Here is a 72,089-nt window from a genome sequence, read left to right as displayed (position 1 = left end):
ATATGTTGCATTTAGTTTGTAAACAAAGTTGAATGCAAGTCTGTGACACGAGAGATTGTTCCAGAAATTCATATTGTATCACATGTGATAATGTTTAATGATAATGTGATATGTGAAACATTGCTAAATAGTAATTGTAAACCGTTTTGTGTTTACAGTTTGACCGCACTTGTATGCATGCACAAACATGAGAGAATTCTAAACTACAAGTAAACAACAACAACCAATCAACAAATGTGTACGGTGTGAGTTCTGCACTAGTGGAATAAATAACAAAATCAAGTTCCAAGTTAATGTTATAATTTCACGGGTAACATGCACAATTTAGATAAATCATTGAAACACCAAGGAATGGACGGATTAATAAAATGTCCTCACGTTTATACTCCAGTTCTTTCATTATAATCAACAAAATGCACACAATTATAAAAGCTTCATTAATTGACAACTCTGGTGATTTTAAAGGGAGACTTCTTTACTTGCTTTCATATAATTTAAGTAAAAAAATAAAAATAAATTTGCGGCCGCATTAAAATGCAGGTGTGTATTATATTTCTTAAAATATCAGAGTGCAAGATTTGCACTGCGCGCATGTTGCTGAGTGCGACGCACAACATTTATTTTTATTTGTCTACATATTTTATCTTCATTACAAATGTATTTGGTTTCATTTTGGGTAATTATTTACTTTGTAATGCATATGCAAAATGCAAAATTATTCATATTCAAGTGTTTGTGCGAAAATTATTAATGAGCATGCATGACAAGCAGGCGCCGTCTCGATCAATTGAATTTTTTCCTGATAATGAAATAACTTAAAATTGGGGTGTTTCACATACATTCGAAATATATCTACAGAAAGCTTGAAATCTCTATGTTTAATCAAATAAATTCAAAACGAAAGCATTATGTAATCTGTGAAGGTTGCATTTCTATTTAAAGGTGTATCCATGTGGAGAGAGTCAGCACTGTGAATTTCTTGCAGCAGACAAGAAAACCATTTTTTTTTTTTTTTCAAAGTTGTCCTAAAACCAAAATGATGAGGCATTTGTCCTACTTTGCCTAAACCTTTTGAAACCAAGTCTGAAACCCTCATAAGACACTGTCCATACGAAGAGCAAAATGTTCACACCTTTATTTCAACCCCCACAAGCTATAAACAGCTACACCAAAAAAAACCAACCCCCTCCAGCTGGACTGAATTCAGTCCGTTTTTTTGTTGTTGTTTTTTTTGGCTACGAGGAACAGTGTTTTGTCATGCTACTGGATAGAAAGAAGTCTGCACTCTTTTTATTCACACATATTTCATTGTAAGTTAATGCTGTTAATAGAGAGTTGAATGTAAAATAAAATAAAAAAATATAGAATAGGGCTAGTGTCCTGCTGATTGCTCTTTACAAGGCATATATTGAATTTATTTTTTACTTTCTCATTGATTTGTTGGTTTGCCTCTTTCTAAATGTATAAACCATCTGGGTGCTCTGATCTGCCTCAGGACCTCCAGTCTCTAGCTCTGCCTGGGCAGTCTCCTCCTCCAGCCTCCAAGCCCTGAACTCCACCTCAGTCCTTTGCTCCACCTTGGTTCCTAGCTCCCTCGTCTCCACAATGGCCTGTCATCCCACCAGCTCCATTGGGTTCTCTCGTCCCTCCCACTCCACCTTGGTCATTCATCTCCCGCTTTGGTACTCCACTCCTCTGGCTTCGCCTCGTCGCTCTTTTAGGCTCTTCCTTCCCTCCAGCTCCACCTCCATCCCCAACCGCTACCTGAGCCTTCTGCTCCGCCTTGACTCTCCAGATCCTCGGTGTCACCCTGGCTCTGTGGCTGCTCTTCTTCATCCTGGGCTCCTACTCCTCCTCCTACTTGAATAATTAACTCCACACCTGTTTCTGTTCTCCCCATCCAATCTGACAGAACTGGAGAGGATCTGCAAGGAGGAATGGCAGAGGATCCCCAAATCCAGGTATGAAAAACTTGTTGCATCTTTCCCAAAAAGACTCATGGCTGTATTAGATCAAAAGGTTGATTCTACTAAATACTGAGCAAAGGTTCTGAATACTTAGGACCATGTGATATTTCAGTTTTTCTTTTTTAATAAATGTGCAAAAATGTCAACAATTATGTGTTTTTCTGTCAACATGGGGTGCTGTGTGTACATTAATGAGGAAAAAAATGAACTTATATTGCAGCTATTTGCTAATGGATATACTTTCCATTCCCACTGTATATTTAAGGGCAAGTGTCAGTGAAGGTGGTGTGATCAGGAAATCTTGTGTTTGTAGCAAATCTGAATAAAGTGTTGCCTTGAGGTAATTCAGGTGATTAGGTGATGCAGATGTGGTCAAAAGTTTACATAGACCTTGCAAAATAATCTTCATCAGAGCAGAAATTGCAATTTTTTATGATTCTACCACTCTACCCTCTTACTGCTCATACTGCAGATCTTGCTGGATGTATATAAACTTTGGACTCCAACTGTGTCTATTGCTTTCACTCAACTGAACAATTTACAATTACTTGATATGTGTTACATTCAGTGACTTTCAGTTTCCTTATTTGGTCTTTTTCCTGTTCTTGCTTGATTGATTTGATTAATCAACCACTGTGCATTGTGGGACTATTAGTGGAGATCGGGGGCGTGGAGGAAAGCCCTGCCCACACTTCTGTGACTGAGGGTGAGCTGCTTTCGGTTTCTGGGAATTATATGGAGGACCTTATTATATGGAGGACCTTATAGACTGGTGTGTGGAGGTAAACCCTGAATTACCTGAAGGAGTGGATGCCGAGTTGCCATATCCTTCATACTGATATTATATTATATTATTACATGATTTCATGTTTGACTATTAATCAAGTTATAGCAAGAGTGAAATGTGTAACCTTATGTGTGCTGTATTTCTTTTCCTCAAGATTAATGTCCACATATTATGTGTGTGTATTTAATCGTAATGATAAGACACTTGCCAGTGCTAGAAAGCCTTGAATTTTAGATAAGTTCTCTGTGTATGTGTGTTAGTATCTGTCTGTACAGGGAGAAGCTCAGACAGTCCCAGGACAAACGATCAACTGCCAGTGTCCAGCATATCAGATATACATCTTTGGAGAGTTTTATCTATATTTTGGAACCAATCAGAATTTTGTTGATGTATTGACGCAATTAGTATCCTCTGTCAGGGTATAACTGTGGTTGATTTTGTATTGTACTGGGGGCGGCCTGCGAACTCCTTCGAGAGTGATGAAGCTGACTTCTGCTGATGAAATTGCAAAATATTTTCTTTAAGTAAAATTATTATTATTAATTGAACTCATCTCTGACTCCTGGTCTTCATTGCGACATATCTGGTCCTTGGGTTTTAACTGTAAATTCCCCTACACACCTTTTTCTCCGTTGGTTCCGCCCAGCCCTGAATTTCCTGTTTCTCCACTGGTTCCGCCCAGCCCTGAATCTCCTATGTCTCCGCTGGTTCCGTCCAGCCCTAATCCTCCTGTATTCCCTCCCTGCCTCCCACTCCCACCTCCTCCTAGACCAGTCAGTTCCTCTGCTCCATTTCCGCTGGTTCCATCCAGCCCTGATTTTTCAGTTTCTCCGCTGATTCCGTCCAGTCCTGAATTTTCTGTTTCTCCACTGGTTCCGTCCAGCCCTGAATTTTCAGTTTCTCCGCTGGTTCCGTCCAGCCCTTAATCTCCTGTTTCGCCATTGGTTCCACCCAGCCCTGAATTTCCTGTTTCTCTGCTGGTTCCACCCAGCCCTGAATCTCCTGTGTCTCCGCTGGTTCCGCCCAGTCCTGAATTTTTTGTTTCTTTGCTGGTTCCACCCAGCCCTGAATCTCCTGTTTCTCCGCTGGTTCCACCCAGCCCTGAATCTCCTGTATTCCCTCCCTGCCTCCCTCTCCCGCCTCCTCCTAGACCTGCCAGTTCCTCTGGTCATCGACCATCCGCCGCCTCGGGACTCCACTCCTATGGCTTCTCTTTGTCATTCCATCCTTCTGGCTCGGTCAGGCTCCTTCGTCCCTTCGGCTCCGACTCCGCAGCGGGCATCCGGAGCCCCGACCTTTGCCTTTGCCACCGGCGCAGTCTCCGTCTGTCGGCTTCCTGGTTTCGGCGGCTCCTCATCCACCATGGCTCCTCCTGCTGTCGACTCCCCCATGGGTCATCATCCTGGCTGGTCTCTGGAGCACCATCTGGCTCCTCCTGCCCTGGGCTCCTCCCTGGCTCCTCCCTCCATCCACTCCGCCCTGGTTCCAAGCTCCTTGCTTCCTCTTTGCTTGCCCCACGCCCGCCTCCAGAACCCCCACCCTCCCTCCGCTGGTATTCCTCTTGCGAGGACACACTGTTCCGGGAGGGGCCAAACTGTTACATTCAGTGACTTTCAGTTTCCATATTTGGTCTTTTTCCTGTTCTTGTTTGGTTGATTTGATTAATCCCCACCTGTCTCCATATCCCTGATTACCTCCCGTGTTCTTAAATACCCTGACTGTTCAGTTCTTCCTCATCCTTGATTATGTTTGTATATTGTCTTATGTTGGATGTGCCCTTATTCTCCTACGATTATTAAAAGTACCCTTTTGTATATAGTCTTCCTCATGTGCCTTACTTACACACCAGCAAGCCCGTAACAATATGTTTTATAACCATTGTTTTACTTTCTTTCCTCAAAGATTTTTTTGTATTTCCTACCTCTTTATATATATATATATATATATATATATATATATATATATATATATATATATATATATATATATATATATATATATATATATATATATATGTGTGTGTGTGTGTTTATTTATTTAGGCTAGCTTGCATTCACTTCCCTAATGCTGGAGTAAGATTTTAGAAGAAGCCTTTTGGTCCTGTTTAATGTTGGTGCTAGTAAAGGTTTGAGAGTTTATGGCCTGGTTTCACATACAAGTCTTAGCCTAAGCCAAGATTAGTCCATAGTTCAACCAGAACATTCATTTTCATTAATGCCTCAGTTGAAACAGCTCAAAATTACATTAAATTCAATACAATTCAATTCATGAGCTTTATTGGCATGACTTGGACAGTATTGCCAAAGCATATTTATAGAATTATATATCTATAGTATTTTATTTTAGTCTGGGGCTGGTCTTAAGCCTTGTCTGTACCATTAACACAGTTCAGACAGGAACCACTTTGGCAAGTTTACTTGAGTTTATTGAACACAATTTATATTTGGCGGTATGGTTCCTTATGGGGGTTCTTGCTCCCAGAATAATTGAACATGCAAGAGCTTTAACATTAACCCCCTGGAACCATGAATTTAGAAATACATAACAATTAAGACTTTTAAAGTCTTTAAAGCAAACAGTGTTAATCATGTGGATGAAAAGTCAGTGTTATTGAGATATCCTTAATGTAACCTACTGGCTACTGAAGGGGTATCTCCCGTCTAATGAGGCAGAAAATAGCGGGCCTGTCTACAATTAAGGTAGCTGGTGATAGCAGCGAGGGTATTTTCTCCAGCGGGAGAACTGCAAACGAGCAGAATGTCCCTGAGCTTGGTATGAGTGGTAGGAGAGTAGCGTTTCCTTGTTTCCTTCCTGCAAAAGAGAAATATAATGTTATAGAGATGTCCTTAAGCAGCTTATGGTTGGAGAGGGGTGTTATCCCCTCTAAAAAAGAGGGAGAGAATAACAAGTCCCCTCATATCTTAAGTAGCAGGGGTGTTCATCCTCTGCTGTTTGTTGTTGGCGGACCTGTTTGTTGTTGGCGGACGTCACTTCCTGTTTATTGTTGGCGGCTGTACTGCGTTTGAGCTCCGTCACTATATTCTTTTCATTGACTATTTTTAACTTAAAAATCAATTTTATACATCATCGTTTCCGTTTATATTACGTGTGAATATATCCTCTATTGTATTCTACAACAAAAACAATCAGAGCGCCTCGCTATCACTAGTTTTATCTCCTGGGTCCGCTATTAGCTTTTAGCCCATTAGCATCAGCAAGCGTGGTTGCTGCTAACTGCGCTTACATTGCTAATACTCTATTCACACACATTACCACTGCTGTACTCACTGTTACTTGCTTTAATGGCGGATGAATGTCTCCACTCTGTGCAGCTCAAGCTCGAGAGCGTGGGGAAGCAGATTCGCGACCTGGAGGTAAGGCAGGCCCAACTGAGAGAGCGGAGAGCCGTGGTGAAATCATCCCGGGGTGACGCTCACAAGTCCGGGGTAAGTATACAGCGTGCTGTTAACAGTCCCACCACGTCTACTCCGTGTGTTTCTCTCTCAGACATGCAAAAGAAATCTAATGTATCTCTTGCTCTGGCTACTGTGTATAGACCACCAGGGCCGTATACAGAATTCCTAAAAGAATTTGCAGATTTCCTCTCAGACCTTCTAGTTACAGTTGATAAGGCACTAATCATGGGAGATTTTAATATTCACGTTGATAATACAAATGATGCATTAGGACTTGCGTTTACTGACTTAATAAACTCCTTTGGAGTCAAGCAAAATGTCACCGGGCCCACTCATCGTTTTAATCATACACTAGATTTAATTATATCGCATGGAATCGATCTTACTGCTATAGATATTGTACCTCAAAGTGATGATATTACAGACCATTTCCTTGTATCGTGCATGCTGCGTATAACTGATATTAACTATATGTCTCAGGGTTACCGTCTGGGCAGAACTATTTTTCCAGCCACCAAAGAAACACTTCAGTTTCATCCATCGCACCCAAAGATAAACTGCAGTACTTTGCAAATATAGGACAGGAAGAGCTAAATAAACTTATCACTGTATCTAAACCAACAACATGTTTATTAGATCCTGTACCCACTAAATTACTGAAAGAGCTGTTACCTGTAGCCGAAGAACTGCTTCTCAATATCATTAACTCGTCGTTATCTTTAGGTCACGTCCCAAAACCATTCAAGCTGGCGGTTATCAAGCCTCTTATTAAGAAACCAGCCTCTTATTCAGTCAGGTTTTAGGCCCCACCATAGCACAGAAACTGCACTTGTTAAAATTACAAATGACCTGCTCCTTGCGTCAGATCAAGGCTGCATCTCATTTCTAGTCTTACTTGATCTTAGTGCTGCGTTCGACACCATAGATCATGACATACTCATAGATAGATTACAAAACTATACGGGTATTCAAGGGCAGGCTCTAAGATGGTTTAGATCCTACCTGTTCGATTGCTACCATTTTGTTTACTTAAATGGGGTGTCATCTCATTTATCACCAGTAAAATATGGAGTGCCACAAGAATCCGTCCTAGGTCCCCTTCTATTTTCAATATACATGTTGCCATTGGTAATATTATTAGAAAATACGTAATTAGCTTCCACTGTTATGCTGATGATACTCAGCTATATATCTCAACGAGACCAGATGAAACTTTCCCAATTATCTAAGCTAACAGAGTGTGTTAAAAATGTAAAAGATTGGATGACAAATAATTTTCTCCAATTAAATTCGGATAAGACAGAGATATTAATTATTGAACCAAAAAACACTACACAGAATCTTGTAGATTACAATCTGCAACTAGACGCATGTACTGTTACTTCCTCTACAGTCAGAAATCTGGGTGTTATATTAGACAGCAATTTGTCTTTTGAAAATCATATTTCCAATGTAACAAAAACTGCATTCTTCCATCTTAGAAATATTGCCAAGCTACGAAACATGTTATCTGTTTCTGATGCAGAAAAGCTAGTTCATGCATTTATGACCTCTAGACTGGACAATTGTAATGCACTTCTAGGTGGTTGTCCAGCTTCGTCAATAAACAAGCTACAGGTAGTCCAAAATGCAGCAGCTAGAGTCCTTACGAGGTCAAGAAAATATGATCATATTACCCCAATTTTACAGTCTCTGCAATGGCTACCTATTAAGTTCCGTATCAGTTACAAATTATCATTACTTACCTATAAGGCCCTAAATGGTTTAGCTCCTGCGTACCTAACTAGCTTTCTACCACGCTACAACCCATCACGCACCCTAAGGTCACAAAACGCTGGAATTTTGGTAGTTCCTAGGATAGCCAAAGTCCACTAAAGGAGGTAGAGCTTTCTCACATTTGGCTCCCAAACTCTGGAATAGCCTTCCTGATAATGTGCGGGGTTCAGACACACTCTCTCTGTTTAAATCTAGATTAAAAGCACATCTCTTTCGCCAAGCATACGAATAATGTATCATTAGCTTGGGTTAAACTAATTTTACTTTGTTGGATCAGCAGCTATGCTAATGATGTCTCTATTTTGTTTCTATGTTTTGCCACGGGATTTACATCCTGTGGTAACTAGGATTTTCACAAGCTCCAGTCTGGTTCCAGAACACCTGAGAAGAGATGATGCTGACCCTCAGAGGACCCCAGATGATGCTAACCTTGAATCAACAAACAGAACTAACAATTATTGCTACATGTGTGACTGCATCATATAATAACTATTCATTAATAATATTGATAGTTCATCGTCTAGCTATGTCTTGTATTATTATTATTATTTTTTATTTTTTCTAAAATCCTGTCAAACGTGCACAAACTACTAGCTACTACTAAATATTGTAGAAACATAATAGCGCTATACAAATAAACTTGAATTGAATTGAATTGAATTGCTGAAGGATGAACAGCAGTCTCCTGCAGCTATAGCTGCAAAGGGTGTTCTCTCCAGCTGGAGAGAACAGCAGGTCCCTTTCTTCTGAAGGGGAGTTTCTCATTCTCCTCATCCTCGTCCTTCTCATCCTCATCCTTCTTATCCTCCTCCTCATTCTCCATCTAATTTTCCATATCCTTCTCAGCCTCTACCTCATTCTTATCCTCCTCCTCATTCTCAATTTCCTCCTTCTCATCCTACTCTTCATTCTTCATCTCCTTCTCTATCTCCTTCTCATCCTCCTCCTCATTCTCTTTACCTTGTGGTCAGTGTCTTATTTTATTATTATTAAATGTACGTAGTACGAAATATCCACTGGTTATAACCAACGCTTCTATATTTAGCTATATGTCAGCTAAAGACCACTACTCTGCTTGAGAAACCTGTCCAAAATCGGTTCATGAGGAGAAACAGACATGTCACATACATATATCACATACTTATCACTATGAAGTAAATAAAATGCAGAATTGTCAAATACGCAAGCGTTTCAGAACATTTTGTGAGCACAGATACTCTACACTGCTTAATACGGTGCCATATATTTCAAGAATAAAATTCACATGATCATATGCTTTTTTTATTTATTTTTATTCTAATACAGAGGGGTTTATACGCTTTGATCGGTGTAGGATGATGATGTGATGATGACTCAATACAACAGCTGACTACATTAAAACTTCTACCTGTCTAAGCGCAGATTTGTGGCCACTATCTATCAGTCTGTCTGTCTGTCTAATATACATATATATTGGGACCACAAATTATTCAGCACCTTATAAAGCACCATGTATTGCTTATGTGTTTTTTTCTGAATTGCTAATGCAACCTTTTCACATCACAGACTGAACAAAATTAAGCATTGCTTGGTAATTGGTCAACAAAGTATTGATAGTTGTGTAAACATTGTCATAATAACAGTTGTCTGTAGTTTTGGTTGATTTTAATCCATTACGTACATTTCTATCAAAGTTATGACATTTTGAAGAGGAATTTGTTCTGACACAGTTTAATGCTAAGTTCTTGTCATATTTTATAACCACTTTACAAGTGATAGCAAATAAACTGTAGTAATGTGAGAAATGTTGAAGTCTGAATAAATGTTGATTTGTGTATATTTCATTTTTACATCGAAGACTATCCATTGCTATTGTACATTTAATTATTCGGTTTCTGTACCTGGACACCTACAAACTTGAAAAAAAGTTAACATTGTGTAAATAGCACAAATAAATAAAAATGAACGAACATACAAATTAAACAATTTCAAACAGGGCCCACTTGTACAACCTGTACCAGGGCCTGGCAAACCCCAGATATTGTCAAAATGTTTACGATATTCGATATATATCTCAATATGTTTGCATTTGCATTTAAATTATTTTTTAAAAATGTTTTTTCTTTTGCAAATTAAAAAAAATAATAATAATAATATTTAGATTAAACAGCGAATTTAAGCAGTTAAAAAATTTAGACCAAGAGATCACTTGCTGCTTTTTATTAAATGAATACATGTAGGCCTATATGTAACTGAAGCAGTGCAAATTAAGTACAGAAAGTGCATTCTATCAACTTTTTAGTGCGTGCAATTCACAATTTAAACTATGCAACTGGGATAAGTATTTTATTTTAATTTTTTTAACAAGTTTTTAAGCTAAGAACACAAGTCTGTCAACTGTCTGCGGTTTTAAGAGAAGCTCTGTGTCATGAAACTATGTTCCTACTGACACTAAAAACCCTCTTAGATGGGAGCTAGTTGCTGAAGCACATAGCTATTTCTTATATATAAATATATATAAATGAATACCAAAGACTTGCATTCTCTCTGTCTATATTATGGAAACTGGTAAACATATCAGTGAAATTCCCCAATAGTAATTCCAAATGGCCATAGCCTATGTTTCTCTATTCAAACATCAGCGGTCGAGTAAGTGCATTTATTTTGCGACCACAAATGAAAACAATAAAGCTGAGATCTCACGACAGAACACAGACCGGCTGAACGACGCTTTCATTAGATCGCTCAAATCCAGCTTGTATCGTCGGCGGCTCTTCCGCAATGAGGAGTGAGCACGTGCGCATGGTTGCTTAAAATAAGCAAACACCGGGCAGAAAATGTATCCTTGTAACAGTGGAGCTCTGATTCGGAGATTTAAACTCTTGTTATCTGGCAACCGCTATCATTAAAGCTCTCGTAGTAGAGGGGCGTAGAGCAGTCAGCAGTTACAGGTTTCTTTTTTGGACATTTGGCGCATTCTTTTGGGAAAGTATGCTTGAATTTGAAATATTCGATATTCCCGATATATTCAAATTTTACATCGTCATCAAAATTATTCCGATATTATCGCTAATATTTGATATATCGCCCAGCCCTAATTCGAACCTATAGCTGTTTTCTTTTCTCCTCTCCTCTCTCTCGCTCCAGTTTTTTCACAAGTTCATCAAACAACTGCAGTAAGAATATTTCATCAAGCACGGTGAGTAATGGCTTCTCCTGCTATTGTTATTTGCACACATGTACAGTTTATCTATCTCTGTCGCAGATGAGGGATTCACATGTGACAAATGCAGGGAAATAGTTAGGCTGACAGAGAAGATTTCAGAATTAGAGACACGCATCCAAAGGACAGTAAGAATGTTAGGGCTCAAGATATGGCTTTGGATGCGTCTAGCTCAGGGATTGTCCGGTTCCGGCAGAGCCCCTGCAGCAGGGCAACTGGGTGACAAAACACCGCTCTTCTGTTCCGATCAAAACATTAAAAAGGTTCTCCCACTCAGTGATGCACCCACTGAGAAACCTGATGAAAGAGCTCTAGTTATTGGTGATTCTATTGTACGGAACGTGAATATAAAGACACAAGCCAACATAGTCAAATGTTTACCGGGAGCCAGAGCGCCTGACATCTTGGAAAATTTAAAAGTGCTGGTTAATGCTTAACGTAAATACAGTAAGATTGTTATTCATGCTGGCGCTAATGATGTTCGACTTCGCCAGTCAGAGATCACTAAAAATATCATTAAAGAGGTGTGTGAACTTGCAAGCACGATGTCAGACACTGTAATATGCTCTGGTGACGAGATGCATAGCAGATTGTCATCACTCAATGGCTGGATGTCTAAGTGGTGCCCACAGAATAACATAGGTTTCATAGACAATTGGACGAGCTTTTGGGGCAGACCTGACCTGTTGAAAAGAGATGGTCTTCATCCCTCCTGGGGTGGCGCCACTCTTCTCTCTAGAAATATGGCAAATAGTCTTTTAGCAAATAGCAAATACTCTTGTTTATACTTGACTAACTGGGGCCCAGGTCAGGAAGCAGACAGACTGGCTAAACCGACTGTCTGCTAGCTGCCTCACGTCACAGAGGTCAGCTAATACTCAGCACATAGAGACTCTTTCACCTAGATATCACACTATAGAGACTGTGTCTGTTCCCTGAACTAGAAAATACAAAAAACATCCAAACCAAGTTAAGATGAACAATTTAATTGAGATTCAACAAATAAAAAACAGATGCAATATGGATAAACAAATGATAAAGCTTGGCTTATTGAATATCAGATCCCTTTCTATTAAAACACTTTTTGTAAATAATATGATCACTAATCATAATATAGATGTGCTCTGTTTGACAGAAACCTGGCTAAAACCTGATGATTACATTATTTTAAGTGAGTCCACCCCCCAAGATTACTGTTAGAAACATGAGCCCCGTCTAAAAGGCAAAGGGGGGAAGTGTTGCTTCAATTTATAACAACGTTTTCAGGATTTCTCAGAGGGCAGGCTTCAACTATAACTTGTTTGAAGTAATGGTGCTTCATATAACATTATCCAGAGAAACAAATGTTAATGATAAATCCCCTTTTATGTTTGTACTGGCTACTGTATACAGGCCACCAGGGCACCATACAGACTTTATTAAAGAGTTTGGTGATTTTACATCTGAGTTAGTTCTGGCTGCAGATAAAGTTTTAATAGTTGGTGATTTTAATATCCATGTTGATAATGAAAAAGATGCATTGGGATCAGCATTTATAGACATTCTGTACTCTATTTGGGTTAGACAACACGTTTCAGGACTCTAGATTTAATACTGTCACATGGAATTGATGTTGATTGAGTTGAAATTATGCAGCCAAGTGATTATATCTCAGATCATTATTTAGTTTTGTGCAAACTTCATATAGCCAAAATTGTAAATTCTACTTCTTGTTACAAGTATGGTAGAACCATCACTTCTACCACAAAAGACTGCTTTTTAAGTTATCTTCCTGATTTATCCAAATTCCTTAGCATATCCAAAACCTCAGAGCAACTTGATGATGTAACAGAAACTATGTAATCTCTCTTTCCTAGCACTTTAAATACAGTTGCTCCTTTACGCTTAAGGAAGGTTAAGGAAAACAGTTTGACACCATGGTATAATGAGCATACTCACACCCTAAAGAGAGCAGCCTGAAAAATGGAGTGCAGCTGGAGGAAAACGAAACTAGAGGTTGTAACGGATATGCAAATCATCGATTCATGTGTTTAATTCAGATTTTCCAAATGAAACCCTTTTTGCACTAAATGCCTGGGCCTGGCACCAGCCTGGCTGGACTTAAATTATTTACGATACCCATGCGAGCTTCAAAGGAGACCTGAAAACCCCCCCAAATTCCTCAAACACACTGGAGACAAAGGAAACCTTTCGTAAAGTTCCTTACTTTTGTAAGTCCTTATTAATATGTATTTTTAATGTTTGTGTATTGCATAAAAATGGTTAATCCTGGGTAAATGGTTAAAGTGCTGACTTATAAGTGGAAATGTTCTCCTCAGCCTAACTCTTTCTCAAATAGTCATGTGTATGTAACCCCCACCTTTGCAGGTCGTAAAACTTTACGACCACCCTGGACAACAGGAGAGGAGAGAAGCCAAATCACTGGTTTCTTTTCCCCAATGCATTCTATGGAATGTATTCATTACCTTTTTGTTTTTATGTTTTATAAATGTATTACGTATTCCTTTTTGGTACATTAGATGTTTCCCATATAAATTGGGAATATCTGCAATTTAGCAGTGTGTGTTAATCTTTAATGTGTGTAATTCTGCATTTAAAAGTACCTTCGTGTTTCTATCTGTTATATATATGTACTGTTTGGTGTTCTTCGAATCGTCATGTTGTGACCGACCCGTTTATCTAGAGCAAAGTAATGAAAAATGTATTTTAATCTGGAATTACAAACTTGCTAGAACTCCCCGATGAACTCGGGGAAGCCCTAAATCATCCACAGAGACAAAGGAACTTTTCCCTCCGCTGCAGATCGCGGACATTCATTGGATGTTCCCTCGAAAAGGGGCGTAATTTGAGTTAATTATTCTGTAAAACTCAATGTTGTTACATAATGTTGGAGGATGCGGGCATTTCAAACGTCGTTTTGTGAGCAATCAATCTGTGTATATGGTTTTTAATAATTTCTGCACGTGCGCTATGAAATTATGTAACGTTACTTGTGAGATAAGTCGCAAGACGCGAACTCACTCAACTGACTGAGGCAAAAAGCTGGTCAGTCAGCGTGCTAGGTATTTGTAGAAACTTAACAGTATAGTCACTGTTATTTTTAATGAAAGTAAGCTGCAGTATAATGTTAAAAAGTATCCTGTTAAGAAAGATCAAGATCTTTTTACAGTGAGAACATTTTTAATATGAATAATTAAAAGATAAAGAAATATTTTATTAGTTGCAACATGTAAATCTGAACATGAGCGATGTTCCTCTGATTCAGTTAAAAAGGCCTTGCTTTTTAAATATCGTTATAGACCCCCCAACTGAGCCTGGTTTCTCCCAAGGTTTTTTTTCTCCATTCTGTCACCGATGGAGTTTCGGTTCCTTGCTGCTGTCGCCTCTGGCTTGCTTAGTTGGGGTCACTTCATCTACAGCGATATCATTGACTTGATTGCAAATAAAAACAGACACTATTTCAACTGAACAGAGATGACATAACTGAATTCAATGATGAACTGCCTTTAACTATCATTTTGCATTATTGAGACACTGTTTTCCAAATGAATGTTGTTCAGTACTTTGACGCAATGTATTTTGTTTAAAGCACTATATAAATAAAGGTGATTGATTGATTGATTGATTGATTGAATTTGTGGTGAACCACAGTGATATTCAAAAAAATAAAACGATAAAAACTCCTGGTCTAAAATTGGCTTAGCTACCCGGTTTTAAACCTAAAACATTTAAATCATAAGTGCTATTTTGATAAATGTTTATTGGAGTCAACAGTTGGAAAATTCCTGTTTTTGTTACATTTGTGTTTTGTTTGTTAATATAGCACCTCAGAGATTAAAACCTTTGGTTTGTTACTTGTGATTTTTGATGCAGAAAATCAGCCTGACAAACGATCAGATAATTTCTAAGTCATATTGAAATTGCAATTCCGCTATCTAAACACCAGAGGGAACGCGTGGGTTAGAAATTTCAGGGTACACCCTGCTTTCTGATTCCAGCTTGCATGAGTGCAAAGCTGCCATCCTGTGGCCGTTTCAGATAATGCGCTCTGATTGCTAATTTATAATCCCCTGTGATGTATTTGAATTAGATATCTAAATTCTCTTTAAGTATTTGCATTTACAGCTTTGCTCGTGCGAATATTATTACAGGGAAACAAAAGAATGTTCCCTGCCTTTGACTGTTTACATTTACTTTGAGTTTGGTTCAAACATGATTTGAATTAAAATGTAATTGTTAATAATGGAAATCTAGATGTGTCAGGTCAACTACGGTTTGACCCACTTAGAAGGTAAGCCATCTAGTGGCAGTCTCCTGTTAAATCGACTAACAGACCTCTGTTTTTTTCCATTCTGTTTTGAATTGCATGTCCACTTTTACCCTTTTTGATTAATCTCACCGTTTGATTAATTTCATGATCATTAATGATAACTTACAAGCTATCATGGGTTATTTTAGGATATTATTCAGATTTTCCTTTTAATTCATACATGCTTATTTAAAATTTTGATTTAAACCAGTTTTGAATTTTTAATTTGAATTAAGTTTTCTGCTCAGCAGGTTAAAGACAGAGAAGCAGTACTTCCCCCCCCCCCCCCCTTGTGGTGAAAACCAGCTACTCCTTCTCCCTTGTTTCATTCCTGTCTTTTATTTTGATTTTTATTATTTTTCTTCTCCCTTTGACTTAGGTTATTTTGATAATTACCATGATTATCATAATTCCTTTGTTTATCATTATTAGGTAAAGCTGTTACCTCTCATTGCTACATATATATTTACTCAGTTGATGATTAAACAAACCAAACCTTAATTCACTTTAAGTTTCCTTTGTTCATCCTTTGTGTATATGATTGTAGAACTCCCTTGGTGATTGGACAGTCATCTCAGGTTTCCAGTGAGCAAGGGGGCCGACCGGCGTTACCAACACTGGCCGTGAGTGAAACTCGGTCCCTCTTATCTCTGTCCATTTGCGGCACGCAGTGGAGACATCAGCAATTTGGCACTCCAACGGTGATCAATCAGTCCAGCCGACACACAACGCAATCTCTGGGACCAGTACCTAAACCGGGGCCTAAATCGGGGGCCACTTTCTTTTCGAAGAGAGGGTTCTGGGGAACAGCCCAATTTTGTAGTGCTGTCTGGCGGTTGACATCTTGGTGTTGCCGGTTGTGTTTAAAGTCACAAGCTGTTTGAGAGGGCGCAGCGTCAGAGTAACGGAGGGCCAGGGACACTGCGGTTGAGTGTTTGGGAGCGCCAGGGAGGCTGACCGTGCCGCTGGATTCCACCAGGTGAACCAAATGTGATAAAACCCATCCACTTATTATAAGCCACAGAATATTAGATATTCCCCAGGATATATTTTAAGTGTTTAACCCTTTTGCTTCTTTAAGCCACACCATATTTCTAGGTTTCCTACCCAGATAGCCCACTCACCTGTTGGCCCTATCTTAAAATCTAACAGTAGGCTTAGGCCTCTTTATTCTCACTAACACATTTTGTTTCTATTGTTTTATCTCATTTCAAGTGTTGTTTCACTTTGATCTTTTTCTACCCTCTGTTCTGTTGTGATTTGTTTCTTTCATTTCACATAGAGACAGTAACCTGGGAGCCACCAACGAAGTTAAATAGTAGAGCAGCCCGTATGAATATAGCTCGTTAAACGTAGAACGAACTTGCATTGGTCTTTTTGTGTGTGTGTGCGCTGTGCTTCTCTCACCGACGGAGAACCAGGATGTTCCAGGCATCCAGTCCAGCAGTCCACGGGGGCCGCCTCTCGACATGGTTGAAAGCAGTGACGACCCCCTTCCTGCCCAATGACGCCAGTAACCTGCAGCACCCAGAGCAACTAGACACCGAGCTAGATGAACTGATGGCACGCGATCCAAACCAAAGCGACTACTACAGAGAACTCGCCAGGATCTTCGGAAGCCTAGTTCACATTCTCGTCGCCCAGGCACGGCTCAGTGAACGGAGCAACGTCGCGGAGGAGGCCTGGAAGGACCAGACCCCAACCCAGAGTCATCTGGATCAGCTCCTCCTCGAGACCCAGAACCAGCGCGAGAAAGAGGACGACACAGATCCAGAGCTACAGAAAGGAGTTGAAAGACTTCACAATGCCCTGCAAGATCTTCGCCTCGACACAGATCAAAGAGAACAGCTGGAGAGAGAAGCCTGAAAAGACCTCAACAAAAAACTCCAGCAAGATGGCGCTCTCCTAAAAAGAGCAGAGACTGAACTGAAAGAAAGAGACTATAAAACCTGGGCCTGCAAAACACACTTGCAAGCAGCCCGAGCTAAATTCAACAAGCTTATTCTGCAGAGAGACAAGCTCCTAGATGAACTTGACACTGTTCACACAGAACTGAGACAATGTCACAGATTACAGAGAGGCTGCATCGGAGAAACGCACACCACAAAGTTTCTCCCGGCCAGCCACTCCAACCCTTTCAGCCAAGAACCCAGAGCTGAAAAAGGGGGTGTAAGCTCACGGCTCAAGAAATCACCAGCCAGCTTACAAGAACACCTGTCAACAATGGAGGGAAGAGAACCCTTCCAGAGAACGCATGTCACTAAACCCTGCACTGCTCACAGAGAACTTCACAAGCTAGCCAGAAGCATCTCTACATTCAATCCAGATCCTGCAGGAGGACATGACGTTCATGCTTCTTTACAAGCCATTGACTTTCATTTGCAAACTGTTGCCAACGTGACAGATGTGAACACATTGTACCTGTTAAAAATCACGTCCAGCCGTGATGTGCATTGCTTTCTGGATCGTCAACCAGAGACTGTCAAAGCGTACTACCAGCAACTGCTACAGACTTTGATTCTTGAATTCTCTGATCCAAACTCAGACCATGGCTCCTTATTGCTATGGACCTCAAACGGGGCCGATTTAAAAACCCGCAGACTTTCTGTAGTCAGCTACGAAAAGCCTACGTCGGAGCATGCAACGAACCAGGTATGGAACAGGATGTCAACTTAAAAACTCTGTTCCTCCTAAACCTACATGCCAGTTGGAGTTTTCATCTCAGAGTCCCAGCGTGTCCACGTAACAGGACTACACAAGAGTTATGGAACTTAGCCCACAAAGCTTGCACCAAGCAAAAGACTATTTGTGAAAACCCCAAAGTCTCTGTCTCTGAGCAGTGCTTGGAGTTAACTCTAGATGGCGCCCTAAGACACCTCAGTCACAGACATTTTTACAGAGAGTCAATACCGTTCCAAGCCAGCAGAGGGCAACACAGTGCAGCCACGTCTGAGACAGCAGAGATCCTGAGGGTGCTGAGAGATCTTCTTCACATGAAAACTCGCATGGAAGATGAGCCAACCACCCAGAACACTGCCCGTCATCTACAGACCACAGAGCTAACTGTTACAGCACAAAGTGACAACAACACCCAAGCTCCACAGTCAACAGCTGCACACCCTAAACGAGACAGCACAGGTCCTCACACCAGGTACCACAAACACAAGGTACCAGAAAATGCTGTTTTGACTACCTGCCTTTGCAGCGAGCTACACAAGACTGGTCCTCACCACCCACCGATCGTCACACCTGCCCTGATGCCAACATTCCTGGGCAGCCTTGTCAAAAAGGGGGTGGGCCGAAAAGGAGTCAACAGGGAAGACCTGATCGACACAGGATTAAACCTGACGGTGATCTCATCTCACCTTTTCAAAAGACTCCAATTTGAAGCTAAGAGACAAGATCGAACTCTTACACCTCAAACGTATGAACTGAATGTACAGGTGTACAGACAGTATGACATCCAGTTTGAACAGGTTGTTTCCATTCACCTGACAATCGTTCCGATGAGTCTAATACATCCCATGTATGTCCCACCAATGAACACTCATACATTGTTCATCGACAAAGACCTGCTAGAACACTTTGACCCTTTTCTGAACTTCAAACAGCTAAAAGACTTTGCTCAAGTGCGAGAACCTTTTTCTCTCCAGCCACACAGGTTGCTAGAGCCAGACTGTCAGGTCGCAGAGGTCACGGGAGCTCCCACAGAGCCAGACGGTCAGGTCACAGAGGTCACGGGAACCCCAACAGCCAGCCATGAGTACAACGCCCTAATGACAGGCTCAAGTTCATGCCTCTGTACCTTAGTCAACAAACAGGGTACGGTGGTACCAGCTTACACTAAAGGGGTCGCTGTTCGGCTCAACCTGCAATGTGGTCAAACCTTACACCACACGCTGGGTTTCTTCAAATCCTCACCTGAATGTGTGGAACTCGGACTCACACTTGCAAACAACAAGCATATCAAACACCAACACCTGTTCCAGCAATGTGATAACATCACAAAAACACACAATGTGATCGTGTACTGGAAGAAGGTAAAAGGACACTCGAAGTTACCAAGTCTAGACGAGGACTTTAAAGATCACACTGACACCCTTGCCAAAACTGGCACACTAAACAACATTCTGTGGTCACTCCCAACCCACCCACCCACATTCAAGGTTGAAGTGATTACACACAGCATAAGAACTTTACTAGCTAAACGGCCTACCTCAGAATCGCTTACGCTGGCTCCGTTGTCTACACAGACCAACATAGCGGACATGCGGGCTTCTGAAACCTCGATAATGACTTTGCTTTGCCACCTCTTAGACCCCTCCATCCACCCTGGCAACCAGTCTACAGTCACTGACAACCAAAGCCCCAGACCACTGCATGATACACAAACCATGCTGCGTGCACAGAACAATATTGTGGGTTGTGCACCGTCTGACATCACAATGCCAGGGCTTGTAATGCCACGGAGCAAAAGGGGGATAAGGCCAATATATTTCCATGACGCAGCAGGCAAGCGTCATGCCAGCAGCAAGATGTGGCAAAACATGGGCGAGGGCGAGCTAAACCCAGTCGCCGCCCACTAAGCAAAGAGTCTGCCCTGTCCAACCAAAGACAGCCCTCGTTTGTTTCTTTCTCCCCTTTCTCTCTCTCTCTCTCTCCCTATTATCTGTACCAGGATGTTGCTGTGGTTTGCCATGCCGTGCCGTCAGCCAAAGAGAGGACAGCTGCCACCGAGAAGACCGCTGAGACTCCTGACCACCGATGACAGGGCACACTACCCCAGCACTGTAACTGAATACAGCTGTACAAGGTTCCGATGGAGAGAGGACTCCCTCACTCACAATGAGGCCGATGTAAAACACATGTTCAGCCAACATGAGAAAGTGACTGTTACACAAATGGAGTTAAGTGGACACCACCACCGCTCCAAACAGTTCCCGGGAGCTTTGCTTAGAGCCGCTGCTGCCGCCAGAATGTTTAACATTGTTATGTCCAGTGTCAATGCAGCGAACCAGAGCGTAAATTCCTTGAAACCATTGTTTACTGTCTTCCAGAAGGACTTTACCCAGACTCAGCTGTTTACAGCATTAACAACAGACATGCTGTGGGAGAGGTTAGCTCCTCCAATGAAAGCCTAACCACGAGTAAAACTCCACCATACATGATACCCTTAAGCCTTTTGTTAACTGTGCCGTCTTACGCCATCACCATGCCAGCTGACCTGCGACAAATACACCTGGCCAACTCTCTGGATAGCGCCTTCCTACGGCACGTCAACCCCAAACAGAGAGAAGTGAATGGGCTCCTGAACCAACTCATCAGCGAGTCAAGCCAAGTCTACAGACCTAAAGACATTGTCAGTGTCAGGATGTGGAAAAGCAACACCCACACCAAAACACACATTCCAAATGTGGTGGCCTACCACGACAGTGACACACAGCTGTACCTGGCCCCAAACATGCACATGTGTACTTTAACCAAAGACATTCATTATCTCTGCCTTAGCAAACCCTTCCTCAGACACAACTCTGAAGGAATCTGCGAGCTGCAACCCTGGGTCAGGGATACGCGCTGCCCTGCCGAAGCCAAGCCTCGTACACAAGTCACAGAAACGCAAGCAGACATTGTGGGTAACAGATGGCTCGTCAACACTCCTGTGCGCTCAGCTACGCTGACCTACGACCAGCATGACACCGCCACCCGTGCCAACCTGCTTGACCAAGTACTGAAAGGTACCACCCAACACATTGACATTACTCCTGTCGACACAGCACTCCAAGCACAGCCTCGACAGCCCGTTCTGAACCCGTCATCTGCGGTCCAAGTCTGGACTGCTCCCGACACTGCACAGTGCATCTCCACCGTCATTGGTCCCGCCCTGACTCTTGGTGTGACCTTCATCCTATACAGGATACTCAACGAGATGCAAACCTCTACAGCCAAACTCAGGACCACTGTGGCTGGAGGTCTCCGATGGAATCCCCGGAAAAGGGACGCCAAGTCAAAGACAACACCGAACCTCATCAAGCTGAATCCTCAGCTTCAGGAACCACCTGCCATCATGACCCACCTGCTACATGACCATCACGATTCACTTGTCATCTGCCCATCCTGATGATTGCCATCCGATGATGTCCACACAGGGACTTCATCTGACGTAAAGGGGGAGGTGTAACGGATATGCAGATCATCGATTCATGTGTTTAATTCAGATTTTCCAAATGAAACCCTTTTTGCACTAAATGCCTGGGCCTGGCACCAGCCTGGCTGGACTTAAATTATTTATGATACCCATGCGAGCTTCAAAGGAGACCTGAAAACCCCCCCAAATTCCTCAAACACACTGGAGACAAAGGAAACCTTTCGTAAAGTTCATTACTTTTGTAAGTCCTTATTAATATGTATTTTTAATGTTTGTGTATTGCATGAAAATGGTTAATCCTGGGTAAATGGTTAAAGTGCTGACTTATAAGTGGAAATGTTCTCCTCAGCCTAACTCTTTCTCAAATAGTCATGTGTATGTAACCCCCACCTTTGCAGGTTGTAAAACTTTGTGTGTGTAATTCTGCATTTAAAGGTACCTTCGTGTTTCTATCTGTTATATATATGTACTGTTTGGTGTTCTTCGAATCGTCATGTTGTGACCGACCCATTTATCTAGAGCAAAGTAATGAAAAATTTATTTTAATCTGGAATTACAAACTTGCTAGAACTCCCCGATGAACTCGGGGAAGCCCTAAATCATCAGGGGGTTGTCTCCACAGAGACAAAGGAACTTTTCCCTCCACTGCAGATCGCGGACATTCATTGGATGTTCCCTCGAAAAGGGGCGTGAAGCATTTCAAGCTACAAGAATCAACTGAACAAGATCCGCCCTCTCTTCCTCTCTTCTTCTCGTTCTTGGTCCTCGGACACGCTGCTCTCCTGTGCGACCAACGTTGCTTCCATAGCCCAAGCCCCCCCTCAGCACAGGGGCTGAGAGAAAAAAGCCATTTTAATGGCTCCTTTGGAAGTTTTCGTTTTTGTTGTTTCTTTTCTTTACTAAGTTTATTCGACTATTCGCCTCTCCACACAAGGAAGACGAATTCTGGAACATTGTTTGTTGAACCTTTCAAATAGCGCGCGAGCACAGAACAAAGGACCACGTGCTCCACGCTCACGCCAAGATCCAGCGCAGCGTGCACGCGCGTCACATGGCCTCCAGGACCACGCACGCTGTTTTCAAAAGGAACAGCGCGCAAAGCTCACACGCTCGACGCCGATCTCACGCCACGCACACTGGGCCAGGCAAGTATCAGTTTTCTATGGAGATTTAAATGCTGCTTTAAATTGTTGCTATGATCTGATCGTTGTTTGGCTTCCAAAAGTTACTGACTATGATTTCCATACCTGAGCTCCTTATGTGATCTCATTCTATTCTCTCTCTCTCTCTCTCTCTCTCTCTCTTTTATTTGGATTCTCTTATGTCTTATATAAAGCTTACTGTTTGTAGTGTCGTACGCATATTTACTCTGTGTGATTTGTAGTTTGATGTATTACTAGTTGATTTATTAAAAACCCATATACTGACGATTGGATTGGACTCCACCCCACTTACATTATGAGTCACTGAGATGTCTGATCTTTAGCTACAAGCTTTAAATTTAGAAACTAAATTTATCATAAGGATAGGATAATGTTTTCATGGCCAGAGAATATTTTTCCTTGAATTATAAGGCGTGATAACTTTATTGAAAATTGATAGGTCAACAGTGGTTTGCTAAACAAACCACTGTTTGATTTGCAGTAATTTACAGTAAGAGATATCACAATAATTGATATGAAGAATGGAATATTGACATATTAATGAGTAAGTTACAGTGCCCTGTGATTATTTATTGGTATAAGCAATTGAGCTATTTTTCATAATCAATCAAATTTAATGTAACTGTCATCTGAGATATAAATTAATCATATTCCTGATTAATTAATCAAATTCCCTATATATCATTTGAGTTAATTATTCTGTAACACTCAATGTTGTTACAAGGTATTTCGTATTGCTTGGCGGGAAAGTAACCTATCCTACAGAAAAGCATTTAAAACTGCTAGATTCGATTACTTTTCATCTCTTTTAGAAGAAAACAAACATAACCCCAGGTATTTATTCAATACAGTGGCTAAATTAATGAAAAATAAAGCCTCAACAAGTGTTGACATTTCCCAACACCACAGCAGTAGTGCCTTTATGAACTACTTTACTTCTAAAATCGATACTATTAAGAGATAAAATTGCAACCATTCAGCCGTCAGCTACAGTTTCGCATCAGACAGTGCACTATAGAACCCCTGAGGAACAGTTCCACTCATTCTCTACTATATGAGAGGAAGAATTGTATAAACTTGTTAAATCATCTAAACCAACAACATGTATGTTAGACCCTATACCATCTAAGCTCCTAAAAGAGGTGCTTCCAGAAGTCATAGATCCTCTTCTGACTATTATTAATTCCTCATTGTCATTAGGATATGTACCCAAAACCTTCAAATTGGCTGTTATTAAGCCTCTCATCAAAAAACACAACTTGACCACAAAGAACTAGTTAATTATAGACCAATCTCGAATCTCCCTTTTCTGTCCAAGATACTAGAAAAGGTGGTACCCTCACAATTATATTCCTTCTTAGAGAAAAATGGTATATGTGAGGATTTCCAATCAGGATTTAGACCGTATCATAGTACTGAGACTGCTCTCTTTAGATTTACAAATGATCTGCTTTTATCATCTGATCATGGGTTTATCTCTTTATTAGTTTTATTGAATCTTAGTGCTGCGTTCGACACAGTTGACCACGACATTCTTTTGCATAGACTTGCACACGTTGGCATTAATGGAAGTGCATTAATGGAAGTGGTTTAAATCGTACTTATATGACCGCCATCAGTTCGTAGCAGTGAATGAAGATGTATCATATCGATCACAAGTGCAGTTTGGAGTACCACAAGGCTCAGTACTAGGGCCACTACTCTTCACGCTTTATATGTTACCCTTGGGAGATATCATCAGGAAACATGGTGTTAGCTTTTACTGTTATGCTGATGATACTCAGCTCTATATTTCTTTGTGGCCTGGTGAAAACACACCAATTTGAAAAACTAATGGAATGCATAGTCGATATAAAAAACTGGATGACGAGTAATTTCTTACTGCTAAATTCTGAAAAAACAGAGGAGTTAATTATAGGACCTAAAAACTCTGCTTGTAATTATCTAGAACACTGTCTAAGACTTGATGGCTGCTCTGTCAATTCTTCGTCATCAGTTAGGAACCTAGGTGTGCTATTTGATCGCAATCTTTTCTTAGAAATACACGTTACTAGTATTTGTAAAACTGCATTTTTCCATCTCAAAAATATATCTAAATTACGGCTCTCAATGTCAAATGCAGAAATGCTAATCCATGCATTTATGACCTCAAGGTTAGATTTTTGTAATGCTTAATTGGGTGGCTGTTCTGCATGCTTAGTAAACAAACTGCAGCTAGTCCAAAATGCAGCAGCAATATTTCTTACTAGAACCAGGAAGTATGACCATATTAGCCCAGTCCTGTCAACACTGCACTGGCTCCCTATCAAACATTGTATATATTTTAAAATATTGCTTATTACTTATAAAGCCCTGAATGGTTTAGCATCTCAGTATTTGAATAAGCTCCTTTTACATTATAATCCTCTACGTCCGCTACGTTCTCAAAACAATTTGATAATACCTAGAATATCAAAATCAACTGCGGGCGGCAGATCCTTTTCCTATTTGGTGCCTAAACTCTGGAATAACCTACCTAACATTGTTCGGGAGGCAGACACACTCTTGCAGTTTAAGTCTATATTAAAGACCCATCTCTTTAACCTGGCTTACACATAACATACTAATATGCTGTTAATATCCAAATCTGTTAAAGGGTTTTTAGGCTGCATTAATTAGGTATACCGGAACCGGGAACACTTCCCATAACACCCTATGTACTTGCTACATCATTAGAAGAATGGCATCTACACTAATATTTGTCTGTTTCTCTCTTATTCCGAGGTCACCGTAGCAACCAGATCCAGTCTGTATCCAGATCAGAGGGTCACTGCAGTCACCCGGATCCAGTACGTATCCAGACCAGATGGTGGATCAGCACTTAGAAAGGACCTCTACTGACCTGAAAGACAGCGGAGACCAGGACAACTAGAGCCCCATATACAGATCCCCTGTAAAGACCTTGTCTCAGAGGACCACCAGGACAACACCACAGGAAACAGATTATTCTTCTGCACAATCTGACTTTGCTGCAGCCTGGAATTAAACTACTGGTTTCGTCTGGTCGGAGGAGAACTGGCCCCCCAACTGAGCCTGGTTTCTCCCAAGGTTTTTTCTCCATTTTGTCACCGATGGAGTTTCAGTTCCTTGCCGCTGTCGCTTCTGGCTTGCTTAGTTGGAGTCACTTCATCTACAGCGATATTGTTGACTTGATTGCAAATCAATGCACAGACACTATTTAACTGAACAGAGATGACATCACTGAATTCAATGATGAACTGCCTTTAACCATCATTTTGCATTATTGACACACTGTTTTCCTAATGAATGTTGTTCAGTTGCTTTGATGCAATGAGTTTTGTTTAAAGCGCTATATAAATAAAGGTGACTTCACTTGACTTGATGGATAATGGAAGAATCTTATAATGCCACAAAAGGAGGGGTGGATAACATGGACAAGCTGGTGACTGCCTACAGCTTCAAAAGGAGGACCCTACACTGGCCACTTGTTATATTCTTTGACATATTGGATGTAATAATAAAACCTTCATATTCATCCGGAAGAAGGAGGTGGGAACCGACGGACAATCAAAACAAGCCTTTAATAATCAAAAAAATACAAAACAGTGCATCAGCCCCTCACGGACGACTGATGCACACAAATAAAAACCAAAACATAAAATAAAGCCCAGGCCTGGTCCTCTCTCGTCCTTCACTGTCGTCGCTCCAGTTTTATATCCTTCCATCTCCTCTGTGGGACTCGAGAGTGGTGGGTCGAGCAGGTGTCTCATCTCCAATCACTCCATCGGCCTCGCTTTGTTACCACGCCTCTCGGCCCCGCCCCACTCGTCACATACCCCCATCACCCCACGCAAGCCTGGGGGTACGCTCGAGACTGCGCTCTATCCCCCCGTCCCCTCCGGGGGGGACTGCTCACGGGGACCTGCGGGAACCTGGGGGTAGAACAGACGAGGCGAAAGAAAGGGAGATGGAAGGAGCGAGAGAGGGGAGAGAGGAGAGAAAAAAAAATGCTGGTTCCCGGACGCACTGCCGCTTGGCCCTCCACCAGCTGGGTGATCTCCTCCGCGGTGCATGGTGGTGCCACTGGACGGCCCTCGACGGACGGCACAACACTCCTCCGCCGCCCGGTGGACAGCGACAGCGACAGCTCCTCCGGTTTTGGGCAGCCGGCAGGAGTCCCCCATTCCCTGCTCCTCCTGAAACCGTCAAGAACGGCAGCAGGCTCCGGCCCCCTGGTGAACGGCGCCGACTCCTCCGCTCCCTCACGGACGGCAGCCGCCCTCCACATCGCGGGCGGCCGGCAGCAAGCTCGCCCGTCCAGGGCAACTCAATCCAGCCCACCACCTCGAGCGTCCATGGCGGCACACTCCTCGCCTGCTCGATGGCACCGCGGATTCACCACAGCGGCGAGGGATCTTTAGCAGCGCGTCCCTCCTTCTCCCGGCCTAGGCACCACTGTAATAATAAAACCTTCATATTCATCTGGAAGAAGGAGGCGGGAACCGGCGGACAATCAAAACAAGACTTTAATAATCAAAATAAATACAAAACAGCGCATCAGCCCCTCATGGACGACTGATGCGCACAAATAAAAACCAAAGCATAAAATAAAGCCCAGGCCTGGTCCTCTCTCATCCTCACTGTCGTCGCTCCAGTTTTATATCCTTCCATCTCCTCCGTGGGACTCGAGACCAGTGGGTCGAGCAGGTGTCGCTCAGTCCTCGCTTTGTTCCCACGCCTCTCGGCCCCGCCCCACTCGTCACATTGGACATCTCAGCATACTATGCCTTTGAACCCAGAGTGGAACAGAGGGAAGCTCCAGAGGAGACGCCTCTTTCTCGAGGAACTGGGAAAAGCACTGGTACAACCTAAAAATCCAGAGAATACAACATGTTCCAAGAACCCAAGCATCTGCAGCCTTCATCAGGAGGATTCAGGAGGAAAATTGTGGTGCCCCATCCACCCGACCTACAGAACTACCATTTGCAGAGCCTGAAGTAAGTGTTATGGTGTTGCATTATAGTATCTCCTTGCAAAGAGAGAGAGGTGTTTGTAAAATTCCTGATCTTTTCATTATTATAGGTTGCGGCCAGCAGCAACAAAAAGAAGTGCTGGAAAGTGTGTGGACCCAAAATGGACAGAAAAACACAATATACATGCATCAAGTGCAAGAAGTACATATGTAATACACACACAGTAAAACTCTGCCCCTCGTGTGTTGTATAAACTGGTATGTTAAGGCAATGTGTTCAATGGGGCTGATGTGTCATCTAGACTGACATAGCTACTGTATGTGTTCAGCTTGTGTTGTGTAAACTGATCTGAATGGGTTAAAATTCTAATGTTCAAATAAATAAAAGTCAATAGTAATGAAAAACCTTGCTTCATTTGTAAATTTGTTTAATTTTGCCATTCATATCTTGATTATAATTGATTTTCTTTTTTTATGTCATTTTAGTAAAAAATAAACAAAAACAAAAAACGAGTAGCACTTTAATTCTTAAATATGATCTAACAAAGGTAAAGAGAAAATATTAACCATATATGCTGTTTATATTGCTTGTAATTGGGATGAAGTAAACATCTGTTGTGTATTTTAACATAAAATTGTTTGATTGTGTTGAATTAAAAACCCCAAAATGCAGCGGGTCCACCAGACCCACGAACACTGGCCGAATAACAAAAAAATTAACACTACACAAGGGTTAATATCACTTTAAAATGTGATATATTTGAAGTTTTACAAATACAATGCATTTAAGCATTGAAAATAACTTTTAATTTGCATTTATGTGCGTTCTTTATAAAAGTATACTTGAGTGCACTTATTTTTCACAAGGGCATTACACATTACATAATATTTGTTAATGATTTATTATTGAAAGTCATTATAAAGTATTACTTAATTTCTAATTAAACACGATGTCTACACTTTGTTTGTTATAATGAGAGACATGCAATACACTGTACAGCACTGTAAAAAAAACTCTGGTATTTTGAGCACTGAATGGATTGCAACTTAAATGCCTCTGATTGGCTGTTGAGTTTAGTAATAGCACCCTCTAGCACCCCTGTACAACCAGGCCTGGGGAGGGATCAGAGGTGTTTCGACTGAACTGATACTGATTTGAGGAAACGCGTTTGACTGCTGATCACTGAGAATGGCTGTGGTCAGGTAACTGTGGTCAACCCTCCTTTCACACACCTGCAGTATCTCCGTCAGAGCTTCTAAAAACACACACATAGTCTAATTACTCTCCACCACACTCCCAGTTCCCCTCACATTGTTTCATCTCTCTCAATCTTACACACACACACACACACACATGTGCACACATACACACATGTGCACACACTGACCAGTGATTCAGATGTACCCAGCACACACTCAACATTGCATAATGTCACACCAAATGTCTCTCTCAGAGGAATACACTGCTTTTTAAAAGAGGAACAGAGGAATCCAAGAAAAGATTAAACTGGTTGGACATCGGTTGTTGAAAGAAAATGAAGGAAATAAAAAATCTGAAAGAAATCAGAAACTCTACAATATGCAAAAAAATAAGTTGAGAAAATCAGATACAGATTTTACTTAGTCAATGCTGCCAATCAAATACAATACAAGCACTATGGACTCATAGATATTAGATATTATCAAATATCTATACTATTGAATATATTAAATATACAATTATGTAATAGTGATGTAGAACTTTCTTTTTCAACGGTGGCCTACTGGTTAGAGAGTCAGACTTGTAACCGAAAGGTCACAGGTTTGAGTCTCAGTGCTGGCAGGAGTTGTAAGTGGGGGGAGTGAGTGAGAAGTGCCCTCTTCCACCCTCAATACTCATGGCTGAAGTGCCCTTGAGCAAGGCATTGAACCCCCAATTGCTCCCCAGGTGCTGGAGCAAAATGGCTGCCCACTGCTCCAGTTGTTTGTTCATGGTGTGTGTGTGTTTGTTTGTGCTCTTGTTTTTGTGACATATCAGGACACAACTCTGTATAATGACATGAGTATGACACAGGTATTACAAGGAGAGGGTGACTTATGAGGACATAACACATGTCCCCATTTTTCAAAACACTTATAAATCATACAGAATTAGTTTTTTTGAGAAAGTAAAAATGCACAAAGTTTCCTGTGAGGGTTAGGTTTAGGGGTAAGGATGGTAAAGGGCGATAGAATATACAGTTTCTACAGTATAAAAAACATTACGCCTATGGGATTTCCCCACTTTTCACAAAAACAAATGTGTGTGGGTGTGTGTGTGTGTGTGTGTTCCCTACTCATTGCTTTGTGTGTCCACTTGGATGGGTTAAATGCAGAGCAACATTTCTGAGTATGAGTTACCATACTTGGCAGAAGTCATTACTTTTACTTTCACTTTTTCTCTAAATTGTGTATTAGTTTGTTAAAAACTAAAAGGGTTTAATAAAATTACTTCAAAACACTAAAGCAAGCTGTATTAATGTGTTACAATGGAAGACATCTTACCAAAGAGAACACCAATCACTTGTTTTCTTGAAACTTAACGTTTACAGCAAAATATAATGAAAAACACTACATAAAGTTAAACATGTATTATTTCTAAATAACAAATGATGATGTTATCATAACTGCTGATGCGTTGACCAAAAACAATTTAAATAAGTGTAGCATCTGTGATCAAACTGACCATGCTCAGCATACTCTTAGTTGGTCCCTCACCTCCAAAAAGAATATATATACACCCAAATGCAGAAAAGCTTTTCACTTTATATATATATATATATATATATATATATATATATATATATATATATATATATATATATATATATATATATATATATATATATATGTATATATATGTATGTATGTCTGACAGAACGAAAGGACAAAACATTAATTTACAGTGATTCTTAAAATGATTTTGATACTGTAAACTTAAGAGCATGTATGGATACTTTTCAAATGATGCGATAAAAAAGAATCTCTCTCTCTCTCTCTATATATAAAGGCTAATGATTCTGAGAATGTGATATTTTTAAAGCTTTCTCTAATTCTTGTCAAGCACATTCAGATTGCTTGCAGATGCAGATCATCTGAAATGTTATGTGTAATTCAATTGCACACTGGCTGAGTAACAGTAAAATGCAGAACATATTCAATCTGTGTGATAATATGAATACTTTTAAAAAATATGGTGAAAATGTGATGGTTTCTATGTACAACAAGTAAACTGTAAGCATGATGCAGAAGCTCTGCATTTTCCTAGACACTTTTCAATTTCAAAGAAAAGAATAAATAGCTGGTAGACAGACCGAGTTCTTACAGACTTCTGTGGCAGTTCTGATGCAATATCTTTGGGGATTCACATTCTTCAGCTCAAAGTGGGAAAATAAATGCTGACACAGCAGCCACTCTCACAATCTTTCAGTTTGAAACACACGCGTCAGCGCAACGGACTGATGCAAACAATGCATACTGCGGCAACCAATGACAAACATCCTCACAGTGAACAATTCTGTGATTCCTCTTTCAGTTTGTTTTATTAGACTGCACTGGCTTTATGAGGCTGAGAGTGAATGTGTGTATTAGGTCTGTGAAAGCATATACAGCTCTTGAAGAAAGAGCAGAACACCTGCAGGAAAACGGAAGGTGTAAATTGTTCTATTTCATATTCTAAATTCTTTCATATCAACATTCTAAAGGGATTTTGACAAATGTATTTAATTTTTTTTTTTTTGGAAAGAGGTTGTCACCACAGAGCTGTGTTGCAATCCCAGTCAAGCGACAGACATTGCAACTGTTAGCAGAAAACTCAATTCCACAATACTCAGCTCTTGGCTTCCCCAACATAGACTTTTTTATTATTTAGTTCTCTCTCTCTCTCTCTCTTTAGTTCTGTCTCTCTCCCTCTCTCTGTATATATATATATATATATATATATATATATATATATATATATATATATATATGTATATATATCTGCTGTCAGAAGAATGTCTCATTCCGGTACTTCCAGTCTCACCGATTCAAACGATTCTTAATACATGGGACAAATCACATCCCTACAATCTATCTGCCATTAGTTTTAATTCAACTAAATATTCAAGTCAGCAGTATAACACATTTTTCAATATATATATTTTAAAAGATTATTTAGAAATAGAAAAAAAAACTGTACTATAACTATATATATTTCATGTGAACTTACAAAGACAGAGAGAGTGATGGTCCAAAAAAAAAAAAAACTCTTTATTCTAGTACATATACATATAAACATATACAAATACATCAATTTAATATTCCAAAGCATATAAAAATAAACACAAAATCACATAAATCATCTTAACACCAGCCCCAAAACTAACACATTCTATTCAACAGAACATAACACATGTTTAAGACACCATATGTTTAGATGTCAATAAATAAGGAAACTAACTAGAACAAAGAACTAGAAACAGACACATGAACAGAAACAGTGAAAGTAAACATAATCCTGACATAATGCATATTTAACAGAATAAAAATATTTCCTTGATATATAAACATTTATTTTACTATTTATTTTTTACCCATGTCTCAAGGATTAAGAAAATAAATGAGAATGCAGTTTATTATTGGTTGTTTATAGGTTATAAGACATTATATGTAGATTTCTTCCTTTGACTATACATAAACTATACATACTGAACTACACAACTAGCCCAAGCTTCTCCTATGCATACACTGCCATTCAAAAGTATGTGATCATTAATATTTGTAAGGTGTCTTCTGCTCATCAAGGATGCATTTATCCAATTAGAAAAACATAAGAAATAAAACCCATTATTTTAAATGGTAATAATATTTTACAGTATAACTGATATTTTATTTATATATATATATATTTTTTTTTATCAAATAAATGAAACCATGTTGAACAGAAGAGACTTCTATAAAACATTTACTAATCAGAAACTTTTGGACCGCAGTGTAGGTATATTAGGGGGAAAAAGTTGGTGGATGTCTTTTGAAGTTGAATGGGTAAAAATCCCCTCTTATTATCTTCCTTTTGTTCCAGTGAACTTGTTTCAATCACATAAATAACCATCTGCTATTCCCCGGAGTAAAATCAACATGAGGAAGAGGAAATGAGAAAGTGTGTGTATGTATGGGATCACTCATGCATGGATACTGAACTACATCACTGCTGATGATACACCATCTTGAGTTTACATGAAAAAACAAAATTAGTATCAGAATTTGTGAAAACAACAACCTATCATCTGATAAATTTAAACTGCGTTTAAAATGAATGCAGTTATTATGAAGTTGAAAATTAAGAGCTCCTTGTAAATGATGATAAAGCTTCAACCTAAGTCAAAGCATAGCAGCATCATATGATGTATTTAGTTATATTAGATAGTATGTCATTGCAGTAGAGAATGGTGAGGTATCTCTATGGTGTGTCATCAGCAGGGACTAGATCCTCTATTCAGAGGTCTCCCTGTTTCTCTGCTTTCACTCTTCAGCCATCTTAGTCGATGTGTAGTACATCTTAGGCCAGATGTCCAGGCATAAGAATTATGTAATTGTCTCCAACTTCCTCATTATTATACTCAGTCAATTGAGTTATAATACAATAACACTTAAGTCACAAATTGTAACTAATATGTAAACAGCATTAAATAATCAGTATTTAGGACTACCTGGAAGAAAGAAAAATCAAAAGTAAGATTTGTTTAATATCTTAACTATTTCTCCTAGAAAGAAATTAGGTTACTTTAAAATCAGCTGGAGACTTTTTCTTGAGTCTACTGCTTCTCACACTTGTCTTCTGAAATGAAAGCTATAACACTCTCACAATGGTCTCCTTTAAAGTTTTAGAAAAGATCTCATCATCATCATCACCTCTGTAATGATTCATCACAACGACTGGAATCCATTAGCAGCTATATTAGTAAACATGGTCATACAAGCAGAGGGCAATTCACAGGTAAGACTGTACAGTAGATCAGACAGAATCATAAACAGTTACCAAGCTCAAGGTGGGGCAGGCGGCAATCAAACAACAACAATAATCCAAAGAGAAGTAAACAGTCCAAGGGGCAGGTGGCAAAGGGACAGAAACAATGGCAGGCAGGGTAATAACATTAGGTAGTCCAATGATACAGAAACAAATGCTCAGAAATGTTCACCAAGGCAAACCAAGACTTTGCAGTGAGCCTGAACGTGAGCCTGCTATAAATCATTATTCATATGACACAAAAACACAAGTAGACAAGACCTGTTTAGTTCAAAAGTTATGCCCCGTGTCACAATGCCTCTGCTCCTGCTACGAGCAGCGCGGGCAGATCCGCCTCGTGTGCACGCGCCGAGTGTGCACAGCTCGGACTACTTTCATTGTCATTGTGACTACCACCCTGCCTCCACGTTGCACCCTAACTGTCCTATGAATACTTCAACTTCGTCTAACATACCCAGTGGCATTAGACAAAGTCTCCACCACTACTGTCACCGCGATTACGGAAAGGCACATGGTCAGAAGGCAAAGCAGCATGTCTAGCGCGGTAAAAATCCCCGCAACACTACACTAACTGCTAACTTCGTGATGAACACTCCGACCTCGTGAAACTTTGTTCCCAACACTGACATTGGGCAAAGGACCATCTACATTGGGCAAAGGATTCACCGTTTGTGCTTGGTGTAGGGCTATACCTAATCACCTTCATCTTCTGAATGCAGATATTCCCCTTCAGAATCAGGGTCTGCGAATAGAAGTCCCAACACTTAATTGCGGGTAAGCTTTATTGATGCCATTAGATAATAATAATAAGAATAATAATAAGAATAATCTACTGACAATACTCGCTGATATTGACAATTTTGCTCTGATAAAATTGCTCACTCTCACACTAGCTCCGCTTTTGTTCGCACTGATTCAGTGCACTCTAGCTCGAAGAAATTTGATGCCCTATTTGATAAAATCAGCCGTTTTATTCAGTGCCGCATCTTGTCGAGTAAACTCGCCCGTGGCGCCTAGAAGGTTAAGGCAGTGAATGGATGTTCTGCTCCCTCCATTCAGTGATGCCACTCCTCAAATGCCACCTTCATGGCCAAGAGCTCCCTATCTCCCTTGTCATAATTCCTTTCTGCAGCATTCAATTTACATGAGTAGAAAGTGCAGGGGTAAATCTTGGTGGGCGACCCCTGTATTGAGACAGTAAAACCCCTATCCCAATGTTGGGGGCATCAGTTTTGACTATGAATGGTAACTTGGGGTCTGAGTGGTGCAGGATGGGTGCTGTGGTGAACCAGAGTTTAAGTTCCTCGAAAGCCTCACGAGCAGGAAGGGTCTGATGGAGATGACTTGGTCCCCTCCTAGTCATATAAGGAGTGGCGCAGCTACTGAACTGAGGTTTCAGGCCGATTCAGAACTACATTAAACTTACTCTCATCCATGGCAACCCCCTCTTGACTATTATGTAGAACTCACACTTCTCTGCCTTGGCGTAGAGTTGATGTTCCATTAGGCGTTTGAGAACTGGTCTGACCTGCTGGATGTGCTCCTTCAGGGTTCTAGAATAAATTAATCAATTAATCTATTAATCAATATAGACTGTGATCAATATAGACTATTAAGGAACTTATTGAGCATGTCTCTGAATAGGTCATTGATGAATGACTGGACTGTTGACCAGGCCGAGGGCATTACCTGATATTCATATTGACCAGAGCTTGTGGAGAAGGCTGTCTCCCACTCATCTCGAGCTCGAATCAGAATGAGAATTTGGTGGTTCTCAATTGTTCTAATGCAGAAGGAACTAGAGGCGTGGATTTGGTGGTTCTCAATTGTTCTAGTGCAGAAGGAACTAGAGGTAGGGGGTAGCAGAAGTTAACAGTTATGTCGTTGAGACCTCGATAATCAATGCAGGGATGGAGACATCCATCCTTTTTCACAAAGAAGAATCCCTCTGAAGCTGGCGAGGTAGAGGGTTGAATGAAGCCCTTAGTCAGTTCCTCCTTATTATATTCTTCCATGGCCCTGAATTCGGGTTGAGACATAGGAATACATGGATCTTGGGAGGAATGGCATCGGGCAAGAGATCAATGGCACAGTCAGAGGTCCTGATTTTGCTAAAAGCCTCACACAGATACTGGCTGACAGTGACTGTCTCCTGAATGAAAACTGCTTGGAGTGGAAGTGGGATGATAGCAGAAATTCAACGGGGAAAACAGACCTTATTCCAATGTATTATCTGAGCTTAATTCCAAGAGATAGTGGGGTCGTGCTTGTGCAGCCAGGGCAGTCCAAGGATGATTGGTTCATGAGATGTTGAGATGATATATAATTGGATGGTCTCTTGATGTAGAGCTCCTGTCTTCATCGTGAGTGCTGTATTGAGATCTGTACTGATCTTCCCGCTGCCAGCGGTCATCCATCTACCACCTCGACTGCCAAAGGAGACAGACACGATTAGGGAGATACACTGTTCCGTAGCAAATTCCAAAGACATAAAATTTCCTGCAACTCTAGAATCCAATATAGCCTGCTACTGACACCGCCCTTGTGGGGAAAGTAATTGTGACAGGGACAGTAACACACTTCCCAGCATTAAGGGCTAAGATGGGTACACTCACTCGGGTTGCAGGATCTTGGCGGCTTCTGGATGGACAGGTTGATATTATGTGACCGGGCTCACCACAGTGTAGGCACAACTTCAAGTTGAGTCGGCGTTCTCGCTAAGGCAGTATAGTATATCAGATAGAATCATGAACAGTTACCAAGCCCAAGGTCGGGCAGGTGGAAATCAAACAACAACAATAATCCAAAGAGAAGTATACAGTCCAAAGCGCAGACAGCAAAGGGTCAGAATTATAGCAGGCAGGGTAATAACATTAGGCAGTCCAGTGATACAGAAACCAGTGCTAAGAAATGTTTACCAAGGCAAAACAAGACTTCACAGTGAGCCTAAGCATAAGCCTGCTATAAATAGCTGGGTTAATGAACCACAGGTGTCAGAGATGATCAATGCCAGGCATGGGGCTCATGGGAGATATAGTGGAGAAAGAAATATCAAAACTACGGTGATGGTGCCCTCTGCAGGTCCAGAAAGGGGGTTTCAGAAACGCTTTCTGTGAGAACCACACACTGTGCTCAGATCTTTCTCCTTAGCTAAAGACACTGGAGGTCTCAAATTTGTCTATTTCAGTTTCAAACAAGATCTCCGCAACACCAAACAATGTGCTCAGATATTTCTCCTAAACTAAAGACTCCAGTGGTTTTACATTTATCTTTTCTAAAGTTTAGAAGTGATCTTACCAACATCATATAAGCCTTCCTCAGTCAGTGGTATTCTAGGCGTTGCTGACGCAAGGTATGTCAGAGAAAAGATTGAATCTAAATTATATGCTCAGAAGACGAAAACAATCGGAAATACCGACTCCCGCGCATACACCTGAAATGGCGGACATATCACTAAACGTTGTCGAAATGGACGCGCTAGTTAAGCGTATCACTTCGGAAGTACTCGCGGGAGTGGACATAGCACTCAAAAACAAAATTGGACCATTGATGGAGAAGCTCTCCGTGGTGCGGCGCATGTTACTGAGGTTGAAGGAAGGCACCAACCCCGTTCTGTTTCTCAAATCATGGCTACCCAATTTGCTGAATATCGACGTTAAGCATGGCCAGATTAAAATAGAACGTGCGCACCAGATTTCTATGCGCCAACCTATCTCAGGAGAGAGATGCCGCCATGATCCTGACGCTCCACAACTTTCAGGATAAAGTCAGAATCCTACAGGCTACTCGAGGTGCCGGAAAGCTGCTGTACAAGCAACATACCATATCCATCTACGAGGATTTTTCGGCTGCAATCATCAGGAAAAGACGTTAAAAAACATCTCTGCGAGAAGGGAGTGGGCTTTGGGATGATTTACCTGGCGGTCCTTAGAGTGCAGTATGATGGCGCCAAGTTTTTCAAACAACCGAGTGAAGTGGAGGATTTCCTGTCTAATCTGGCTGCCTCTACTCCTGTCCACCGGCCTGACGCATCCCGTCCTGATGCTGTTGAATAACTTTAAAAACCGGATCAATGTTTTCAAAAGGGATCTAAAAGTTTTGCTCCTAAGCTAGTTTGACTTTCTGTGGAAACAAGGTACGGATATTTACAGGCCCTTAGAAGCGTCCAATTTTGTGACAGGTGGTTGGGGTTGATTATTTGTGTTCTTTTTTGCTTTATTTTTCAAATCGTCTCAACTGATATCACGTGGACAGTAAGGTGGTTATAGTCTCTAAAAGACTTTCATACTGGCGATCGGGGCGGTGTCAAGGATTTATTTTTATTTTAGGCTCAAATCATGTCCACTATCAAAGAAAATGCCGGAAATTTTTGTCACGATAATGATACAATTAATAGAGCTTTTAGGGAATTCTATAGAGAACTGTACACTTCTCAGTTGGAGCCAGATCCAGGTGAACTACTAATTAAGTTCTTTGCTTATTTATCTGTTCCGACAGTGTCTGAGGAGCAATGGCAAGTTTTTAATAGACCTATTGAAATTAGTGAAATTCTCAATTGTATAAGGGGTCTGGCTAGTTGTAAAGCACCGGGGCCGGATGGCTTCACAGCCGAATTTTTTCAAGTTCAAGGAATCTTTGGTTAGTTCTATGCATGATATGATGCAGTATTCCTATGAGTCTGGCAATCTGCCTAGTTCTTTGTTGGAAGCTAATATTTGTGTGCTCTTAAAGAAAAAGGCAAACCACCTGAAGAATGTGGATCCTATCGCCCTATCTGTTTACTTAATGTAGATTTTAAAATTCTAGAAAACTTTTAGCTACTCGACTCGAGCTGGTGCTTCCTACTATTATCAATATAGATCAGACGGGCTTTGTTAAGGGGAGATCGTCATCCCATAATGTTAGACGGTTACTTAATATTATTAACCACTTAAATTTCTACCCAAAGGGAGATGTAGTCATTTCACTAGATGCTGAGAAGGCATTCGATAGGGTCGAGTGGCCATATATATTTTCGGTGTTAGATCGTTTTGGCTTGGGGGATACTTTTGCTAAATGGGTCAAGATTTTATATACACTCCCAACTTACTCTATTGTCACAAATGGTGTCCGATCATCAAAATTTGTCTTATCTCGAGGCACTAGGCAGGGGTGTCCGTTGTCACCATTATTATTTGTAATGGCTATCGAGCCATTAGCGATTGCCATCAGAGAAGACGCTCATATAAAAGGTATCGTTTTAGGGAAAAAGATCCATGAAATCTCACTTTATGCAGACGATGTCTTAATTTATCTAGACTCACCACAGAATTCTGTTACTAAATTAATTGATTGGATCTCTGAATTTGGTGCCTTCTCTGGATATAGGATACATTTTGCTAAATCGGAGGCTATGCCATTAAACAAAACTCGCTTTTTTGAGTTTGGAAACCTCCTTGCCATTTAATTGGCCTCCTTCTGGGCTGACATATCTAGGTATAAAGATTTCACCTAATTTGGACTGCCTTTACAAATTAAATTTTACCCCGACTATTAAATCTATTATTAATGATTTGGATAGATGGTGCAGTTTACCATTATCATTAATAGGGTGTATTCACCTTGTCAAAATGAACATAGTACCACGTATGTTATACCTCTTCCAGATGCTCCCCATTCTGATTCCTGGTAAAGCTCTAAGACAGCTAGGTGGTTCAATTATATATTTTATTTGGCGGAAAAAAAGGCCTTGACTCAGGTATAGCTTTCTCTCTCTCCCTAGTATGTCTGGAGGGTTGGCAGCTCCCACATTTGAATTATATGAATTATCTGCTCAATTACTAGAATGGAATCTAGACGACCCAAACTTGAACTGGGTCAGTGCAGAAGCGGCAGGTATTGGTTCTATCCCTCTTCGCAATTTATTATACGTCATCTACAAAGTTGTCTATTTTAATCAAAGGCAACATAATTCTTAATAACATGATTAAAGTGTGACGGATGGCTCGCAAAACAGAGGGATAAGCTACACACCTCTCACCATACACACCTATACTCAATAATCCAGATTTCCCACCTGGGTTGAGTGATGGGCTAGCACTCTGGAAAAACAAGGCATTTGTGTTATAGGTGATGTAGTGGAAAACAATAAGTTGATGACCTTTGATTAGATTGTTTTAAAGTATAATATCGATAGGAAGCACTTCTTTACATATAACCAAATACAACGTTTTGTATCAAAAAAGCTAAAGGACCATCCAGGCGGCATTGGTCTGTCTACAATAGAAGAACAGCTTAATAAACTCTCATCTTCTCGATCAGTACTTAGCCGCTTTTATAATATTCTCTCAAGTTCAAACAAGGATAATTCAGATAAAGTCAGGAGACTATGGGAAACTGATCTTGGGGTAGAAATACACAAAGCGGACTGGGGAATGGTATGTGTAACACATTACTTAGCAGACAATGCATCCTGGGAAATGCAGTTTAAAATACTTCACAGATTACATATCACTCTGGTTCGCAGACACAAAATGAACCCCAATTTATCCAGCCTATGCAATAAATGCAAGATCGCAGAGGGAACCCTTATGCACTGCTTCTGGGGATGTTTTAAGGTTCAGCAATTCTGGGCGGGGGTTTGTCTAGAAGTGGGTAAAATATTTTCCTGTTCTTTACAATTAGGGCCTAAGATCTGTTTACTGGGACTTACAAAGGAACTCCCTCATGGTTTTAAGGGTGATCATCTCTTGCAAATATTATTATTTTGTGCCCGCAAAAGTATTTTGTTACAATGGATAACTTACATAACCCTATCAGTGGCTCAGTGGATGAATATTGTTAAGGGCTTTATTCCTAATGAAGCCTTTTCCACTGCACTAAGAGGCAAACCCTTCAAATTCTACAGGATCTGGGGCCCCTTTCTAAAATACTTAGGTGTAGATGCGGAACATATGCTATCCTTGGGAATTCAAAATCTAGCTTGGAAGGAGTAGAGGTAATTTTGTGTTGGCTGCTAATTATTATAATCATTTTTATTTATTTATTTATTTGTATTTTTTATTTCTTGATATGCATATGAACAGACTTCCAAGGAAAAAAAATAAGGGATTTAGATGGAGGTTTCATGTTTTGCTTGCATGTTTGACTTGTGATGTGTTCCTCCCTTTGTTCTTTTCTATTTATATGTTTTGAAAATCCATGTAATGCCTAAAACCGCAATAAAAAAAATGTGCTCAGATTTTTTTCCTTAACTAAATACACTGGATATCTCACGTTTGTCACCTCAAAGGTTAAAAAAATCTCAACAACATCACAAACTGTGTTCAGATTTTTGTCCTAAGCTAGAGAATCTGGATCTCTCACATACTGTTTACACTGCAAAAAATGGCTCATCTTACTTCGTATTTTTATCTGACCAGATCTCAGCATTTGCAGTTTTATTACAAATAATTAGACACTTCATTCCAGCGTTACCTATAAACAAGTAAAAAAATTGTAAACTGCTTTTGAACTCCCCCTCTATGTGAATCACATGGGTCATCCCTCAGAGATCGGAAAATGTGGAAATCTGTAAAAATCACATCCCTGAATACTCCAATGACTGCTAGTTAACATGTAGTTCCAAAGTTCTTTATAGGTAGTTATAGGTAATGTCTAAAGTGGACCATCAAAATAAAGTGTTACAGATCAAAGGCCCTATAATACACCTGGCGCAATGTGACGCAAGGCGCAGTGCAAGTTGTGCACTGATGTTATCGTGCACATTTTATCTTACCAAGTGTGTTTGCTAGTTTCAGTCCGGTGCCATTCACATTTTCTCGTCCAGCACAACGGGTTTAATTAGTAAATGCATTTGCACTCATTTGTGCGCCCATGGGTGAGCTGGCTAAATAAGTGGTGTGTTCAGGCGCATTGCTGGCACAATGCTATTTTAAGGCACTGAAAATAGACTGACCATAGAACAACTCAAACCTGGTCTAAAGTCTGGCGCAATGTTTTTTCTTTGTTATTTAAAGAGTGTATTAGTATAGGCGGGTCCGCAGTGTGCGTACATGCTGCTTATTAAAACACAGGGAAACATTAGATCATTAAAATAGGGCCCTTAGAGTTACTTGTTGTAAGACATTGGATTAGTCACATTTGTCTGCTTTAAAGTATTAGAAGAGATCTCAACAACATCACACACTGTGCTCAAAGTTTTCTCCTTAACTAAACGCTGCAGTGGTCTAACATTTGTCTCCTCTAAAGTATAGCATAGATCTCATCAACAATATACTGTCATGATATACACATGATCAAGAACCAATGAGACATAGGAGATGGATATTACTTCAACTTTGAAATTTAATTCTCAGGAACACAAATTACATTCACAATCTCTGACAAACATGAACTGAATGGACATGGGCTTATAAAGACATGATTATTGGGAAAATACAGGTGCTAGGAATGACACAATCAACATGGGAACATGGAACACATGGAGGGAACACAACCAAGAAGACAAGGAGGATGTTCCAGTGGAGGATGGACCCCCGGGAGAATCGGAAGCCCCCTTAGGGCAGGAAAAGAGAACCATGGATGAAAGAGGGCTGGACAGGACCAGCAGAGACAACGGAGAGAGGGCAGTTCGATCTCCAGATCAGATTCCCATTCATGAGATCCTCCTTTCATTTTGGCCCTTTTCCTCTGCCATATTTAGCTCACTCTCAACCACAGTGCAGGGGGCAGAGCTCCTCTCCGGACTCACACTGCCCGTGGCTTTCTCCCTCATGGCAGCCGGTATTGCCAGCTCACAAACCTGCACTGACGTCACAGCCTCTGGCTCCACAGTGATCCTCAGCTCTGTTGCTCTCTCTAGCAATGGCCCGTTGGATGCGGCAGGCTCTGGCTCTCCGTCAGCAATGCATGTTCTCCACACATCAGGGAAACTTCTTAACACAGGCTGAGCTCTTGGTCAGGAGTGGCACTCGCAATTAATCCCTGGGAACCGGCGAGGAACAGAGATCCATTTCTCACCAGTGTCCACTCTATGAAGGCGGTTAATTCCTCCCATGGACCATCTTCGGACAACAGCGCTCTGCACGGGGGAAAAACTGGGATCCATCAGGGCACAATGGAAAAAAAAACACAGATAGAAAAAAAGGAAACAAAATGCAAGAGAGACATGGAATTAAAACAGTTTTTGGGTCTGAGATTCTATGTCTAACTTTGTGTTTTCTATGCTCCTGACTTGCCGTGTATTCCTGTGGATTATTGAATTAAAAGAAGATTGTTCCGTGCATTATTGGTTTCCTCATTCCTTGCTCCTTGACTTTAGACAAAGTGTGACATAAACATAGTGTATGAAACGGTCCACAGCGCATCCATTTACTCTAAGCCTCTGGCAGTCTGATTTTAAGGGATAAAGCAATGAAAGGGTTACACTATAAAATCAAGAGTGTGACACACACAGAACAATATTTAAAACTTTGACAACACTTTACAATAAGGTTTCATTAACATGAACAAGAATATTTTAATTAAATAATTAACAAAGTAAACAAACACGGTAAAATTATATTGTTCACTGTTAGTTCATGTTAGTTTATGCATTAATTAATGTTAAAAATGAGACCTTATTGTAAAATGTTACCAAAACTTGTAATGATCTATAGGCATTTGTGAAATAATAATTTAAAACTATATCACCAGTACACTTATTTTAAGTATTGTCATTCTAACTAACTGAACTGAGCAGTAAAGGATCGGGCTTAAAAGATTCCTTATGCCATGAGGGAGAGAGGGTAGCATATTTAAAACTTTCAATGATCTACAATATATTTTATTATGATTTTAATGCTCTATAAGGATTTCGAAAATAATTAGGCAAAAGTAAACTAAACCATCCAGTACATATCAACTTGTTTTATGCTTTTATTTGTCATTATAATAGATAAACTGAGTAGAGAAAAATTAGGCTTAGATGCTGACTGAGCTTTATGCAAATTGAGTCATTATGCAAATCTTCCCACATCATGGTGTAGACGTGTCGGGACGTGTTAGACTGAGATGTTTTAGGTAGCCGTGATTTGACTCTTAACTTTTATAAATAATATCTCTTTGGATTTAAGACTTTAGTCTTTGCAACTTTAAATTTTTTAAAAAAATTTCCGGAACGAGCTCTGTGTGAACAAATGCCAGAACAAATGCTGTGTCGTAGTGATGCACACATATTCCGGGAAATCACTGGCAATGTTAAAGGGGCAAAATCTAGCGACCCGGGACACATCACCCATGTATTTTCCAGAATTGCAGTGTGAAAGGGGCTCAATATATAGTGTTTGGTGACTGTTGGAAACAATACGTGAAATTGAATTTCTATTTCAAATCTGAAGAAGATACAATGAAAAACTAGATTATAGTTTTATAGATACTTTGTAAAGATTAATTTTGTCTTGTTTCATTTAATCTATTCATAAACATTGCGTGCAAACAAAAAGCATTCAGTGCACTGGAGTCCAGGTGCAGGTTAACAGGTTAATATGGATGTGTGTGTCAAATTACATGAAATAAACCCAATTATCCTGTCTTTATAAGACCATGTCCATTCAGTTCAGGTTTGTCAGAGAATGTAATTTGTGAATGTATTGTGAATGTAATTTGTGTTCCTGAGAATTCCACGCCTATGAATTAAATTTCAAAGTTGACGTAATATCCATCTCCTATGTCTCATTGGTTCTTGATCATGTGTATATCATGACAGTATATTGTTGATTAGATCTGGGCTATACTTTAGAGGAGACAAATGTTATACCACTGGAGCGTTTAGTTAAGGAGAAAAATTTGAGCACAGTGTGTGATGTTGTTGAGATCTCTTCTAATACTTTAAAGCAGACAAATGTGACTAATCCAATGTCTTACAACAGGTAACTCTAAGGGCCCTATTTTAATGATCTAAATGTAAAGTGTTTCCCTGTGTTTTAATAAACAGCATGTACGCGCACTGCGGACCCGCCTATACTAATACGCTCTTTAAATAACAAAGAAAAAACATTGCGCCACACTTTAGACCAGGTTTAAGTTGTTCTATGGCCAGTCTATTTTCAGCGCCTTAAAATAGCATTGTGCCAGCAATGCGCCTGAACACACCACTTATTTAGCCAGCTCACCCATGGGTCGCACAAATGAGCGCAAAGGCATTTGCTAATTAAACGCGTTGTGCTGGACGAGAAAATGTGAATGGCGCCAGACTGAAACTAGCAAACATACTTGCTGAACAATATAATGCTTAAAAGATTTCTTATCCTATGATGCCATAGATCAATATAAATGTATTAAAACAAGCATGTTTCCTATGAATGGCTTGTTCTCCATATGTAATAAGTTTTGAAGTGTTAAGATAATGTACGTCATACGATGTTGCTAAAAAGAACATTATTTTATCTATTTGCTGTAATGCAATGTTTATGCTGTTTAAGGGGGGAAAAAATCCACATAATGTGCATTATTGTTGCCCCTCTATGTCCCACTTTTCTGAAACGCATAATGTTTTTGAAATTCTGAAAAAGTGAATTCTGAAAAGTGAGGTCTACGCTAATTGGCCAGCTATCCAGAGCATTGTGATTGGCCAAATTACTCAAGCGTATGATGTAAATGTTGTGCCCATTTCCATACTGTGATGCCGTATCCCAGGGCGATGAGACAAAAACAATAAAACTCATTACAAACAAGGAATCTGTTGCATCTAGTGGTGACATAATTACTGATTATAATGACTTATACTGTCTTTTTCATTATTTTGTTGCACATCAGGCTGTGTACACAGAAAACCATGTCTGCATTTGTGATCGGAGAAGTGACAAACAACAAGCGCTACTGTACACTTCTCAAAACTGGCATTTGAATCATCAGTGCCAAAGTCTTTACATATGAAAACATACTTACAGACTGTGAGTCAGAAGCACCAGACTAACACTTCTCAAAACTTGCATTTAAATCATCAGTGCCAAAGTCTTTACGTATGAAAACGTACTTACAGACTGTGAGTCAGAAGCGCCAGACTGTCCTTGCAAAGTTGGAATTGCCTCACTTTATAGAAACAGACACCTCCATTGAAGGCTACTCTCCCTGGAAACAGTCCTACTTCGCCGTAGAATGCACTGCACGCATCAGAATATTTTGGGTTGAACTGTTCTGGAACAGTGTTTTAAATACAACTGAAACCACTAATTAAGTTGGCTTGAGAAAGCCAACTTACTGAAATTCTATTTAAACTTATTAAGTTGGCTTGAGAAAGCCTTGGTGTGCTATATCTTTTCAGACTGGTTTGAGTTACGGTTTTCTAAAAAAAAAAAATGCCCATAGACTTTCATTGACAGGATGTTCAGTTGACCCAAGCTCCAAATCCCATTAGACTCAATCAAGCTTTGATGCTAATCAATTTAAACTCATTCAAAGTCATCTAATCTATCTATCTATCTATCTATCTATCTATCTATCTATCTGTCTATCTGGTATACTATATAGTAAATCATGGTAAACTATGGTAAATCGTGGTAAATAATGGTAAACTATGGTAAATCATGGTAAACTATGGTAAATTGTGGTAAACTATGGTAAATCATGCTAGAATCATAGTAAATCATACTTGAACATGGTAAATCGTGGTATACTATAGTAAATAATGGTAAACTATGGTAAATCATGGTAAACTATGCTAAATCATGCTAGAATCAGTAAATCATACTAAAACATGGTAAATCATGGTATACTATAGTAAATCGTGGTAAATTGTGGTAAACTATGGTAAATCATGGTAAACTATGATAAATCATGCTAGAATCAGTAAATCATACTTGAACATGGTAAATTGTGGTATACTATAGTAAATAATGGTAAACTATGGTAAATCGTGGTAAATAATGGTAAACTATGGTAAATCATGCTAGAATCAATAAATCATACTTGAACATGGTAAATCATGGTAAACTATGGTAAATCATGGTAAACTATGGTAAATCATGCTAGAATCAATAAATCATACTCGAACATGGTAAATCGTGGTATACTATAGTAAATCATGGTAAACTATGGTAAATCATGGTAAACTATGGTAAATCATGCTAGAATCAATAAATCATACTCGAACATGGTAAATCGTGGTATACTATAGTAAATCATGGTAAACTATGGTAAATCGTGGTAAATCATGTTAAACTATGCTAAATCATGCTAGAATCAGTAAATCATACTTGAATATGGTAAATCATGGTATACTATAGTAAATCATGGTAAACTATGGTAAATCATGGTAAACTATGATAAATCATACTAGAATCAGTAAATCATACTTGAACATAGTAAATCGTGGTATACTATAGCAAATCATGGTAAACTATGGTAAATTGTAGTAAATAATGGTAAACTATGGTAAATCGTGGTAAACTATGGTAAATCGTGGTAAACTATTGTAAATCATGCTAGAATCATAGTAAATAATACTTGAACATGGTAAATCATGGTATACTTTAGTAAATAATGGTAAACTATGGTAAATCATGGTAAACTATGGTAAAGCATGCTAGAATCATGGTAAACTATGGTAAATCTATCTATCTATCTATCTATCTATCTATCTATCTATCTATCTATCTATCTATCTATCTATCTATCGGTCCTAATAATATGCTAATCATGCTAAAATCATGCTAGCAACATGCTAGTCGCATGCTAGTCATGCTAGAAACATGCTAGCAACATGCTAATCGTGGTAAACTATTGTAAATCATGCTAGAATCATAGTAAATAATACTTTAGTAAATAATGGTAAACTATGGTAAACTATGGTAAATCATGGTAAATCATGGTAAACTATGGTAAATCATGCTAAACTATGGTAAATCATGCTAGAATCATGGTAAACTATGGTAAATTTATCTATCTATCTATCTGTCCTAATAATATGCTAATCATGCTAAAATCATGCTAGCAACATGCTAGTCGCATGCTAGTCATGCTAGAAACATGCTAGCAACATGCTAATCATGCTAGAAACATGCTAGCAACAAGCTAGTCGCATGATAGTCATGCTAGAAACATGCTAGCAACATGCTAATCATGCTAGCAACATGCTAATCATACTAAAATCATTCTAGCAACATGCTAGTCGCATGCTAGTCATGCTAGAAACATTCTAGCAACATGCTAATCATGCTAGAAACATGCTAGCAAAATGCCAATCATGCTAAAATCATGCTAGCAACATTTTAGTCGCATGCTAATCATGCTTGAAACATGCTAATCATGCTAGCAACATGCTAATCATACTAAAATCATGCTAGCAACATGCTAGTCGCATGCTAGTCATGCTAGAAGCATTCTAGCAACATGCTAATCAGGCTAGAAAAATGCTAGTCACATGCTAATCATGCTTGAAACATGCTAGCAAAATGCCAATCATGCTAAAATAATGCTAGCAACATGTTAGTCGCATGCTAATCATGCTTGAAACATGCTAGTGACATGCTAGCAACATTTTAATCATGCTAGAGACATGCTAGCGACATGCTAGCAACATGCTAATCATGCTAAAATAATGCTAGCAACATGCTAGTCGCATGCTAGCAACATGCTAGAAACATGCTAACAACATGCTAATCATGCTAGAAACATGCTAGTCGCATGCTAGTGATGTTAGAGACATGCTAATCATGCTATAAACATGCTAGCGACATGGAAGCATAATGCTAGCAACATGCTAGTCGCATGCTAATCATGCTAGCAACATGCTAGTTGCATGCTAATCTTGGTAGATACATGTTAACAACATGCTAGCAACATGTTAATCATGCTAGAAACAAGCTAGCGACATGCTATCAACATGCTAATAATGCTAGAAACATGTTAACAACATGCTATTAACATGTTAATCATGCTAGAAACATACTAGTCATGCTAGACACATGCTAATCATGCTAGAAACATGCTAGAAACATGCTAGCGACATGCTAGATATGCTAACAACATGCTAATCATGGTAAAATCATGCTAGCAACATGCTAGTCCCATGCTAATCATGTTAGAAACATGATAAAAACATGCTAGTCAAGCTAACAACATACTAATCATGCTAGCCACAATGCTAACAATATGATAATCATGCTAGAAATATGCTAGCAACAATGCTAATCATGTTAAAATCATGTGACCAACATGTTAGTCCCATGTTAATCATGCTAGAAACATGTTAGCAACATGCTAATCATGGTAAAATCATGCTAGTAACATGCTAGTCCCATGCTAATCATGTTAGAAACATTCTAACAACATGCTAATCATGCTAGCAACATGCTAGTCGCATGCTAGTCATGTTAGCAAAATGCTAATCATGCTAGAAACATGCTAGCAACATGCTAGCAATATGCTAATCATGCTAGCAAACATGTTAAACATGCTAGCAACATGCTTTTCATGGTAAAATCATGCTAGCAACATGCTAGTTACATGCTAATCATCCTAGCAACATGCTAGTCGAATGCTAGTCAAGCTAACAACATGCTAATCATGCTAAAAACATGCTATCAACATGGTAACAATATGCTAATCATGCTAGAAATATGCTAGCAACAATGCATGAACATTTCGGTGTCATTATGCAAATCTTCCCACATCATGGCGTAGACGTGTCAGGACATGTTAGACTAAGATGTTTAGGTAGGCGTGATTTGAATCGTAACTTTTATAAATAATATCTCTTTGGATTTAAGACTTTAGTCTTTGCAACTTTACATTTTTATTTTTATTTTTTCCCGGAACGAGCTCTGTGTGAACAAATGCCAGAACAAATGCTGTGTCGTAGTGATGCACACATATTCCGGGAAATCACTGGCAGTGTTAAAGGGGCAAAATCTAGCGACCCGGGCCGGGACACATCACTCGTGTATTTTTCGGAATTGCAGTGTAAAAGGGGCTCAATATATAGACCGAGTTTGGTGACTGTTGGAAACAATAAGTGAAATTGAGTTTCTATTTCAAATCTGAAAAAGATGCCATCAATAACTAGATTATAGTTTTACAGATATTTTGTAAAGATTAATTTTGTCTCGTTTCATTTAATCTACTCATAAACATTACGTGCACACAAAAAGCATTCAGTGCACTGGAGTCCAGATGCAGGTTAACAGGTTAATACGGATGTGTGTGTCAAATTACATGAAATTCTAAGCATGTTAAGTGCATAAAAAACACCTGAAAAGAATATTTAAGTTTGACACATTGCCATGGCAACAGTATTTAAAAGATCAAAATCTCTTTACTGTTTCCCATTGGCCATATTTTGAAATTATTGTGGGGAAGTTCGATGAAAATCAAGTAAAAATAAAAGGCTGATTTTAATTTTGCATTTTGAAAATGACAAACTTCCTGCTGCCAGTGGAGGCGCTATAACTTTGACTCATAATAGTCTCATCTATGTGATCGGCCTCATACAATGTACAAACTGATGAAGTCTGATCAAAATCAGACAATGTATGAGGAAGTTATTAGTATTATTATTAAGAAAATAACTTCCTGTTTCTCATTTCTCACCATAAATTCATTGCCTCACTACGGTCAAACCATTGAGGATATTAAAAATCCCTTTGCCATTTTTCATCCCCAATGTCTTGCGATAATATTGACCAATTTTGGTGACAATCAGGTACAAATTTTAGGAGAAGTACATCAAATTTCACAGCATGTGCTCTTCAAAAAGCCCTGAATAGCAAACTTCCTGTTGGCCAGAGCTAATGTTTCATATCTTTATATTTAAGATTGTGTTACATTCAAGTTTTCTGACCCACACCCAGGTCCGAGCCTCTGCGGCATCCTAATGACGTTATATTCCAATGTGTTTGACAATTTTCAAGCGTTTTTAAAGGGGGGGTGAAATGCTATTTCATGCATACTGAGTTTTTTTTACACTGTTAAAGAGTTGGATTCCCATGCTAAACATGGACAAAGTTTCAAAAATTAAGTTGTACGTTTGAAGGAGTATTTCTGTTCCAAAAATACTCCTTCCGGTTTGTCACAAGTTTCGGAAAGTTTTTTTCGAGTATGGCTCTGTGTGACGTTAGATGGAGCGGAATTTCCTTATATGGGTCCTAAGGCATCAACGGAGTTGTGCAAGTGTTTGTTCCCTGCATTTCGAAGATGCTTGTTTTACAAACAAGGCCCAGTTTGATGACGGATTTGCGTATCGTTTATTTCTTAAGGATGATGCAATCCCAACGAAAAAGGGTCACGATCGTGTGTTGGAACCGCAGGCGGTGAGTAAAACTGTTTATAATATCTCTGCCTCCTTGTTAGTGCGTCCGCCTCCCATCGGAGACCTGGGTTCGAGCCCCGCTCGGAGCGAGTTGTTGCTGCTGCTGCTCTCGTTCAGTTTCAGCCTCTGGATCTGATTCTGGATCATAAATAAATGGCTGAATCTGACTGTTAGTCATGGTTTTTTTGGATGATGGTTTTTTCCTCAAGGTAAAGTCACAGCTTCCAAACGCTCTTAACGCAAAAGCCTACTGGCGCTCAGTGATTCTTTAGCTCCGCCCACACGTTACGCCTCCAGTCGGTCGTGTTTTTACGGGGAAAATCGGTACAGACTATCTTTCTGTTATGAATATAATAAAACTAAAGACTTTTTGGAGTTATGAAGGATGCAGTACTACTCTATAGGTACTCAAGATTAACAGGATAGTGAAAACGAGCATTTCACCCCCCCTTTAAGCATGTTACATCCCATCAAAAGCCCTGGCTAGTCAAGAAAAATATTAAAATCCTTAGGGGATCAACAGGGCCCTGCACCATTAGTGGATTAGGCCTTAATTACTCTCAAATGTTGACACATAATAAAAGAATAGAGCCGTACAGTGTATGTGCAAATGGCACATGATTTGTTTTTGGAAATAGTGATGTACATAATGCTTTTATCAATTCTTACTACAGAAACAGTACTCCTGGAATTTTTTTTTTTTTTTTGCTGAAAGTCATATTAAATGGCAGATGGCCATGAACACAATGCGCAAACTTTCACTTGTCCTCCGAACACAACACAACAAAACGCTTAATGTGGCATAATAACTGACTTAAAGGTCCCCTTCTTCGTGATCCCATGTTTTAAACTTTAGTTAGTGTGTAATGTTGTTGTTAGAGTATAAATAATATCTGTAAAATTCTAAAGCTCAAAGTTCAATGCCAAGCGATATATTTTATTTAACAGAATTCGCCTACAAAATATGACCCGTTAGGACAGTTCCTGCAGAAATGATGTCACTAAAACAGTTTTTGACTAACCTCAGCACACATGAATTCACAAAAGGGGGGTGTGATCTTGTTGCGCTCCGACTGAGCTGTTATTTTCCTCTCGGAGTCCAATCACCTTTGTTTGGGCTTCCCAGCGACGCTGTACTTGGAGATTAATGGTTACAATTTATGTTTAACTCGGTTCCCGAAAATTATAATCCACATGTAAAACATGCAGCACATTTTGCTGAGGACAGCTTGCTGAGGACAACTTCCTCAATCTCAATCAATTAAATGCCGGATTCGCAAAAAAGATTATTCTTGAAAGATGGAGCAGTTCTCTCTCTCTGTCTGAAGAAGGCGTTGTTTATGGACCACAACTGGTAAGTGTATTATTTAAGTTGGTGCATTTAACAGTTTCTGTAACTTAATACACAAAGGGCCAATGCTGTTTAGCTTTGTAAACTAGATGTTAGGGCTGTGCAAAAAAACAAATGCGATTTTCATGCGCATCTCGCGCTCCAAACTCGTTTCCAGGAGGGCAGTGCGCGCTCAGCTGATGTCGAATCACAACACAGGAACCGCTGGCACAATCAGAACTCATCACGTCCCACCCAGCAAAAACTCGTTGAAAAGACGTCGAAAAGACGTCATTGGCAGACGTCTAAACAATGTTAAAATTTAGTTGAAAAGTGAAAGGTGAAAAGACATCTTTTTCAGGTCATCGAAAAGAAGTCTATAAAAAGACGTCCAAATTACGTTTAAATGTGGTTGAAAAGTGAAAGGTGAAAAGACATCTTTTTCAGACCTAATTACAACCGTGAAATTATTTTTCATATTACTAATTAGTGAAAATAAGACAATTCACAGTATATTGTCACATTTATTGACACATTACATCTTTCATGTAAATTATTTATTACATTTTAAGCCTCCTTTGATTAAACAGACCGTAAAAACAGTAATTTTGTGAAATATAACTACAGAAATAATTGTTTTCTATGTGAATGCATTGTAAAATGTAATTTATGCCTGTAAACTGAATTTGTAACAATTATTCCAGTCTTCAGTGTTAAATGATCTTCAGAAATCATTATAATATACTGATTTGCTGCTCAAGAAACATTTCTGATTATTATCCATGTTTAAAACAGTTGTGCTGCCCAATATTTTGTGGAAACCATTACATTTATCAGTATTTTTTTAATAGACCTTGCAAAAGAGTAGTATTCATTTAGATTTTTTTTTTTTTATCAATTTAAAAGTCTTTACTATAAACTTATCAAATGAATCCATCTTTCTGTATTAATATAATTTTTCAAGACAATAAACTATGACCAATTATAACCACATTAGAACAACCAAAAATTTAAATTCTGTCATTAATTACTTACCCTCATGTTGCCCCAAACCCATAACAACCTTTTGTGCAGAACACAAATTAAGATATGTTTTTTTAACAGTTGCCTTGTGTACACAAAAAACAACAACAACAGCAAAATTAATCTATTCAGAAATGATGAATCCCCAATGGATTTTCACAAAAGCACCAGCTCTCACGCCAATGCAACACTGATGCATCATGGGGCTTGTGTGAATGCGTTATTTTATATATATATATATATATATAAAATTCCAGATTTCATTAAAAGTTCTTCATTTATGTTTCAAAGATGAACAAAAGTCTGGCTTCGAACAACATGAAGGTGAGTGAGGAAAATCTTTGGTTTAACTAACACATTTGGCAAATGGGGTTCCCACAGGGGCACCAGTAGATCTCTGCCTGATCTCTGTTCTTCTGCTTCTTCCTCCATCCCAATTCTGAATGAATGAGCCATGGCAGATGTTTCCACTTTGAATGCTTTAGCCTCGCTGTTTTTTTCTCTAGCATCTAAAGTGAGAAAGAAAACAGTTACTAAAATGTAAATTAATAATACAAAAACAATGGTTGTCCAAAATGTACTAATTAAAGTGTACTCCTTCTTCATGAGGGATTATTAACTAATCAGTATTTCAGGGGTTGTCAGCTCTGGCCCTTAAGGTGAGACTTAGGTCTCGGCAGAGTAAAATTGGGCGTTTATGACTTAGTGTGTGTATTCAAACTGCTGGGTGTTTCTAATCATACAATCAAAATTATCCCCCTTACCTAACCCCACCCCTAAACCTACCATCACTATGACGTCAGCCAATCAGGTATCATGGTCTAAAAACACCCTGATCTGGTAACTCCCATTACTTTCCAGCAGAGACCTATGCTTGGCTTAAGGTCCACTGTCATGCAAAGTTTACGTCTCAATCAGCTTCACAGTTTGCCAAGTTGTGAATATATTGTGTACATAAATGTAGGTAGTAAGCAATGTGGCTCACTATCACTGGTGACTATTTCTGTCCTCATTGTACAACATCACTACTGACATTAATGACAGTTAAACTGATATCTTTTTTTAATGCTATTTACAGCACATTATGATAAATACTTTATAACATGTATGTGCAAGATTTAATTCATAAATTAATTGGAAATGTTTACTAGATTAGACATTACCTGTCTAGTGATATGTTTATGCTGAAATATATTATTGGTTTGTGTTTTAAAATCTATTACGTGTAATCTTATAGCGAATTATCAGTGCACCGTAAAAAGAAAATTGTGATTGAGGCAGCCCTTCACCACTGACTACTGATTAACGGACCAGAGTGATTCACCCCCACCTGATCACACTCACCTGTTTGTGACTTATAGTTAGCAAACCTGAAGACCTTGATTAATGTGTTCAGATGCGCTGCACTAGGTTGGTGCAAAACTCTGCATGTAAGTGGACCTTGAAAGACAATGTTGAGATCTCCTGCAATATGTCCTGAACATGCACTATAAAGAGGCAGAATGACTTACAACACTTGTGTCCAGTCCTGGGCTGGAGGACCACCGTTCTGCAGAGTTACTGCTGATCCTTGATCAGCTGCTCAGGTCTGCTTAAAGGGTTAGTTCATCCAAAAATAAAAATTATATCATTAATAACTCACCTTATGCTGTTCCAAACATGTAAGACTTCCTTTTATCTTCGGAACACAGTTTAAGATATTTTAGATTTAGTCCGAGAGCTCTCAGTCCCTCCATTGAAACTGTGTGTACGGTATACTGTCCATGTCCAGAAAGGTAAGAAAAACATTGTCAAAGTAGTCCATGTGACATCAGAGGGTCCGTTGGAATTTTTTGAAGCATCAAAAATACATTTTGGTCCAAAAATGGCCCGTGGAGGTGTGTGCGGAACAACCAATCAAACCTGACTATGTTAGTTGACCAATCAGAACACAGTATGCTCTTGTAGTTAGCATTACAGTTGAGATGCTAACTGACGTAATGTAGGGATTAAATTTACCTGAAATTAGTATAAATAACCATGAGAGACAGCGTCCCTTCAGCTGCTTGACGGTTGAGCTGCGCCCCGTTTCCATGGTGACTTCCTCCGCTCCAGTTCAGCGCGTGCCCAACAAGTGTTTTCAAAATATATTTCAATATATTTAACAGTGCTTCAGACATGATGTCTAATATATTTCTTCACTAGTTTATGTTAATGGCTTTGTGGTGTGAAATAAAAGGTGTTTTTCTGCTAAATTTGGACTAAAGCCCATCTACATCTATTTTTGGGCTAAATTTGGATAAAAATTTTTTAAAAAAAAAATAAAAAGATGGTAAATGTCACTTTTTGTGCTTAATTTGGACCAAATCCGACGGACCAATTGAAGACCAATTTTCAACGTCGCTTTTTGGGCTTAATTTGGACCAAATCCGATGGACCAAACGAAGACCAATTTTCAACGTCCCTATTTGGGCTTAATTTGGACCACATCCGACGGACCAAATGAAGACCAATTTTCAACGTCGCTTTTTGGTCTAAAAGATGGCCATGACGGGCCGACTTGATTTAAACCAGAAAACGACGTCCAAATGACATCTGGTGCTGGGTGGGGTTATATTGCACACTGTAAACACAATCAAAGCTTGAAAAAAAAACGTGAAAAACAGGACCTTTAAGATTACAAAGACTATTCAGTATCCTATGCATCTGGTTGTTGACTCAAAGTTTATATAGACCAACAAATAGGATACATTTTCTGCCCGGTGTTTGCTTATTTTAAGCAATCTGGCAACCATGCGCATGTGCTCACTCCTCATTGTGGAAGAGCCGCCAACGATAATCTGAAAACACTAACAAGCTGGAATTGAGCGATCTAATGAAACCGTCGTTCAGCCGGTCAACTGTATTGTTTGCATCTGTGGTCGCAAAATAAATGCACTTACTCGACCGCTGATGTTTGAATAGAAAAACATAGGCTATGGCCATTTGGAATTACTATTGGGGAATTTCACTGATATGTTTACCAGTTTCCATAATATAGACAGAGAGAATGCAAAAGTCTTTGGTATTCATTTATATATATTTATATATAAGAAATAGTGATGTGCTTCAGCAACTAGCTCCCCATCTAAAAGGGTTTTTAGTGTCAGTAGGAACATAGTTTCATGCCACAGAGCTTCTCTTAAAACCGCAGACAGTTGACAGACTTATGTTCTTAGCTTAAAAACTTGTTAAAAAAATTAAAATAAAATACTTATCCCAGTTGCATAGTTTAAATTGTGAATTGCATGCACTAAAAAGTTGACAGAATGCACTTTCTGTACTTAATTTGCACTGCTTCAGTTACATATAGGCCTATATGTTTTCATTTAATAAAAAGTAGTAAGTGATCTCTTGGTCTAGATTTTTTTAACTGCTTAAATTAGCTGTTTAATCTAAATAGTTTTTTTTAATGGGCAAAAGAAAATCATGTTTTATATATAATTTAAATGCAAATGCAAACATATCGAGATATAGTAAAGATTTTGACAATATCGAGATATCATTTTTTTATATATATATATTGCCCACCCCTACCATGAACTTCAGTAGAGGGCACTCCAATTAGGACCATTCCACCCATCAACCACCAGATGTCACTTGGACACTAGCACCTCTCATACTGTTGCACCACACCCAAACTAATTCCCCATGAGTCACTGCATCACAATCACCTTGCCACACCTGCACCTCATTCACACTATGTAAATAACAGGACAAAATAATACAAAGAGACATAACTACTTGTATACTTGTATAGGTAGTCTATTTAAGTTTAAACATATATGACAACGTATTACCTACACAAAAACAAGGAAATCAACTAATGGCCAAGACTGCAGACCTCAAGCTCTCTCACCCTCACGTTCTCTGTGCATAACAAATTTTTGTACAAGCAATTTAAGGTCGCGACTGTTGTCAAAAATATAGCAGGCTCCATTCAGTGATTGCTAGTGCGCCCACTCGCAAAGCAGAAAACCACGCCTCTACTACCGCGGGCGTTTTTTTCCACATTTTTTTTATTCAAATATTAACTTTCACCTTCGAAATTAGTTTTTTTTTTTTACTATTCAAATACATATTCGATTTTAGAATATTCGTTACATATAGAATATTGTACAAGATGGCCGCCAGCCCAGCGCCGCTGCACAAGATGGCCGCCAGCCCGGCGCCGCTGCACAAGATGGTCACCAGCCCAGCGCCGCTGCACAAGATGGTCGCCAGCCCAGCACCAGGCTGAAGTTGAATTTCCAGAGTCAAGTCAGGTCCCCGTCGACTTTCCAGAGTCAAGTCAGGTCACCACTAACACCCAAGAGTCAAGTGAAACAACAGTTAAACTTCATGATTCTAGTCAGGTCACCATTGATCAGGTACCTGTTGATTTCCCGGAGTCTAGTCAGGTCACCGTTGACCATCCAGAGTCAAATCAAGTCTCCACTGACCGTTAAGAACAAAGTCAAGTCACCACTAACACCCAAGAGTCAAGTGAAACAATAGTTAAACTTCATGAGTCAAGTCAGGTCCCCGTCGACTTTCCAGAGTCAAGTCAGGTCACCACTAACACCCAAGAGTCAAGTAAAACCACAGTTAAACTTCATGAGTCTAGTCAAGTCACCGTTAATCAGGTCCCTGTTTATATCCCGGAGTCTAGTCAGGTCTCCGCTGACCGTACAGATTCAGGTCAAGTCACCATTAACACCCATGAGTCAAGTAAAACTACAGTTGATCTTCAAGAGCAAAGTCAAGTCGCAGTCGATCTTCAGGAACCAAGTCAAGTCACAGTCGATCTTCAGGAACCAAGTCAAGTCACAGTCGATCCTCAAGAGCACAGTCAAGTCACCAACCATCTTCATGAGCAAAGTCAAGTCACAGTTGATCTTCATGAACCCAGTCAAATCACCACGGATCTACCAGAGCCTCGTCACATCTCAGCCGCATTTCCATTGCCCTGTCACATCTCAGCCAAACTTTCAGAGCTCTCGCCATGGAGGCCATCTGTGAGCTCTCATTCATTCCAGTCATGGCTACGGAGGCCATCCACCAACTCTCTGTCTGTCCTGTCATGGCCATGGCCACAGAGTTCCTCCATGAACTCACCACCTGCCTCACCACCTGCCCATGGTGGGCCCCTGTTCCCGAGTTAAGCCCATGGCGGGTCCCTGTTTCCCCGGTCAGGCCCAGGAAGGGCCCCTGTTTCCCATGTCAGGTCCAGGAAAGGCTCCTGATTTCCATATTAGTCCTTTGGGGGGGGGGGGGGGTTATGTCACGATCATTAGATGGAGTGCCCATGAACTTCAGTAGAGGGCACTCCACTCAGGACCATTCCACCCATCAACCACCAGATGTCACTTGGTGCTTGGACACTAGCACCTCTCATACTGTTGCACCACACCCGAACTACATTCCCCATGAGTCACTGCATCACAATCACCTTGCCACACATGCACCTCATACATGAGCCAATTTGCTTGCCACACCTGCACCTCATTTACACACACAAAAAAGCAGCACAATCACTCTCACTCACTGCGAAGTCTTGTTTAGCCTGTCTAGCATTTCCGAGCGTTTTCCCTTGTGTTTGTTTTTCCCATGTCTGATCTTGGATTGTGTTACCGACACTTATTCTCTGCTGCCTGCCCCGACCTCCGTTTGTTACTTTTAATGATTCTGGATATCCCTAACACACATGACGCCGTTCGGGATTTCTGCCTGTATGACCATTCTCTTAATAAAATTCTGCACATGGATCCGAACGCCTCTGACTCCTTGTTACACATATCATATATGTAACCCACACATTTGATTATCAGGTTTCTAATCGCTTATTGTGAATGTCTATTTAATAACTATTGAATAGTTTCAAAGATTAATATTCATGTTTAATAGTATGTGTGTGTTTGAATCTTCTAGCTTGAAACGTTTCTGACCATCAGTTATCATATTTTTGTTATAGGAATCATATCCAAAATTATACACTGCAAGGATATAAATTCGCACCATGTGATTGATAAGATGACATATGATTTATGAATGGGTAGGACAAACATCGCAACACCCCGGGCAAAGACGATATCTAATTAGTCAAGACAACATTTGAGGTGTGGCAGAAAGGCCAGTTTAAATACTCAGGACACCATCAAATTTTGCTTTTAGCTTTTGCTTTTTAGCTTTTGCTTTCAGTCATGCCAGCTCTTAGCCATGCCTTTTGTCATTAAGTTTAGCGTTGTTTGAGCGCGGTTTCAGCATGCTTCGGCCTGCACGCCTGCTGCTACTTAGCCACAATGAGAAGAAACACCACCTAGTCTCATCAAACTTTACTTCTGTTATGTTACTTTAGTTTCTTTTCTTTTCCGTTGAGAGTTTCGTGTTCTGAGTTAAGTTTTCCAACGCCGTTCCTCCGAATCTGTATCTCATATAATTTTAACCTCATTGAGGAACTCAGTGCAAGGGTTAATTAAGTGATTGATGGTTGTTCATATCTATGCAATTTCACGTATTGCTGCAAACTTGGGATTTCACATTTTCATTCTCCTAAACTCATTCTTTCCTGACTTTCTCTTCAGTCGTAAAACAGTGATTCTGTCCAAATTTCCTTTAAAACCTTAGATGATTCCCTTTTAGCTATACTGTCCTGTTTCCCTTACAGTAGATTGATACTAACGTTATCACGAATGCAGCTACATAGCAGGTGCAGTTGTTCTTCATGGTGCATTTTGTGGTAATAATTCACTTAAGGTCATAAGAAAATGTTTTGTTTTATTTTTATAGTAAGACTTTTGATAATAGTGGGGTAAATGTATACTGGGATTGAAGCGATGTGGCTTGGTAAACTTTGAAATACCACAAAAAAGGCTAATAATGGCTGAATAAAAACAAAAGAATAATGATAAAAGAATAATGAGAATTTTGTGTCATACCTGGCCGATGTGTGAAAGGGTTATTTCAAAAGAACAATAGAATCACGAATGAGGCAGTACTCGGAGGTAAACATAAGGAGACAGTACACAGGAGAGCTTACATGAGTTTACAGGAGATATCAGGCAGGGTCGTAGATTACGTGGGGGACGTGTCCCCCCCACTTTTAATATCACGGAAATCCGTCCCCCGCACTTTTTTTGGGCAAGTGTGTTCATATAGAGGTTTTCAAGAGCTGGTGTGAATAAATATAGATTTAAAATCAAAGATACAGGATATTCTGCGCTAGTGTTGCACAGTGCATCGATGCTTCAAAAGTATCGTGATTCTCGGAAATTAAAAACGTCACGATTCCTAAATTTATTAGTATCGATACTTCAAAGAATGACTGCGTTCCAGATTTGAAAGAGACGTATTTCATGTTGGTGTGTGCAACGCACTCTTCCAGTGCCTCCCTATGGACTGTGTTTTTGCTGTGTTTTTTCTTCTAATGCAAGCAGCAAAAAAGGACTACAGCGAGATGCTGCATTAGTGGCTTTACTAAACTGATTTGGCTTTACTAAAATGTGCGCATAAAATAGTTTAAATAAGTTGATCAGATGAACAAAGCACAAGGTTTTCTTGCATAATTAACATTTTAATTGTTTGGTCAGATAGTTCATATATAATATTCACATTAATCGGGGATTAAACGTGGAGTTATGTTCTATATGAAAACGAGCGTATCTGCACAGCACCTATAACTGCGCTTTGTGTCTGCTGATTGCTGGTCGAGATTTACATGCTTGGCTCACTGACCCTCTATACTCATTCATTTCGTTCATAAACGAGATGTATCAGTTCATTCAACTCTCAAGAATGAGAATATCTCTCGATCTCAAATTATACTTAAGAAATCTTAAGTTTATATTTATTTAAGTTAATCTATAAGTGATTTCATGTCACAATAGCCTCATATTCTGACATTTAGTGGCCTTGGTAAATTCTGTGCAGTAAACTGGGAATTGCTATCATAGCATAGTTACGCCAAATGTTCGATTTTTGGAAGTAAAATGTTCTTATTGAGAGCATTTAAAAGTAGTGTTTACCTAATGCGAACGATTGTCATATCTATTTAAATAACTGACGAACAGCAAAAATTTTAATTTCATTCGTTTATATGTGTTCAACTAACGTTATCCCATATTGACTCGACGCCTTACTATAATAAGTGAAAGACATCTTTATATGCCCGACTGGACAAGTTAGCCTGATTAAAAAAGAAAAGAAAAAAAGACTGAGGAAGCATCGAAACGCGAGACTGATTCTGATTATATTAACATTTCATTCAACATCAAAACAAGCTTAACCGCACACATAAAATCACGGAAAATACATGAGGTAAATTTTCAACTGTTGAGTTAATTTATAACATATGATATATCACAAGTGAGCTGTTTTGTTGAGTATCACGATTGCAAATACATAGTTCAATAAACAATTAGTTAACAAGTTACTTACTTTTTTAGACACAATATTAACTGTTGTTGTATTCCACCAACGAATATAGTTCCAAACAAAGACCAAAGCAAAACTATTTTGCTCATTCTCAAATCAAAACTCTCCAAACTTTAGCTAAATGATTCATCTTTTTGAACGGATTGGTTCAATGAATGACTCAGTTGATTCCCTCATTAAGTTATTTACTGCCACCTAATGGCGGATTAGTTTCAGGTTTAATAAGTAGCATTGCATTTATCCAATATTTATTAATTGTATTTTCAAATTTCATATGATTTTGCACTGTTAATTATTTAATTTGATTGGTGGTACAGTTCTACAATGTAATATTACAATTTATAATTCTAAATTATATAATTTATAATAGTTTATTTATTCTAAAATATATGCCTTTTTGGGTGTTAATTTTGGTCTCATTTACAGCACATAATGCTTTAAAGAAATCACAAGATTTTTTTCTTTATGTCTTGTAGGTGCAAAGAATAGCAGCTGATGTGGAGAAATGTTCAATGCTTCAAGACTCTGAAGCTGATTTTATTAGGTAATGTATTAATTATTTAAATAATTTGATAAACTTGTAATTTAGATTAAATTTTATATTGAAATACTGCATTGTAGGTTACATTATTGCTTATATTTATTCATTTCAGGTCCATCCAGTGGCTTTTGACTATTTGAGGGTCAGATGGTTGTGAATTCATACCTCAACATCGTGCGTCCCGGGAGCAGGCATCTTTTGCACACATTAATTTTTTCATTTCATTAATTAAGTTTTACTTAAGTAATTTCATTCGCGAAAAAGGTTACTTATTCAAAATGAAATGAAGTCATTCATCACTGTTAACTGTTAATGTCGTTCCAAACCCGTAAAAGCTATGTTCATCGGAACACAATTTAAGATATTTCAGATGAGATCCGGGAGGCTTGCGTCTGTCCCACTGACTGCCAAACAATTAACAATGTCTAAGCCCAGAAAAGTATGAAAAGGATTGTCAGAATAGTCCATCTGCCATCAGTGGTTCAACTGTAATTTTACGAAGCTACAAGAATACTTTAAAAACAAAAAGAACAACTTTATTCAACAAAGTTGTTATTTTTTATTATGTCAGCCGCACCACACGGATATGCTGTTTTCGTTCAAATCAAAGCGTAAATAAACATAGAAAGCGTGTCCATGTGACCCAGCTGACACAGAACAGCGCATGTAGTGTGTGTCCAGCAGATACTCTCCAAAAATGGCACTACACTGACGCAGAGGAGACTAATTGTTGAATAAATCCTTATTTTCGTTTTCTTTGCATACAAAAATTATTGTCGTTGCTTCATAACGTTACTGTTGAACCACTGATTCTGATGATGTCTTTCATACTTTTCTGGGCCTTGACAGTGGTATTTACTGGAGAGTCTATGGGACAGTCACAATCTTCCCGGTTGCATTCAAAATATCTTAAATTGTGTTTCCGAAGACGAACAAAGCTTTCACGGGTTTGGAACGACATGGAGGTAAGTGATTAATGGCAAGATTTTCATTTTGGGGTGGAGTAACCTTTTGAGTACTGGTAAATGCTGATTTTATTGTATAAGTGACATTTTGACATTTATTTTATTGAGCTAGTTTTATTTGATACATAACTTTATCCTGATGCTTATGCTTGTTTTTATGTGCAAATGTTTTCTTGGAATCACAACACTCACTGGATAGAAGACAGAAACATAGAGGCAAAACAAGTGGAAAAGTCTCAGAGAAGGACAACCCTCATGTGTGTGCTCATCTCAGAAAGTTGATGGACTTTCAGTATGTATTTATTAAATTGTCTTTTGAAGGAATATTCCTAATTTAATAGAACATAAGCTCAAACAACAGAATTTGTGTTGATTCCAGCATTTTATTTTAATCCTTTTCTTTAAAACATATTTTTTTAACCAAAATTATACAAATTCTGTTGATTGACCTTCATTTTTTATAGAAAGTTCATGTTCTACTCTGAATATGGCTTTTTTTAAACAGTTATTTGTGATGCTATGCTATTTTTATGATAAGATTTAACTGTTGAAAGACTGAAAATTTTATTTTACCAGTAAAAGCCTTGCAATGTCTTTCTCACAGTTTTAATAAATACTTATTTGCAACGTCATTGACTTGGTTTTTATTCATTTGTAAATGTATTAAGATAGAGCTCATGATAATGCATTTATATCAGTATTTTATAGTTTACTGTTAAAATTATTCTTTAAAGCAGTTTCATTGTTAAATTATTACAACATCATATTGTATTTAGGGGTATTTACATGATTTTATTGGCAACTTTTGTTGCCACTTAAATACTGTAATTTAATGAAATTACAAAAAAATGCTGTAAAATATATTTACAGGACTTTATTGGCAACTTTTTTGCCAGGTAAATAGTGTGTACTTAAATAGTGACTTTACAAAATATTGCTGTAAAATAAACTACTAGTAAAATTCCATGTTACTGTAAAAAATACTACAAACTACTGTGTTTCAAAAACCACAATTAACTGTTATTTGCTTTGCAGTAATGTCCTGTAATCCATTTTACAGCAATTAACATCATTTTTACAGGAATTTATTGGCAACTTTTTTGCCAGTAAAATCCTGTGAATTCTACAGTACATTTTTTACAGTGTAATTGACATAGCATGTATTACAGTATAGAAACTATTCTGCCTTATTGCGTGATAAAAAGTGTTTGTAGTATATAAACAAATCATTATTATTTGTTATTGTCCAGCAGTTATAGATTTCTAAGCCAAATCAGCTAGAAATTTGAGAAAAATTAGTTGCCTTTAGTATCCACTACCAGTCAAAAGTTTTTGAACAGTAAGCTTGTTAATGTTTTTATTTTATTTTAATTATCTTCTGTTCACCAAGCCTGCATTTATTTGATCCCAGTACTGCAAATCAGTAAAAATTTTGAAATATATTTACTAGCCTATTTAAAATAGCTGTTTTCTATTTGAATATATTTCAAAATGTAATTTATTGATATTTCAAAGCTAGGTTAGGGTAATTTAGGTTAATTTAGGTAATTGTTTGCATCATTACTCCAGTCATACGATCCTTCAGAAATAATTCTGATACACTGATTTGCTGCTGAAAAAAAACAACAAAAAAACCTCTTATTATGATAATGTTGAAAACAACCGAGTAGAATTTTTCAGGTTTCTTTGATGAATATACAGTTCAGAAGAGCAGCATTTATCTGAAATAGAAATATCTTGTAAAATGATGTCTGATGGAACTAAATAGGCTGTTTATATTTACCATTATTTTAATATACAAATAAATTACATAAATGAATGCAGCCTTGTTGTTTGCAATTACAAGGTTAACAGGTGTTTTTGGAGTTAGATCAATTTCTCTTTCATGAAATAACTTCCTCTTTTTGGTTTCATTTCTCTATGTCGTTAACTCTAGGGGCGAGGCTTCTAAACCAGGGTATTCACATGTTTCATGAATCGCATGTCAACTCAGTCATAAGTTGATTTGTGCACACGGATATGCACTTCTTTCTATGTTAGATTGATAAATGAGGCCCATTATGCGGTAACAATGTTTGTTCTATTTTTAAGAAGTTTGACTTGGTGTAAAGATGTTGAGATTTCATTTGAGCTTTAGAGGAGAAAAATGTGAGAGCTTCTGTGTGTTTATTGTAGGAGAAAATCTGAGCAAAATATGTGTTTTTTAGATCTCTTCTAAACTGTAAAGTCCACCCAATTGGCCCAAAGACAGAATCCAAAAGTGTGGTCGAAGGTATAATTCGTGTAGGTCTTTTACTTGCGCTTCATTAAGTTCACTCAATTTATCACGATTTAGTTTCAATTTTATTCAAGCTCCATGTTTAACCTGTTAGCCAGCACCCCACATTATGGGACTCACAGCTGAAAGTGCTCTACCTAACTTATAATTCTAACAGTTTCCTACTTCAGGCTGTTACAAACATAATTTTGGTGTCTTTGGAAAAAAGACACTTCGGGCTTTACTTTTTATCAACCAGATTTGATAATGCTCAAAAATATTAAAAGTTATAGACACTGAAGTGCCTTGATATTTATTTTACCACACTTAAATATTTTTTTAATTTGATATAAAAATACATGAAATGAGTCCTGGAGCAATCTAGAAATGGGTTGAAATCCACATGTCTCATGAGTTTCTATTTCAAATCTGAATAAGATATCGTGAAAAATTAGACTCCTGCAAGTATTTTTCTGAGACTATGTGTAGACCCCCCCATCCCCCAAATATAAGAAAATATACTTCCCAATAGTATTCAAGGCTTCTACAAACTATTTAGTGAGTAAACATACCACTGCATAGTTATTTTTAATTATAAAACACTAGACAGAAATTTAGACATCATATAAGTGATTTATTTGAGCACTAGAAAAATACAATAAGTATAATTTGAGTAAGAAAAATAAGAATAATAAGAAAAATAAAAAAAAAAGTTTTAACTTAGTTTGCCAATTACAGAAAATACTGAGATTGCTAGAAATGCAGCATTTACAATGAATTAGGATGTAAATAAGTTCTGATGTGCTGATGGCCACTTAAACAAATGGTAATAACACAAATGTGCCATAAAGTAAATAATCCACTCTCTCTATTCATATAGACGCGTTCACTTTGATAGCTGTGATCATACAGTAATAGCAAGTTGAATTGGGCTGATTTGCACTCAAACAGATGGTAATCATGCAGATACATTCACATTCAACATAAAACACACTCTCACATATAAAAAAACTGTTGAAAAATAAAACAAACAAAGAAAAAGGCGATCGTTATAAGTTCGGCCTCCATCAGCTGACAGGTGCTTCAGAGCGCATCACGAGGGAGCGCCAAGATTCAAATATACTATCTTTCACCTATCATTCATTCTTTTTTCCAGTGGATCGTCTCATTCTGTTTGTGACACTGTATGTGTACGCTGCAAAACCATGCAGTTTTTTTTTACTACCAAGACGCAGTTTCCGAGTTATTCCATAACGTACGCAAACAGTTCTATCACTGAAGAACTGTAATGTAAACAAAGGAATTATGATCCATATTACCTTATTGCTTCGTTGGACTAATATATTGGACAATATATATATTGTGACGAGTCAGCTGCCTCCTCCCTGATTGTCATCGGCACGCCGTCCTAAATCGGCGCCCCTTCACCAGGCTCCCGACTGGAGTGGGTGTGTGAGAGGAGGGCTGCGGCCAACGTGAATGATGCGGCCGCTAGAGGAAGCTGCCGCCCCTCGCGCCCCGGACCGAAGAGGGGAGTGCGTGCAGCAGCCAGACTCTGCCCATTACCTGGACCCTTCCTCCATGAACACTGCCCGACCTACAAGAACCCCGCAGCACTACGAGGACACCAGATTTCCTGTTTTTTTGGACTCTCTCTCCCTTTGGCCACTCTTATTGCTTGTTTTATTTGATCTTTCTGTTAATAAAAGCCTCTCTGAAGCCTGACGCCACACCCACTGTGTCTGTCGTTGGCTCCTCCCGTCACAGTGGTGGAGAATGTGGGCAAGGCGGAGCCTGGACAACGCAGTTGGGAAACATCTGGTGACGTCACTCCCTCTCACTTCCAAACGTTCGTGAGAACCCAGACTGGGACGGAGGAAAACCGGGGACAGCCTCCAAGGCACAAAACGGGTAAGTGACTTCTGTTATTGTCATTTTACCCTGTGGTTGGTTGAGTCTGTCACTAAAACCCGGTTTCTCTGTCGCTGTTCCAGTGTGCTGTGAGAGGAAGGACTGCCCGGAGAGGAATCCCTGCCCATTCCGACCGTTTGGAGCCTGGTTGAGGATGACAGCACTCCTGTGTTGGCTGCGCCCTGATGACGGATATATGTCGCTTGGAAGTGGAAATGTGACAAGTCAGCAGCCTCCTCCCTGATTGTCATCGGCCACCCCGTCCTAAATTGCTGCCCTTCACCAGGCTCCCGACTGGAGTGGGTGTGTGAGAGGAGGAGCGCTGGACGAGTCTGTGCTGGCGGCGTGTGATGGGGCACACCTGAAGGAAATGGAGCCTCATCACGGCTGCTGTTTAAAAGCCCAACGCGCCTCTTCTCTGGGGACCGGTATCTTCCCCATGCATGCACACTGGTGTCCTCGTGGGTCCAGGAAGGGTGCGTTCAGGGACTCCCGCGCCACTAGAGACATGAGCTGTCAGACCCGCGATCCGGATGGGAACCGCACTCGTTTACAAGGCCGACAGGCCAGGATGCCGGGCCGTCCATCCCCTGCCAGCACCGTGGCCAATGAGAGTGATGTGGCCGCTAGAGGAAACCGCCGCCCCTCGCGCCCCAGACCGAAGAGGGGAGTGCCTGCGGCAGCCGGACTCCATCCCTTATCTGGACCCTTACTCCATGAACACTGCCCGACCCACACGAACCCGGCAGCACGACAAGGACACCAGATTCCTTGGCTCCTCCCGTCACAATATATAAAGTCCTCTAAAACTAGCTTGCTCTATTCTTTTTCTATTCTGTTTTCTTTTTATTTATTATATTATTTAAAACCCTGTGCATGTATATGCATATAGCACTTATATATCATTGCTCTTTTTGTTGTTTTTGATTGCTTCCACTGTCCTCATTTGTAAGTCTCTTTGGATAAAAGCATCTGCTAAATGAATAAATGTAAATGTAGAAGGAATAAAAATAACCAAGACCTTGTCAAAAGTAAATAAATTGTGATCACCCGGCAATTTAAAAAAAAAAAAAAAAATTGATTAAGTTGCATCTTTTAGAATATATATATATATATATATATATATATATATATATATATATATATGTGTGTGTGTGTGTGTGTGTGTGTGTGTGTGTGTGTGTGTGTGTGTGAGCTGAGGTGTACATTTTGATTTCAAGGTAAGTGCGCAAAGGTCTCTCACACACACTCTCTCTCTCTCTCTATTTCTCTCACACAAACACAATATAATATGCTGTTATACTACATATAGCTTCATATACAAGTCAGAAACAAAGCTTTTTTTTGCTCAGGCCTATCTAAAGGGTTAATGGTCCCACCTAGTGATCAACTGTAAAAATAACAAATGTTACCTCTTCCCAACAGGGAAAACCACCAACAATCAAGAATCTCACACACACACAAACACTATAATTTGCTGTTATACTCCATATAACTCCATATACAAGCCAGAAACTAAGCCTTTTTTTGCACAGACCTATCTAAAGGGTTAATGGTCCCACCTAGTGATCAACTGAAAAAATAAAATTTTTTACCTCTACCCAAAAGGGAAAACCACAACAATCAAGAATGCATGATTATATGGTGGCATTGCAATCAAAAAAAATTTAGTTATAATGGAAGCCAATTTGGCAAAAACAGCCACCAACAACAAATGAGGGAGAAATTTTTTTAATCTAATGCTGCTGTTATAAAAAGTTCAGCCACAATTACTTTTATATTGAAAATAAGTCATTTTGTGTGTTTTTTCCCCCCAAATCAGTGACATCATTTATAAACTTGGCAATTAAAGAGTTAAAATCTTGAATTTTTTAAAAACAATTGGTAGTTTTGATCAGTTTTGATCAACTGAAGTTGATTAATAGATTTATGCAAAACAAATTGAGAAAAATATTAATCTGACACATTTTTACAGCAGTTTAATTGAGTGGATGTTTTCATCCCGAACATAACGAAAGGGTAGTGAATTTGAACAATGCAGAAGGGATATGTATGTATTAGGGGTGTAACGATACGCGTATTCGTATTGAACCGTTCGGTACGACGCTTTCGGTTCGGTACGCGGTACGCATTATGTATACCGAACGGTTCGTTGGAGTAATTAATTATATTTGAAAAAAAAAAAAAAAAGAGAGAGAAAGAAATAAAATGATATGCGTTCAACAAGGTAGCCCAATAACCCAAACAACGTAACAGGCAACGCCCCTGACACTCCCGAAGAAGAAAAAAACACCATCTTATATGTTTATGTTAGGCTACTCAGCAGGCGCTCGCTCACTCAGTACACGCTGAAGGCTCGTTGCAAAATAGCCAATGCGTTTAACAGACTAGAAATGAGAAGATCCTCCAATAACCAACAGGTCTGGTGTTTGGGTGCACTTTGGATTCCCTTTAAGCTATAATGGTGATGGCAAGAGAGTGGTGGATAAAAAAACAACGGTATGTCACATCTGCAACATGACAGGGTACACCAGCGGGATTACAAAAAAAAAAAAAAAAAAAAACCAGCGGGAATATCTGGGATATATGCGTCAGTACTATCTGGGAAAAGACGAAAAAAAGGAGAAACATGCACGCAGCAAACTATCCCTGCAGCATTTAGACACTATAGCTTACAGGGAATCCAACCCAAACACCAGACCTGTTGGTTATTTTAGGATCTTATATTTCTGGTCTGTTAAATGCATTAGACATTTTGCAACGAGCCTTCAGCGCGTGCTGAGTGAGCGAGCGCCTTAGGGGCCGTTCACATATCGTGCCTAAAAACGCATGGAAAACGCTAAGCGCGTATTTCTCCTGAGGCGTCTGTCTTTGCTAAGCAACAATGACGTGCTCTCTCCATGAGACGCGGAAATTTCAGCGAAGGATAAATGGATTTGCAGCTCTAAAAATCGCTTGCAGTAGCTCTGCTACTGAATTTATTTCAAAATTGCAATCCATATACAACTATGATCAGCTGTTCCTTCATCTTGGCTGAGCTCTCAACGTTGTTACGGGAAAGGATGAAGCTGATTGGTTGGTTCTTGTCACATGACCCGCGGTGCGCTTGCGGCATTCTGAAAAGTTGAGATGTTTTTACATTTTGCTGTATCTAAAACGTATCGAACCGAACCGAACCGAACCGTGACATCAGTGTATCGTATCGAACCGAACCGTGAATTTTGTGAACCGTTACACCCCTAGTATGTATGTATATGTATATGTATAAGTATATATGTATATGTATATACATGTATGTATATCTATATGTGTATACATGTATGTGTATACGTATCAGTGATGCACGGGTTGATCCGAAATGAGTTACCCGCAGTTACGAGACATTCAAAAATATTTTTAATGATATTCGGGTCGCGGTCGGTCAGGTCATTTGAAATAAAGATGCCAATTAAACCTTTGTAATTTATATAGTACTACATAGGCCTACACTTTATTGGATGAATAACTGGCGCGATTATAGAGTGACCACCTGTCCCGCTTTACGTTGTACTGTACTGTCTATCCTGCTTTTTCATTCGACCCTGCCTAATAAATACATGGATATGTCCATAGGCGTACTGTTAACTTATGTCCAATAGTTCAGAGGAGAGCAATAAAAGCGTTAGTCGATAGGATGAGTCGTACATCATGCAAACTGTTGCCTGGTGCACAAACGCTTCTTCAACCTTGTCAACAATCTCGAATTGGAGAGCGCGCACGCTGTTCGGTCAGGTTAAGGAGCAATGGCCAGTGTGGCCACGAAAAAGAGAAGATGCACTTTTAATAGTGAATGGTACTCTTGGTTAAGACCTGTAGATGTCGAGCAGGGAGAGCTTTTTGCATTTTATGCAAAAGCAGTTTTTCTGTGAGTAATGATGGAGAATACAACATGAAGCGACATAGTGTCTGTGAGTACCACAGAAAAAAAGCACATCATCAAGAAACATGCAAATCAGTGCGATCGTTTTTCAATAAACCAAATGACCCACAGCCTGACAAAGTTTCGGCAGCAGAAGTGACGAGCATTTATAACACATCACACACATTCATGTATACTTTTAAATGAAAATATTCAAACCAATATAAATAGGCTACTCTCTGATTATATAATCTATATGAAATGTGCATTTCTCTCTGGCATTCATGGCGAGTCCGCAGCGACAACTTCATCCTTGCAGCGACACAGAAAACACCAGTTTATTACTAAACTATTAAATGTCTCCTTGCTAATTTAGACACATTCATAATCATTACCAGTTCTTTGTGACAAGCTTTATGTGTGCTTACGGGTTGTTTATACATTGACCCGCGCATCACTGATATGTATATATGTGTATGTATATACATGAATGTGTATACGTATATGTATATACATGTATGTGTATACGTATATGTGTATACATGTGTATACGCATATGTGTATAGATGTCAAGTTAAGTCAAGTCACCTTTATTTATATAGCGCTTTAAACAAAATACATTGTGTCAAAGCAACTGAACAACATTCATTAGGAAAACAGTGTGTCAATAATGCAGAATAATAGTTAAAGGCAGTTCATCATTGAA

Source organism: Carassius auratus, chromosome 43 (genome assembly GCF_003368295.1).
Source record: "Carassius auratus strain Wakin chromosome 43, ASM336829v1, whole genome shotgun sequence".
NCBI classification, from domain to species: domain Eukaryota; kingdom Metazoa; phylum Chordata; class Actinopteri; order Cypriniformes; family Cyprinidae; genus Carassius; species Carassius auratus.
Note: the sequence above shows the minus strand (reverse complement) of the source record.